This window comes from Lissotriton vulgaris, chromosome 2_1, assembly GCF_964263255.1.
Source record: "Lissotriton vulgaris chromosome 2_1, aLisVul1.2, whole genome shotgun sequence".
Taxonomy (NCBI): Eukaryota; Metazoa; Chordata; class Amphibia; order Caudata; family Salamandridae; genus Lissotriton; species Lissotriton vulgaris.
The window spans coordinates 1,966,999,872-1,967,071,960 of NC_141687.1; positions in this window are offsets into that span (position 1 = coordinate 1,966,999,872).

Consider the following 72,089-nt stretch of genomic DNA (forward strand, 5'->3'; position numbering starts at 1 on the left):
AATTCAGATATCTTCGTTTGCCTCCACAAGATCAGCGAGTGGAGGGCTTTCTTGGGGATACATTCTAGAAGTTTAGGCCCACATGCATCATTGTTTCATTTTGCACTTCCTAATTTGCGATTTTTAGGGAATCGCAAATTAGGAAATGCAAAATGGGATGCATGTACATTTTCGCAAAATATTTGAGAATCGGTAAAAATCGCAATTTTTACCGATTCTCAAATATTATGCAATTAGCAAAGTGCGAATTCGCAATTCCCATTCATTCCTATGGGCTAAAATGCGCATTGGAATGAATGGGAATTGCGAATTCGCAATTTGAAATCGCAATTCAGCAATGCATTTCATGGGTGGAGAGGGGGGTCCAAATGACCCCCCCCTTCACGCATGAAATGTACTTTTGAGTATAAGTTACATACACACATGTCCTAAGGACATGTGTGTCTGTAACTTTACAGTTTAAAAAATGCATGTTTGTGCTTTTTTAAACGATTTCGCAAATTACCACGAGGTTCAACTTCGTGGTAATTTGCACTTGCAATTTCAAATTTCGCAATTTGAAATCAAATGATGCATAGCATTTTAGAAATCGCAAAATTGCGATTTCTGCAATGCTATCGCAATTTTAGAAATCGCAAAAAAGTTGCGATTTCTAAAAAAGCATGATGCATCTCAAAAAGCATTTTTGGAATCGCAAACGGCCGATTTTAAGGAATCGCACCGTTTGCGACTCCAAAAATGCTTGATGCATGTGGGCCTTAATGTCTCTGCGTGGAGCTTTTCAAACAAAACACCACTATATAGTCAGCGTGAATGTAAATATAAACACTGTTATGATCATTTCTCTGTACATTTTCTGTCATGGCTGTGCAATATACTACTTTATTCACAAATATATTGAGACTTGTAACTTTATGAATGTTTTGAGATACGCAATTTATTTCGCTCAATTTCTTCATCTTTGTTTCTTCTTTCTCCAGCGACTTTTCCCTTTTTCTCCATTTTGCGCTCTTTGTTGTCACTCTCGGTGTATCACCGTTCTCATAGCATTCCTTCTTTCTCTGCCTTCCACGCCCCTTTCCAATCGTGCTCTCTTTCTTTCGCTCCTGAAACTAGACCCCCCTCTCTCTACATCAATCAACCTTCTCTCTACATTTTAGCTCTCTTCACCTCTCTATCTCTTCTGAAAGAAGATCTGTCTCCCTATCTGTGTGCTTCCTGATCTCTCTGTTTCTCCTAATGTCTACCAGTCTCTCTCCTTTGTCATTATTTTTTCCATTTCGCTCACTAACAGTATAAACACATTTCTTTATTTTTTATGTTTTATATTGTACCAGAAAATCACCGCCATAAGCATTTGCTGACGTTTGTTCCCTGTCTGATCTCATTTTCTGTAGGCGTAGAACAACTGTCAGGTTGTCAGTTTAGCTTGAAGGGTGAGACGAAAGTGCTAACTTGTAGAGCACAGTGATAAAACTTTCTTTATACCTTAGTGCAGGGGTCTTCAAACTGTGGGGCACGACCCCCAGGGGGGCCTGGAATGATGCAAAGGGGGTTGCGCCTTCACAGTGTCACTTCTGCCTCCAGGGCTTCAGCCCCCCTCCTCCCCATCCTGTCTCTCAGCCCGGCTGCTGCAGTGCAGCTCGCGCTCCTGGGGCCTCGGCTGGGCAGTGTCTGGAGTCTTATCTCTGGCCGAGTTTTCACAGGTCTTTAAAGACCATTTGCATATTTACATGCCTTTGTTAACCGATTACCAAAGATTCGTTTTTTTATGGTTCCAGTACCCCCTGGGCACCCACTCTGCCTATTTCTTACATTTGTATTTTTACACTTACTGCTTTAGTGTGAGAATGCATTTAATGAAAATAAATATAAAGTTGGGTTGCCATAAGAAACATGCCTTCTATGTGTTGTGTAAAGATCCTGCAGAGGCCTACTCTTGACACTAAATTGAGTTATAAATAAAAAAGTATGTATTATTTAGGTATGTGACTTTTTTGTCTTTATTCTCTTTAATTATTAGTCATGGATCATTAAGGCATCCCTAGAACACAATTAAAAGTGCTTTCTATTTATATTTGCTGTTCTAAGTATTCACAGATAAGTGCAAAAAATACAGCTGTAGGTGACTGCTTATTTCTGGGCCATCAATAATGAGCTGGTAACCCTAATCATTAGACTGGAAGTTTGTTGCAGGATCAGCACATTATTTATTTCCTCCACCCTCGAACCATGATTAATGCCATTATAGCAATAGTTTAACTTATATCTGAAACCCTACGCTTCAAGTTTCTGGGAATGCACCCTGCTTTCAGACTACTCACTTCTCATTCTCGCCTTCACTTTCACGTTCACCCTGCACTCCCAGCGATCACAATGCACTCACACTGATCACAATGCACTCACACTGATCACAATGCACTCACACTGATCACAATGCACTCACAGCGATCACCATGCACTCATAGCGATCACAATGCACTCACACTGATCACCATGCACTTACACTGATCACCATGCACTCACACTGATCACCATGCACTCACACTGATCACCATGCACTCACACTGATCACCATGCACTCACACCGATCACCATGCCCTCACACCGATCACCATGCACTCACACCAATCACAATGCACTCACACCAATCACCATGCACTCACACTGATCACCATGCACTCACCCTTGCTGCTCCCGGCCATGGCCAGGTGAGCTTCTAATGTGGTAGCGCGTATTCCTGCGGATTGGGAGGCCCTTCACAGAGGTTGACTAGACATCTTTCTGATGTTAATTGCTGTATTTTGGTTATAAACTGGTACTGATTGGGTAAAATCTTTCCTCAGTATTACTGTGTTTAAAAAAATTCTATTAATAAAGCAATGCTACCCCAAAATACGCAGCATCACAGAACATTATTTGTATTGTATTGTATTGTATTATATGTTGGATTTATATAGCGCTTATCACCCAGGGGTCTCTAAGCGCTTGCCTTGGGAACCCGTCCTGGCTTTTCCCTGTGAGATATTTACATTTTCTACTCACACAATTTAGTCAAGCCTGTCGCATAATTTGGTCCTCACCTTCCTCATAACCTAGAGGTTTAGAAATTTTTGTCAGGAGGGGGTCATTACGCTTGAAAATGTTGACAGGGGGGTCTCGGCATCCAAAAGTTTGAAGACCTCTGCCTTAGTGTCTCTTACAGACATGTGACGGGTGTAATTGCTTAGCAGAGGCACCCATTTTCTCATATCTGGATTAACAGTTATCTACATTTCATAATCTAATGTTGCGAAAGAATGCTTTAAATACATATACCTATGTCTATGGGGCAACATTTAGGGGCATATTCACAAGGACTTACCTACGATTTATCTCCACCTTAACACATCAAAAGTGGAGATAGAACTAACAACCCATTCACAAGCTGGTGCAAACAGCAGACATGGTCATTCTTCCAGCGATAACTGCCCCAAAATCTTACACCACGGCACCAACTAACTCTAATGAAATGCAGAGTAGGTGTTCCTGTGCAAATTCATACGAAAAAACAACAACACCACTTTCACAACGAACTGACAGATCCGCGAAGCGAACCAAAAACAGGCGATAAGCCGCAGTAGCCGCAGGTATTTAACACCTGCCTCAAGAAGGTGTAAAGATGGATGACTACTTGCAGTAGGCAACGGAGCCCCGCACACAGCCATACCCAAAGAACAAACAATGCCATGGAGTTACTCATCATGCAGCTCGGAGCCCCAACAGGGCCACAACACCCACCGCCACCACCCCCAGGTCCGGGACCTGCCCCACCCCCTAGACCACCACAGAGGCAGTGCAGAGTAAGACAGCGGACCTAGCGAAAACGTACCACTCTCACAGACCTAACGCCAGAGGAAGTTATTGCCCACTACAGGCTCAAAAGGACAACCATTCTCTGCATCATGACCCACATCGCCCACAGGCTGACGGTCCCAACACAGCGAAGAACCAACATCCCTCCGCAGAAAAAGCTGCTGGCTGTGCTGCACTTGTTGGCCTCTGGTACCTTCCAACCAACAACTGCCAGAGTCGGAGGGGTCTCACAGTCAGCCATATCAAAGCTCATCACACCTGTCCTGTATGCCATCTTCAGCTTCATACCCCAGTACCTTCACTTCCCCAACACTGTGCAGAAACCGCTGGAGACAAAGCAAGGCTTCAACTCCATAGCCGGATTCCCTGCCGTGTTGGGGGCAATCGACTGCACACATGTCCCACTTGTGCCCCCAGCGGATACTGCACACCACTACTGCAACAGAAAGCACACGCATTCCATCAATGTGCAGGCAATAGTGGACCACCAGGGACTCTTCACCAATGTCGTCGCCAACTACCCAGGCAGTGTGCATGATTCCTTCATCTTCCGACAGTCCATCATCAACCAGCGCCTCCAGGATGGCACATATGGAATGGGACTGCTCGTTGGCAAGTACCAAATCAACACACCACATATCCCAAAGCCTCCAAAGCACAACTGTGGGGAGGCACACATGACCAAACCACATTCAACATGTCAAACTACACGATCACCTACCAGACATGACCACACCACTCCATGGTCATCTTGGGCTACCCCTGCACCTAATACAGACATTTCATGGCACCACAGCCACAAATTAGCCTATTGTGTGGAGATGCGGAATACAGCCATTACACATTTGAAGCACTGCTCTGCCCTCATGACCCTACCGCAGTCTCACGCAGGTCAGCGTCCCGTGGTGGTTGGCCTGTAATGGCCACTGTGCATCCGGGGCCACTAGCCCTGTGCAACTAGAGTCATCCTCCCTTTTAGTTCTGACATTGCATTTCTGAGTGCCTATTAACTGTTGGTGTAGTTGCCAGCACCAGCTACTCCATGAGGGCTGGCTTACACTCACCCCACACACAATCAGCACAAGCGTCACTGGATTGGTAGACCTGCCATCACATCCTGCCGAACCAAGTATTGACTCTTCTCTCCTTGCACTGTTACAAGTGATCAAGGATATGCACTCTGCCCTTTGATGATGACAAACCCCGAGACCCGACCACACCCGCCCAGAGGCAGTACAATGCAGCCCACATTCGCACCAGGGGCATAGTTGAACGCACATTTGGCATGTTGAAGTCATGTTTCAGGTTCCTGGACGGCACCGATGGGACACTCCTGTACAGCCCGGACATCGTGTGCAAGATGATCGTTGTATGTTGTGTGTTGCACACCATCTGTGTTCGCCCCATGGATCCCAGTTCCAGAGGTACCGGACAATGATGGTGGTGATGGGGCAGGTGGCCCACATCCCACTGCAGCAGCAGCAGGAATGGCCTGTAGGGATACCATATTGACACTTACTTCTCATGAGCACGTCACATTGTGACTGTCCATGGCAATCATGCGACAGTAGAAGATGTCCAACTGCTCTGCATGTGTGATTAAAACATATTTGCAGGTTACAGGTTGTACTTGACAATCCGGGCACCGCAGAAGGACGACAGGTCCAAGGAGGAACCAGACCGGTACTTCCGGTCTTTTTCTCTGCCGAGTGACCCAAGGAGGCTTTGACAGATACCAGCCTGTTAAAAGCAAGGGGGAATCCCCCTCTACATATAGACGCACTTTAGGGAGTGCGACACATTCTAAACAACGAACACTATAATATAGTATCATTTAATTGCACTTTTTCACTTAATGGTCCTGAGGAAAGCCAGTTTTTAAGGCCTGGCTGAAACATGAAGACCACACTGGACGTAGGGAATCATAAATTCACGAACACGTCCGACAGCATTTTTATCCGCTAACAGGGGCCCAGTTAATAAAATGTATCTATCTTACCCTCGGTTACTGGGACCTACTGTATAGCTTTTAAATCTCACTTTCTCACTCACTACACATCACACTCAGCAAGTATACCAGCTCCGCAGTAACACTGGCGTTGAAGCACACCCGGGGCGCGCTAGGTGTCACTGTGGTGGGCCCGATGATGAAGCATGCCACCAACTAGGTGGTGGGTGAGGGCCTTTTTTAACAAACCCAATGGTTTCCCAGATAAAGGGTACATAACAGAGTCTCGCACCTCTAGCTAGTTCTTATTGATATATCATGTACTTGAACATTGTCATGTTACATTTCCCTGCGGTTTCAGATGTGATTTGCCAGGTTGTGCACATTTGCAGAACCAGTTGTGTCCTGTATTCAATTGTGGAGGGGTTGCTATTCGTAACTGGAGGTTGTCAATGTCGAGGTGCACTTTTGCTTATGTGTGTATGCTGCACGGTGGGTGTGTCGCTCCTGCGGCTCTGATTTGTCTGCCACTGGTCTCTTTCATGCACTGTGCCTGTCGGTTCTGTTCTTCCATAGTGCTTGGATGTTGTGAAGTTGGCCAGGGTGCCTCCGTGGTAATCCGCTGTTGATGAATTTTGTTCAGTGGCATTTTCCGTATGCTGTTCTTGTGCTTTTTCCAGCATTGCTTGTGAGTATTGCTGCCCTCACCCTGGTTGTCACTGTTTTTTTATTGCTCTATAGCCCATCGCAGGTTTTTTCGCGTTGGGGTTTGTGTTTTTATCTCTGTCGAGGTGGTTGTATCGCGGGCATTGTCTGCGGTTTCGGCAAACTATTGCATACTACCGCCGTGTTGTGAATTCCACGTTGTCATTGGGTTTTCCCACAATAGGCTGCGATGTTGAAAGTTGCGTTACGCTACTCTTGCGGTAGTCATCACACGTTCTTGTGAGTATACCCCTTAGAGTCTTGTATCTCAGGGCTGGAGTCTGCATGTTTTGGGCACACACCAGCTTTTCCTGGCACTAAAGACGATAAAAGCAGACTAGACCATCATCTCCCAGATCCGAACTCAAAGGCGCATATATTAAGCAAGTGCAAAGTTTACATTTTGTTAGCAGACTCTCTAAAGCCTACCTAAGGTTACAGGCACTCGCAAAACAACCCATTGCGAGCAGAGTCTAATTACCCTAAACACACTGGCAAGAAAGTAACAAACGTTGGCAAAGCCAATAGGTCATGTCTGAAAGGCCTACTGTATCTTATTGCCACATTTATATAGTGTTTACTAACCCTAGGTGGGGCCCGGAAGTGCTTGCATACATGCACCTATATGCTTGCACCTTGTAGGGTGTGCTTTGCCTCACCTACATGGGTAGCATGCTACACTTATAGGGTGTGTGGTTGGAAGGATATTTTCTTTATTTTAACCCAAAGTGGGAAGTGATTTCATGTCATGTGTAATGATCATCGAGGTCTAGCTATCATTTTATGGATACAGCACATAGCAGTGTGGTGGATGATGAAGAGACAGACTTGCAGCTTTATGGTTTTCAGTCTGCTGTTAATTTTGAAAATGTACACACACAGGGGTGTATAGAGTAGACCACACAAACAAAACACAAACACCCCAATCAGGCAAATTGCTCTGTTTGGAAAAACTGCCCTCACTCACATACCGAAGTATGTGACATGCTTCATCATTGGGCCTGCTTACAATACGCCCTGGTGTAGCCACACTCGGGGCAGAGCATAAGGGAGGGGGAAAAAATAATAAATTCCACCTAACAAGACGTACAACCAGAGTAGTTCAACATAATACAACACATAAGATGAATTGCGGTGAGAGCCGTGCAAACACCCAGTGACCAAAACTGAAAGTGCGACCAAAAGTGCAGTTCAAGGGAGGTGCTTAAAACTGATTAGGGGTGCCAACCAAACAAGTATCTTTATTAAACTTTCCTTGGTACCCCTATCAGGATTAAAAATAAGAAAAGGATGGGAATTGCCTTAAGGAGAAAATTAGGAATCTCAAGGCTTCCCTCCTACCACTGCTAGAGTCAATATGTTTCGACCGCTTCTTGTGTGCCTCTATAGGTCACTCAGGTCTTCTTCAGGACCGTCGCAATCAGTGCCACTCTGGGTCCTCCCGTAATTCGGACGATGGATCCCAAGGAACAGGCAGGTCCACTAGATCCGTACCCTTCCTAAGTTATGTGTGGAGACTGATCCCTGTAGTGCAGGAATACATTCACGAGTTTATGAAATTCATAAACCCGAACTGGTGTCCGGCAGGGAGGTCGCCAGAGAACACAACTGTTCCGTAGGCACACCGTCTCCTGATAGCCTGCAATCCGTGACACTGTGCAGTTTGAAAAAACTGGATGTCCTTCATGAGAATTCTTATGATATAGTCTGCTTATCTGATTACTCCTCCAGATTGTCCAATCTGAGATTTTATGTATAGTTGAGGTCCTGAACCGGCATGGGTGGAGTGAGAGAGAAGTGGAGAGATTTGTTAGGATGGCAATTGTTTTGATCACCCCATATCTGAGTGTCTTTGTGAGATCTAAAGAAGCAGTCAGACTGCACAGATATTTGACACCTTCAATGGTGGCCTATAATAAAGACCACCGAATTGTCCAGTACTTTATGACAGATTTCTTCATTTTTTTAATCCCTGTTCATTTGATGATGTTTGTTTTTTGTGCTATACAGTGCTGGTGATGGACAACCCTAATAGCAAGTATGTCTATTATGACTTTAAGAGATCTACGTTACAATTTGCTAGGGACCACTGAGTATTATGGTGATAGAATTATTGTGAGCCAAAACTGTTATATGTACAAATACATAACTATATAATGCCGCAGCGGCATCTCTTTTTAACTTACTTCAATATCAAAAGCAGTTTTCTGGTTGAGTTGTTTCCAATTCATGGGTTGTAATCTGAGGATTGCCCTGGGGGGGGGGTGACTGTTTTCTGGGCTCTGTTACCGCAGTATGGTTGGTGCACTTATCTAGTAAATAGCCATGTTTACAACTATCTTCGGATGTGTATGTGCTCCTGGGTGCTTTCAATGTTGGCTGCTATTGAGTTCCAGAGTTTGGCGGCTTGTAATGAGAAAGCAGTGTCTCCTACAGATTTCTTACCGTAAGGTTGAATGGTAAGTGGTGCAAGCCTGGAGCTCTGTGTTATGTTTGGTTTATATTGCTTGAATTTAACCTGTAGCTATAGGAGTCCTTTTCCTTGAGAGGCTCTATGGACAAAGCAGAGTGCCTTGAATGTTACCCCTCTTTCTATAGATAGCTAGTGATGCAATTGCAAGACTGGCATCATGCATTCTCTTGGGTGAAGGAAGAGAAAAAGTCTTGTGGCAGCATTTTGGATGACTTGTATTTTGCATGTGATGAATGTGGGTTTGTCAAGGTAAAAGCTGTTGGCATAGTCAAGCTTGGAGATTCAGAGTCTGAGGATGGCTTGCAGTTTAGGTTGGTATTCAAGGTATGGAAAGATGCAGTATAGCTTTTGACTTTGTGTAGAAGGCACTGTTTGTGACATTGGTAATGATCCAGAGTAAGCTTTTTAATAATAATTTAACTTTTAGGACTTTGGCTACTTCCTCATGTACCCATTTAACCATACTGGGCCCTCCGCAGCTAAACAGATAACAGCATTAACCTTACCACAGGGGCGAATGGTCCTCTGATGGATCTTTCTCTGCTGATAGGAGGGGTGGGAATTAGGGTATCCAAATCCGCAAAGTCAGCCACCCAATGAAGACCATTAATTGGTGAACAACTACCAGGTTCGGGATCAGGTTCAAATACATCACTCTCAGGACCTAACTATAGAAATAAAGGATCGTAAAGGCAAGACCCAACCTTCTAAGAGGTTTAGTCTAACCACAATTATTCACACTAAAAGCTCTGTCACAGCAACACAGAATTAAAGAAGCAGAACTTGATACTCTGAAAAGATTAATTGATTCTCCCTACAACGCATTTAAACTAAAACAGGAAAATAGCACAGTTCAATGAAAAAGCACCAGGACACAATAATAGACTCAGACAATTTAGTTACTGTATTAATGATCCGAAATCAATACAAATAAGAAATCTTTTAGCATTTCTGTCAGGAATATTACAGCATGTAGTACAAGGCTACGCATTTAGATAAAGTTCAATCTCGAAAGATGGTTTATAATTCAGACACCAGATTCAAATTACAGATTACTGCCACCATCAAAGGCAGAATGATAACTGTGTCAAAAGGTTCTAAAGCACATAGGTAAAAAGGAATCAAGTTAAAGTCTTCCTAGGGAGAGTGCATAAGCATGCACAAAAAGGGGAAAATAAGTTCAGCAAAGAAGGATTCCAGACAAACTGCTTAGAGGCAATAGTATAGGCATGAAGACAGTCCAAAATAGATCATAAAATAGTCTCTCGCATGAAAAGGAAAAAGTATGGCATTGCTCCTCCCTTGGGGTCTATTCTTTTATAGTTTCTATGACACTAAAGGTGAGATAGGATTACTCAACAGTGGTCAGTATGTTGCATGCTTAGTTTATGCATGCCACCACTAAATGCATTTAGTAATTCCTGTATGTTTCCCCATGCACCTCGTAAGAAAGAGTCGGCTTTCCGGGACTCATAGGTTTGTCAAGGGTAAAAATTATGCTTTGTCACAGTCAATGTCATCGGATTAGAATTGAGTTCCCACCAGACTAATTCACAGTGAACTCTGATGAAATGTCCTTTATACATAAAAAGATACACATGCATAAAAAACAAAGCAGCATTTGTAGAAATTCCAAAGGCCTATTGTATTAAGCAAAGGGAAAAATACAGCTTAAGAAAGAACACATTTAACAGGTTTTACAATGCATATGTCAGTTTTCAATGAAGTACATTAAATTAGAATCAAATATAAGGCATTAAGTCATACATTTATAATAAGAGTAAAATAGTAATGCTTCACCAATGTGTTACTGCACAAAACTGATTAACATTAGCTATGGTCTACTGCCTCAATTTCTTCAAGATCAGTACATGTGAATTATTCTTAAAAATCATTTTACTAATTTTATTTTTCTTCTATATTTGTTATGGTGTCTACTTTCACCTTTTTGAGTTTCAGGTTCCTAACTAATTTTATCACATACTTGCACCATGTTCTACATAGTGCATTTCAATGAAAAGCAATAGGAAAGCTAGGCCATAACATTAGAATCATTAGTCTCTTCAGCAAATGAATAACAAAACATAATTTCATAAGAAATCTTGTTTCGAAAACCTATTAATAAATATTATAACCATTTCATAATCAATTTCTTACTTTCAAATACTCTTCAAACTCGCTTTTACAGTGCTGTTACTTCACTTGTGTCAATCTGCTGTGTCTCTTCATTTAACATGTGCAGTGTGCACGTTCAGTTTTCAATGTCTAAAATTGGTAATGTTGTATATGGTCTTTTGAAATATGTAGCTCTATCTGTAACATGGCATTGGTAGTGTGTAATATCAAAAATAGGTCTGAATCCATGGCTGCTCCTAGGTTTCTAACTTCTCTTGTTGTTTTTGGAGGTGCTTCAAGTTCATTAGGCCATATGGCAGTAGGCTGGCACTTTTGCATTGTCCACAGGTCCTAACCTCTGTCTTTGCAGTATTGAGCTTTAGATGGTTATTCATCAATCATTTGTTTATGGCACAGAGGCAATCAATACGTTGTGAACTGTAATGGTCTTTGAGACAATCCATGTGTAAAATTATTTGGGTGTCATCTGCATAGTTGGAGCAGCTGAGTTTGTATGATTTAATCAGATTTGGTAAGGGATTAGGTAGGCTTTAAATAATAGGGACCCCTGAGGAATGTCAGAGTGTTGACTGTTTGGAGGTGATGTGAAAGGTGGTTGGTAGACTACCCTTTGTCTGAATATTAGATGAGAAGCAATTCACCATTTTAGAGCATTTTCATGGATTCTGAGATAGTTGAGTCTTTGTGGTAGCGGGCAGAGTCAAACACAGTGTATAAATCCAGAGGAAACAAAGCAGCTACTCTGCCCGTGTCCTTTGTGAGTTTTAGATCATCCCAGATGGTTATGGTGGCTGCCGCTGTGCATCTGCCTGGTCTGAAGCCAGACTGTTAGTCTGACATTAAGCCTTAATGTACTGTAACGTTAGATGTTTGAGTAAATACTGCTCTCTCAAAATATTTTCTTAAGAATAGTCCACTTGATATGGGCCTGTAGTTTGCTGAGATGGATGAATTGACGTTGTTATTTTAGAAGAGAGGGCTAATGTAGAAGGTTTTCAGCTCAGATGGGAATAAACCTAGTTCCAGAGACTTTTTTAGTAGGCATGTGAGTACCTCCCCTACAAAGGTCAAGCAGAGGATATCTTAAAAAAGAAATTAGCGATGCTTGGTCTGAATGGAATTTTGACGGTCTGACTACAATGATAATATTGAGCAAATCTTTTTTTGTGACAGGTTATTGAAAGTATTATTATATTGATGGATGGTTATTGTTGTACCTTTCTCTGGTGTTTAAGTCAGTTGTTGTAATGTTGTCTGCGCTCTCCGTAAGGTAATTATAAATTTTCTTTTCATTTTTGATATCAATTAATTGGAGATTTTGTCACAGACGTCAGTTTTTGTTATTTATGGATCTAAACATTGAAACTTGGTCAAAGTAATTTTCTTATAGGCGTTTAACAAGAATGAGACAGGGAAACATCATACCATACAAGCTGTGACAGGAAGTGGGTAGACTGTGTGACCACAGCTGTCTTTATCTGACATCGAATACTGTTGTCCCATAGTACATGTCTAAAATTAATGACAATTCAACCTGCTTTCAAATAAGGATGTAAATAACTAGCACTGTAATGGGTCTTTCTGGGAAACTTCCCAAAAAGTTGTGCATTTGAAGGCACTGTTCATAAACTACTAAAGGAACCTTAAGTTTGGAAAGGAATGGATTCTGAAGGTGAAGTTTCAAATTGCGAGTGAAATGTGTAGCAATATGTACTGTAGAAATGTAACCTGGATAACCATCTGAGGGTGAAATTTCACAAAACAACATTCCTGAAAGTGAAATCTGTAGCTGAACTAGTCCAAAACCAAGTGTCCTTTGGCAATATCTGACATTTACTGCCCTGTCCCACCAAAGTGTTGAATGTTATTAAGGAGCACGGGAGCCCCAGACTCTGGCCCACTGTAATGTTTATCACACAGCAGGAGGGATAGGAGGTAACTTGAAAGAATAATTCATGTTTATGGCAATTCAGGGTGAGAAAAGGTAGCCAATATGGTGATCAGTGGGACATTTAGACATGTGTAAGGTGCATCAATCACAGTAAAAATCCAGTATGCAAGTGGTTCTAAAATTGAATATTCGTGGGCAATATCGGCAAGTACATCTGTCTGGTGGGCACGATACTGTCGTATCTTACATTCCAGGGTTTGAAGTGAAGGAAACTAACAGGGAAGAAGGAGGAAGAGGAGCCTGCTCTATCTGCAAACCAAGAACCCAACCTGGGAAAGGATTCAAACAAAGAACAAAGAATTAATGGTCCCCACAAAAATGAGTCTGCTCAGGACTGCACTATTCTCTCAGATGCATCCTATCTTGGTCAAACCTAATCTGCATCAAATGCTGCCATTTTCTTTACTAATTACAACAACATTTCATAAGTCTAAGACGATATTGTAGTAAAGAACTCCTGGAGACAGCAGTTGACTTTAGTAGGTTTCTTTATTGTGGATAGGAGGTAGAGTAAGAGCAGACCATCCACCGCAGCAGCAACCGGTAAACTGCCACAGTGTGGAACATACAGAGAGAACATAGAGTAGAACATGGAATATGGAATATGAGGAATAGGTATTCTTAAAAGACTAGAAAGGCAACCAACAAAGTACTAGCAATGTACTACAGATGCTATACAAATAAACAGTAACATGGGGTCGACAAATGCACACACTGCTTGAGAGAAGCACACAAGGGAGACATCTGGAAAACATGCATTCTATTGAAGTGCTTCACAAAATGAGCAAAAGAGTTCCTGAAACCGAGCGCTCATGGAAGAATAGAAGGAGCCCATCAGAGAGGTGGTAAACAGGCTATGATCCATGAGAGGGGTAAGATAAATTGGCTCAAACAAAACAGCAGGCAAATAGAAAGCAAGTAATTGTGAGTGCCGAAACACAAAGCCAATGGTAATCAATGGGTAGAATGAATTCCTAGGTACACTTTCAGTATGTCCCCAATACGCCTTTGCAACCAGACAGCTGCAATGTCTAGTAGGCTTAAACCTAAAAAAGAAGCAATATTGTGGCATTATGATTTTGAAGTGAAGAGGGGACATTTTGCGTCAATATAATCATGACTGTGTTTCTGATTTGCCACGTGTGTATGAATGCGTGTTTGTGTGCTATGAGCATTGTCATTAGATCTTTTAGTACTCTATTTCGCATGAGTATGGATGATTGACTACTTGCCCTTCATTCTCATTTCCACCAACAGAAACATACAACTAAACGTTATACCTTGAGGAATTGATTCCATTTTCAGTGTTCTTGACTTGGTAACACTCTGCCTTCATGGACTAAAAAACTTTGAGGCATATCATCAACAACCAGCGATAATTATGGCTAAGCGGACTTAGCGCTTGGATAATTATCGCCGGCTACTGCTGGTTTCTATCGCGGAGATAGCATGCTATCAGCAACGCTTATCTCCAATGCAGTAGAAATCCAAGCATTAGCCACAAAACGGTGCGATAATCGCACAGGAAACGGCGAAACCTTGATGATAGGGCATGCCATATTCAGCCATAATATTCACCTTCCATTGGATATTATGGCTAAGTCAACCCGAGAGCAGCCTGAAGGAACGTAGAGATAACCAAAGTTAGCGCTACTTTTCTTATCGCTATGCTCATTAGCGTGCAGCTTGTAAATAGAACAAATGTCGCTTAGCGACATTTCTCACGGTATTTCGGGCCGGAACGCCCGCTTTGCATCTCATCAGAGATGAAATGCTGGCCGTTCAGGGACAGGGCGTTAAGGCAAGGATTGCTAATAGGGCGATACAATTCTCGCCGCTTTACGGACGAAAACTGGCGCTAAAGCGGCGAAAATTGTCTTGATGATATGCCCCTTTGTGACCCTTTAAGAGAAAGACTAATTGCATCTGCCGCACCCCCATATCACCCCGGCACCGATGGAGCAAACAGCCTGGTGAAGGCGACTTAGTAAGGCAGGAGGGGTGGTGCAACATTGGACTGCCACCCTCCACTCAACAGCCAATTACACAGCCGCTTTAGCGCAATGTCATCAGCACTGCTTCATTATTTTCTGTTGGCAGACTCTATTTTTTTGTAATTTAGGTCTCTGTGGTGTTGAATAGGCACTCGAAAATATAGATGAGCTATTTCTACCCTCTTGGGTGTGTAGAGCAGTTATGAATAGGCTTTTAGTTCTAAATTACTGGCTGTTTTGACTCGAGCTCTTAAATTAAGCTTACTATTTTACCCACCTTGGATGTCTAGGATGGCTAAAATAAACTACTAGTTTAAAGATGGAGGTTAGTGTCTGTGTACTGTTTAATAAATTACATTGAAACAAACAGATTTGAAATCACGAAAGAGAGAGAAGATCAAAAGGGATGTTGGCAGTGATCACCTACCTAATCAAGACCTTTTAGACGGGTATAGCAAATGTTGACCTACTTTTATCTGGTGACACCAACTAATGCTCTGGAGGTAACAGTTCTTAGTGTCCCTTTAGTATGGCGGATTTCCTTCAGTTTAAGGGGGCAGTGGTGGCTTACATCATTTCTGGAAAGCCTATGGAGGGTAGCGTGTGGTGACTTTTAAAAACATTTGTTGGTGGGTGAGTAGAAAATATGCTTTAGGAGTGGTTGAGTGCAGAAACCTGAATTGTGGCATTACATTGGTAGAAACGAATCCCGTCTAAAGTACTGACAGAAATACAAGTGAGTAAGTTCTGTACCTTTATAGGTCGCGCCTAGTGACAGCGAGCATGCACTGCTCACTCTGCGAGGCATGCTGTAATAGAGTATGCTATGGAAGTGCTGTGGAAACCCCGCCCACTCTCCTCCCATATTTGTAATTGGCTTGTGTCATTGTCCTTGGTAAACGCTGGCTTCCGATACATTATGAGAATTGTTAGTCCTGCCTTGTTACTGCCGTGTCTACATTTGTTACAGCCCATAAGGACTGGACCTTTTACTTTGCTTGCTTTAGCTAGTGGGTGAGCACAGCACTATTTAGTTTATTGACAATGGCTGCAGTATTTTTTGTGGTATGTGCATGCTGAGCACGGCGCCCACTTTAGGGACACCACGCTCAGCTTACATTTTATTTTTAAAAGTTTGAAGTTAAGGGCGGCGCCCGCTTCAGAGACCCAAAGCTCTGTTTATTTTAATTTTTTTACTTTAATCCGTAGCGTGGCACCTGCTTTAGGGACATTGAGCTCTGTTTATATAGAGACCTGAGACCCGGGGTAGAGATAAGGTGTACTAGCAGGGTAGTATGAGGGAGAGCAGAGGTAGTGTAACAGGACAGGCGTAGAGAGCAGAGAAGGAATGACGAGGGGTTGGAGTCAGCACTCGACTATATAGTAACTTGTGATGGTAGGACAGTGCTTAGTGAGAAAACAGGAGGGCGGGAAAGGACCGAGGGCAAAACCCGGTGAGTAAGAGAGAGCAGGGTCCAAGTAACAGGAGGGTGCACCAGGGTGGGATTGACGGACATTGAGCACACCTGAAATTGTCCAGATCACTTCGCAAATCTACAGCCCATCGAAAGGAAATAGGGCAGGAAGTGGTAAGCAGACCTGCACAGGCGTTACTTTTCAATGATCTGAATGGTGTGGGCTACCGGAAGTTCGTGCCTAATGCTGTTCACAGCCAGCATTGAGCTTTGCATTTTTTTAGTCAGTGGCATAACATACAGGCTAACTGTGTGAGCGATGTGGCGTGCAATTTAACTTTACTCGTCCCGGGTTCCTGTTGGTTCACTGTGATACGGACACCATTTTAATTTTGAGGGAAGCCTGGACTGCGCTGGCTTGCTTTCGACTTGTTCAATTAATTTATTTACATGAGACTACCTATTTTGTGAGGAAAAAGAAGCTAGAAACTCTAGTCCTGTCAGTGCGCTAGCTACATAGTCCCTGTTGAGAGGGAACCAGCTGTCACTTCTACTAACAGCGATGTCTCTTCATGGGTCCAGCTTTATCATATTCTTAACTTGTGTAGGTCACATGTTTGATTACAAGACCTCCTGATGGATTCCTCTGCTGCCAGGTTACTGAGCAGGACCCTGTGTGGTCACTGCTGTTTACCACGGATAAGCTAGAGCCACAATAATAATCTTTTCTGAGTGTTGAGTCTCAAGGTTTGGGGATCGACCACAAAGTAACATTTGTGGCCAGTAAATGCTTTACTGTAGAAAAAGAAAACAAGCATTTGCAATGCAATAGGTCTCACATTTATGTGAGTTTAAGCTATTGGCATTGTAAATGACAATCCCTTTTATTTATGTTTTTTTTAATATATGCTTTTTCATTTACAATGCCAATAGCTGAAACTTGCATGAATGCGAGTCCTATTGCATTGCAAATGCTTGTTATTGCAAGATGCTGGTACATTGGAACAATAATTATCCCCATCTGTTGCAGCAATGCTTCAGCACACATTGCTGCATCCTCCATGCTCCAGTCCAAAACAATCTGTCCCGCTACAATCTGTCCCATTTCAATCTACTACAGTCTTCTTCACCCCTATACAAAACAATCTGCACCACTCCAATTCAAAACAATCTACCCCACTCCAATCCAAAATAATCTGCGCCACACCAATCAAAAATATTCTGCCCCACACCAATCCAAAACAATCTACCCCACTCCAGTCCAAAACAATCTGCCCCATTCGAGTCCAAAACAATCCACCCCACTCAATCCAATTCATCTCACCCAATTCACTTAATCTCACCCCAATCTGATCCACCCCACTCCATCCCATTTCACCCCACTCCAATCCACCAAAATCCACCCCACTCCACTCAGATCCAATCCACCCCACAGCAATCCAATCCACCCCAATCCAGCCCAATCTAATCTATTTCAGTCCAGTCCACCAGACCCAAATCCAACCCACCTTATTCCACTCCACCCCAATCTGCCCCACTCCAATCTGATCTGACCCACTGCAATCCACCCCCCTCCACTCCAATCCACCCGAGTCCAGTCTAACCCACCTCACTCCAGTCCACTCCATTCAAATCCACCCTATTCCAATCCAACCGACCCCACTCTGACCCACCCAATTTCAATCAAACTCACCCCACTCCACTCCAATCCAATCCAACACATTCCAATCCAACTCACCCCACTCCAATCCGGTCCAAACCAATCCACTCACTCAAATCCATTCCACCCTATTTCAAACCACCCACTCTAATCCACTGCAACTCAAGCCACCCACCCCTACCTAACCCATCCCACTCTGATCTAATCCATCTTAATCCAGCTCAGTCCTTCACAGTCCAGCCCACCTTAATCCCCCCCAACCACTGCAATTCTCCCCACCCCACTCCAAACCACCTTAATCCACTCCACCCCACTCCAATCCAATCATATCTAACCCACTCCAGTCCTATCTAACCCAGTCCAGTACAGCTCATCCCATTCCAGTCCAGTCCACTCAAATCCAGTCCACTCAAATCCAGTCCACTCCACCCCAATCTAGTCAACCCTACCCCACTCCAATCCATCCACTCCTATCCACCCCACTTTAATCCAACTCGCTCCATTCCACCCCAATCCAATCCACCCCACCCACCCCAATCCACTCTACATCAATCCAATCTAACCCACTCAATTCAATGTAACCCACGTAATCCAATCCACCTCATTCTACTCCAGTCCACCTTACTCCAGTCCAACCCACTCCCATCCACCCCACTTAATCCAATTCAGCCCACTCCACTCCAATCCAGTTCACGCCACCTCTATGCAATCCACCCCACCTCAATGCAATCCACCCCACTCTAATCCACCCCACTTCACCCCACCTCATCTCACTCCAAACCACCCCATAGAGTCCACCCCACTCCTATCCAATCCACCCACTCCAATTCACCCCACTCCAATCCACTCCATCCCGGCCACCGCACTACTATCCACCCAATCCTGTCCATCCCAAGTCAATACACCCCACTCTAGTTTACTCCAATCCACCCTAGCCTACTCCAATCCACCCTACCCTATGCCAATCCATCCCATCCCACCTCACTCCAATCCACCCCACTCTACTCTAATCCACTCCACTCTGCCGAAATCCAATTCCCCTACCTCACTTCAATCCACCCCACTCTCACCCAATCAAATCCATCCAGCCCACCCCACTCCAATCCAGTCCACATACACACCCACTCCAATTCAATCCACCTCACTCCAGTCCGCCCTACCCCATTTCAATCCATCCCACTCCAGTTCACACCATCCTGTCCACCCCACTGTAATACCCCCTACTTCAACCAAATCCAATCCTTTTCATCCCACTCCAATTCAATCTACCCCACTGCATGCCAATCTACCCCATCCAGCACTACTTCAATCACTCTACCCTAATCCATCCCACCTCAGTTCAGTCCACCCCACTCTACCCCAAACAAATCCACCCAGCCTACCCCACTCCAATCCACCCACTCCACTCCAATCCAATCCAATCCAGTCACCCACTCCAATCCAATCTATACAACTCCAAATAACCTTAATCCACCCCACCACTCCCCAATCAAATCTACCCCACTCCACAGCAATCCAAATCACCCCACTCCGATTCTTCCCATCCAATCCAATCCAAACCACTCCAGTCCAATACACCCTACTCCAGTCCACCACAATTCATCCCACTCAAATCCTGTCCACTCAAATCTAGTCTGCTCCAATCTAATCCACCCACTGCAACCCACACCAAAAGATTCACCCCACTCCAGTCCACCCCAATCCACCCCACTCCAAACTAGGCGATCCCAAAGCAATCCACCCCATCCCAATCCAATCCTTCCCAATCCTATCCATCCCAATCCAGTCCACTCCCTCCACTCCACTCAAATCCCAACAAATCCACCTAATCCACCTCACCCCACCCAATCCAATCCACCCCAGTCAATCCTAATCACCCCACTACAATCCACCCCACCTTAACCACACTCCAACCCACCCATCCCAATCCAGCTATCCCAACTCACTCCAATTCATCCCACCCACTCCAGTCCACCCCATCTATCCAATCCACATCACTTCAATCCATCCCACTCCAATCTAATCCTGTCAACTCCATTCCAATCCAACCCACTCCACCCCACCCCAATCCACCTGACTCCAGTCCAATCCACCCCATTCCAATTTACCCCAATCCACCCCACCTCACCCTAGTTCTATCACATCATTCCAATGCACCCACCTCAATCCAATCTAATCCACCCAACTCCAATCCTTCTCACCCCATGTCAATCCACCCCCATCTACCACAATCCAATCCACCCCAATCGACTCCAATCCAATCCACCCTACTAACTCAATCCACTCCACCCTATTCCATGGCACTACAAGCCACTGCACACTATGACACTCTAACCCACTGAACCATTTAACTCTACTTCCTTTTTCTCAACTCTACGACACTCTGCTCCGCCTACGGCACTATAATCTACCAAATCAACTCTATGACACTCTACTACTCCACTCCACTCTACGGCACTCTACTCCCCCTCTCCAGGACACTCCATGCCACTAACTTTCAGTCATGCTGAACAGCAACCACGCTGGTGCACAGCATCACAAAAACACATTGCCAAAGCCAATCGCTCTTTTATAGGTGAGGCCTGTTGGTTTTGCCAATGCTTGTTCATATGTGCCATCGTGCTCCGTGACCGTGACGTTACCAAGAAGTTTTTAATGCTGCAGTTGTACATCCATGTGTTGCACGGATAAAAGCTTGAAGCTATTTCTTGATGTTAAAGTTTGTAAAATTTCGGGAGTTAACACTAAGTTGGCCCCATTATTTTCATCACAATAACCACAAAAATATAGCTAACAAATGCACGTGGCGTAACAAACTTGTCATTGGCTCTAATTCAAGCAAGGAAACTGAGCCATCCGCTCTTGGTTTGGTAGTAAAAACAACCCCGTTTGTTTTGGGAATGTAGAGGGCTCCCCAGACCCTGGCACCCTGGTGCCACTGCACCTGCTGCATTCATAGCTAAGCCCTTCACGGATACGTGAACAGATAAGTTGAACGGGTTTCATCCTTAGATCACAAAACCTATCATGCTTGGATATATAGCTATGCAAGGTTATTTTCATCGGCACGTGGGAGAGTTTACTCACATATTGCAACAGCCATTCATTATCCCTAAATTGCAACACAATTAGGAAAATAAATTTCGAAGGTGCGGAAAAAGTGAGGCAATGATACAGTGTGGCTTCTGCTGGGGGCCTCCACAGAGAATACAAATAAGCAGTCTTTTACCACGAAGGAGCAGCATGTAGGGCATGTAAACACCGCCGTTTATTTGTTCACATTTGTCAGTGTTGACACAATTACAACCCCAAGCCAGGATAATAACAGAGGCGGTGTGTGTGGCATGTTCATTATATGTGTCTGTGTGTAGCTCTGTCAATAAACATAATTTAATGGTCTAATAGATCACAAACACAGGTGTCTGCTTGAAATGGGATTGGCCAGAGAGAGGTGTGGGGGAGAGTGTGTGTTCAAGAGAGAGTGCAATAGAGACAGAGAGAGATAGAAAGAGAGATGCAGGGCAACATTAACAGAATTAAACGAGTGACTCCAAGCCTGCTGCTTTGTTGTTAGCAGTGCTTTAAATAGTCAGAGACTGTCTGGTACCGAGTACCTGCACTTCTTCCGATTGAAAGAGAGAGTACCTGCACTTCTCAGCACTTCTGTAATGCACTTAATGGGAGAACTTCTCAGAAGCAAGCATGTACTCTATCAATATTTCCTTTTAAAGCACTGGTTATTGGCCTGTAACTCAAGTACTGGATTCTAGTGATATTATATACATCATACAAAGATGGGCATACACGTCATTTATTTGCAACGAGAGTATGAATATTGAACAGCTGTGATTAAACATGTGTTGTTAGTAGTTAAGTATAATCTAAAGCAGCATTCCCCAAACTGTGGGGCGCCATCAGCTAGTTTTTGTTGGGTCATGTAAGTCCAAGCAATAAACAAGGTTGCCTTTAAATTATGTATTTATACTGCAGCATTTGCACCACTGCAAAGACAGAGATCAACTGTCAGGCTGTGTCTTCTGACAAAATGCTGCGTATGTGTTTTATAATATCGGGGTTGATCTTTAGAAATTCCCCTAATGTGTCATCAGAAAAAGAAAAGTGAAGTGATTAATGTGGTAATCTTGCTAGGGTACAAGGAGCCCGAAAACCATAGGGTGTCATTTTTAGTAACATACAGCAAATTGTAAAAACCCGTAAATGGACAGTACACATTCACCAGTTAGGATAGTTAAAATGAAGCACATTTTTTGTAATTCTGAAGAGTGACGGAAGCAAAGCTTTTGATAGGATCAAAACAAATCAAGACACTTCACTTGGTGAATGTGAAACGATAAATATTCACTGATGCTAGATTTCCACATTATCATCTACGCGCAATATAGTTTTATAAGTAAAATAGTATCTCTTTGCAGATATTCAGTGGCTAACGTAAAATGTGCTGTCTGTAAATGATAGAGCTACCACAGAGTGCTTTAGTTGATTTTAAAAAAAATCGCCCGCTTCATGCCCATTAAACCTAGGTGGTTCACGAACGTTTATCGTTCTAAAAAGTGGGGAAGCACTGATGTAAAGAACAGACAAGCATTGGCAGAGCCAATAGGTCTCGCCTTTGGGACCATGTAAGTGGTTAGCTATGCAGCACATAAGCTGTGTGTTTACAAACATTAGAAAGAAGACTGAGCAACTAGTTTGAGGAACTACTGCCAAGGAGTACGAAACGCAACTCAAATAGCGTGTATTATTTTACTGCTGGCCAATAAGGTATTGGATGGTTTTACTATCTGTCTCAGTTCCCTGTTCCTGATTCAATGGCTTTAATCCTTAGTCTTTTTGTCCCGCTCATGAAACATTTCCTCTTTGCCATGTTTTTGACTGGATGGCTTGTTTTCTTTCATAGTTTACATCAGGCAATTCATATTTAGTTCTTATTTATATATAGCTTCAGCTGGCTGTTGGCCAGATTGATTTTGATTGTGGAATTTATATAGTGCACGATTACCCTGGAGTGTCTAGGCGCTTTTGCGGAGGAGGAAGCTGGAAGTGGTGCATTAGTTTGAAATCAGACATGTCTTTAATAGTTTTCTGAAACCGAACAGTGTTGGGCAGCTTTTGATATTTAGCGGGAGCAAGTTCCATAACCTCACAGTGCCCAGTACAAAGCTTTTTCCTTCCCAGCTGGCTTTCTTAAATTTAGGTGTCTGGAGGAGTTTGCTCTGCTTGTAGTTGCCTTGATGGATGGTACCAGGTGAGGTGTTGTTTCAGGAAAGTTGGTCCATTTCCATGTACAGTTTTATATGCTAAGCATAGGGCCTTGAAGTCTATCCTTTTCTTGATAGGAAGCCAGTGGAGTTTTTCTTAACCTTCAGAGTTAGATTGAAATTTGGGAATGTCTAGCATTAATCTGGCTGCAGCGTTTTGTGCTTGCTGAATTTTAATCATGTGTTGTTTCTGAAGGCCTAGATATAGCGCATTGCAGTAGTCCAATTTGCCCAAGGCTAGGACTATCCCTAGCATCTTTACACCTTTGGGGGGGATGAAGGAGCATACTTTACGAATGATTTTAGAGTGAGGAACCCTGATGAGACGACTTTGTTGACCTGTTGTTGGAAGGTCAGTCTGTTATCAAAGATAACACCCATGTTCCTCACTTTCTGGACTGGAGTAGGGGCAGCACCCATACTGGGGGGGTCACCATTTTCCGGCTAAAAGGATGTGTCAGAGCCTAATAGGAGTACCTCAGTTTTTGAACCATTAAGCTTCAGACAGTGAGTTCCCATCCAATTTTTGATGTGAGAGATACACTGGTTAAAACGCTTGGCTGTTTCCTCTGGATTGCTAGAGATAGACACCACAATTTGGGTGTCAAGAGCGTAGGATAGAATTTTTAAGCCGAATTGCCTGATGATATTGGCCACAGGCGTCACATAAAGGTTAAACAGGGTGGGGCTTAAGGAGGAGCCCTGTGGCAGGCCACAAGGCAAGGTAAACTCTTCTGAGCGAAAGTCAGCTATTTGAACATATTGATATCTGTTGTTCAGAAAGGATATGAGCAGTGTTTGCACAGAGTTCTTAACTCCCATCTCTTGAAGTCTCCTAATTAAAATATCATGGTCACGGTGTCAAAGGCCACCGACAGGTCCAACAGGATCAAGGTGGCCTTGGCACCCCTGTCCAGTATGGCCCGTATCAGGGCAATTTCAGTGCCATGACCTTGTCGGAAACCATACTGAGAGGAGTCCAGTAGGTTTGCTGATGGGATAAAGGTCGTTAATTGGGAGTTTAGGATTTTCTCCAGGATCTTGGATGGGAAGGGGATCCCTGCTATTGGTCTGTAGCTGTTATTGTCATTGGGATCTAGATTGCTTTTTTTTAGCAATGGAAGAATGGATATTAGTTTCCATGTGTCTGGGAAGACACCTGACCCAATAATCTCTTTAAAAAGAATGCTTAGTTATTCGCTTATTATGTTAGATGCCATGTGGAATACGTTGGTAGGACAGGGGTCAGATGGTGCTCCGGATTTGATTGATTTAATTGCCTTCTCTACTTGCTCTATGTTTGGTGGTTCAAAGGAGTCTAAGACAGTGGAGGGGGATGAGGAGATTGTGGCGGGCGTTACTACTGTGCTAACTTCCCTGTCTAGGAGTGATCCGAAGATGATTTCTAACTTGTTCTTAAAAAACCCTTCTAGTTGATTACAGAAGGCTACGTCAATGTCTTTTTTATGTTGTTCAGGAAGCTTGACTAGCTTTTTTAATGTTGAGAATAGTGCTTTGCTGGAGTTGCCTGCTTGTTGAATCTTATTTGAAAAGTAGTTACTTTTATTTTCTAGTATAAACTTGTTATAGGTGCTCAAAGACTGAGAGTATAACGTTTTATCAGTTGTTGAGTATTTGCTTCTCCAAAGCCTCTCTGCCTGTTCTGGTGCCAGTAAATTCACTGCGGATTTAATCCAATTGGAAAAATTATCCGTTGCTCTCTTTGTATCGTTTTTTTAGGTCAGATATGGAGGAAGACAGTGTGTGTTGCATCTGCTGGGGGCCAATGTTCCACCAGTTGCGTCCTCTGGTTATCTTGACAGGTATGTGCTCCTTGGGAATATGATGTGTGGTAGTTATTGTGAACAGGATGGCTCTATGGTCTGACACTGGGATTGGCGGAATTTCTTGAATTTAAAGGTGTGGGTTGGAAGTGAAAAGTCCATCCAAAGTCTGACCAGCTTCATGTGTTTTGGAGTGCAATACTTTGGGTTCCAGGGAAGCATTGGACATCATCTCTATTAGTGATGTTGAGTTATTATCGTTTGGATTTTCATGGTGGTAGTTGAAATTGCCTAATATACAGTAATCCTCTGAGTTGGTACTTGATTCTATCACTTGACTAATAATTTCCTCCAGTTTGCTTTTGCTTTTTGAACTGGGAGGTCTGTATAGTAACATGCCATTAAAGGTGTAGTTGGCACTCAGGTTGATTCTAAAGGAGAGTAATTCACAGTCGGGGTTACATCCTGCTGGGGAACCTTTGAGGTCCAAGGAATTATTGACTACGATTGCTAGTCCACCTCCCGTTTATCTTGTCTATCATTTTTTATGACATTTTGTTTCTGATACATACATAGAGGGGGTCTGTGTCAGGCCCTTGCTCATGATTGGATGGCTTTCTGGTGTATCTCAGTTGTCTCTTCACCATTCATGTGGTCGTCCTTTCCAGTAGCATCTCAGTCACACATTGTTGACTGGTTAACTTATATCCTACCACTGCTGGCCTTGTTCTCATTGATTTTAACCGTTGTTCACAGTTCTGGAGGAATAGAATGCTAAGTTTACCTGTGGACTTGGGTGACTGCAAAATCAATGTATTTACTTTCCAGTTAAGAATTGGAGAGTGGGATGCTAAGGAATCAATAGAGACTAATAACAGAAGGGGAAGAGAAAAGAAAGAAAAAGTGAACTAGCTCACTGGACCTGATTGCCTGGTAAGGATTCCAGCTTTTACCCAAACTTTTAATTATGGACCCATGTCAGTCTCTAAGTTGTCATACACACACACATAATGTTTCTCCAGGCTGGCACGGTGTCTACCACCATTGTCAGCATTATCCCATGAAGGAAATGGAGGTATGTTGCTGTTGTTTTACTTCTTCAAAACAGTCATCCACAATACTTAGATTAATGTGGAACAATGAGAGGGAGTGCAATTCTCATTGTTCTCAGCAGTTACACACACTGTCCGCTTCCAGGGGCACTCATTGTCTCAGGGGTCACTGAAGCAATTAATGTTCAGTTCCATCCTCAACCACAAGGGCCACAGGAGGAAAGTGCATGGTGCCTAACTCCCCCTAGAGACCGCTGGTTCATGCACCGATGGACCCACTTACCCCATTTCAAAGACTGATCAAAATGTTTGTGTTAGAACAGAAGCAATATATAACTGGCAAATGTACATCCCTGGCCCCCTATAGCCTCATGCTGCTAATTTAATTCCCTAACTATTATATAGCTACATAATATTTGCCTGCGCACAAAATGAAACTCCTTAACTACCAAACCTCAGACTTTTCTCCAGTGCTTAACTTGCGCAGGTGCTTGCCAGGCCTCCGCCTCAGAACTGATTTTAGAGACCCGGGACTTCATTTGGGCGCTGATTGCAGTGATTGTGTAGCAGCCAGACAGTTTACCATTCCACATGGAATAATGGATACTGATATGCAACATTACTAAATGCGAGAAACACGAATACAGTTTATTTCAAGAATGACGCTGCTTTTATAGTAAAGTGGGAGTACTGCCAGTTGCATATGAGACTTTCTTAGGCCTCGCACACCACGGCAGAGAGAGCCACCGACTCACTCAGCTTGGATTATGTGAGACAAAAGTGAGCTAGGCCTTTGCTTTACCTTCACTGAGCCGCCTGCTCATCCAGTCAGCAGTGTGGCCCTGGCGGGCTGGTCAGGCAGTGACGTGCCAGATTTAGATTTAGAGCCCCAGCCAAACCGAATAAAAGCTATCAATTTAACCCACGACAGGCAATTAACCGATCTAATTGTGTTTTTCCTTGAAATCTATCATAAACGCAGGCCTACAAAATCAGAACAGAAAAGAAAAGTATCACTGATCAATGTTGCACGAGACATGGAACTAATCAGGAACAAACCATCGCTGCATAAAGCTGGAAAACTACTTGAAACAAATTGTAGAGTATGAACTGATATTGCTTTGGTGGGGAATTAATAGAACATCGTATAAAGCAATATGGTTGATATAGGAACTGTCAGTGTGAGGAATAGAAATATATAGGTGGCACCACTGACTGTAGTGAGCAGTGCCATCAATGAACAACAGCAACCTTTTGCCACTTATTTTTTATTACAAGTTAAGCAGTGCTCCCAGGCTATCATTCCTTAATTTTCTAGGAACACTGTTTAAATAATGTTCCTTTTCCTTTTCCAGACTAAATGATACTCTGGTCAACCGCACACAAAAAGGTGTCACATCTGTAAACTAAATGCCACAAAGCTACTTCAATTATTCAGACCCTTCACTGGCTAAAGTATTATCACTAATGAGCCCAACAAGCATTAGCAAAGCTAATAGGTCTTGCCTTTGGCACCTCTTGCTTTGAAAATGTTTTTAGCCATGTGTTACCATGTTGCATGGCTAAATAAGAAACAATAACCCTATGAAATTGCAATCCACATCATTTTGAAGGCACGCACCACACATGCATACGCCTAGAAAATGACGCAAAGTCATTTTATTCAATTTATTTGCTAATCATAGTTGGTTCAGCAAAGAAAAAAAGAATAAAAATGCATGAAAGCATTTTTTTAAGTGTAGATATGGGAAGTTTCACGGAGGGTGGGGATGGACAACACAGAGGGCGCAGGTGGGATGGAGCTACATGGCTTTGGGGTGGTAAAGCTATAGCAACAATGAAGGAGGAGGTGGGTGGAGAGAAGAAACAATGGGCAAGATAGCAACGTGGAGCGCCCACGCCTCTTTTCTATAGTCGAATACGTTTTCTCTGCATCCCTCAGAGCCCTCGAAGCATCGGCAAAAGTAACATCCTTTCTGTTGTGACATTGCCTCAAAACCACGGGCCGCCAGCTGGCATCAATGCTAATGATAGTTTTGTCTTTGGCAACAAAAGGTTTAAGTGCAGGTGCTGATGCAGTGCTCCTCTTTAGAACGCACAACTCTCACATTCATCACACCAAGCACTTTTTTCATTCTCCAACATGACTTTTTTCATACATTTAGTTTTGTCAGCAGTTTGAGAATAAAACTGAAGAATATTCAGTTAATCCCATAAAAGAACACAGCTGATCATTGCACCCTAGAGAAGGTACATTCTCTGTAGTTGTAACTAGTTTCATCAAGATTCCCAGGACTCACCTCCACACGTGACAGTGTTCCTCAACGTTCTCACCAGCTGGCAGGTAAGAAGCACATAGGTGAGAAAAAAATGGAAGGGAGGACACAAGCGTGAGCACAACATGGAAGGGGCGGAGAGAAGCACAAGGCGAATATGAGCAACACGGAGTGCAAGCGAAGGGAGGTACATGAGAGAGACAGCTGTAAAATGCACAACATTTTGTGAAGTGTTAACCACAACGAAAAAAGTAGTGCTTGAATAAAAATCCATGAAACCGTAGAAGCCAGCCAATTAAAGGAGATGTTAAAGAGGCTATGCTTCATGGGAGGGACAGACACAAGATTGACAAGCTGAGACATGAATAAGTATTAGGCAAATGAGAGTAAAGGGAAAGCCGACCAATGGGCAGGTTCCCAGCCCCTTCATCATTTTCTTGGTAAATTCACATTATGTCTTTTCACAACCATACAGTGCCGTCTAGTACACCCGACCTAAAAGGGTGGTCTTCAACCATTACTTGTGGGGTCTGAGAGAAATAAATGTTTGTTTTCTGTGCTATTGTCTTCAATAAACCCATGCCATTGGACTTCCTTATCTACTGTGCTTCCATAGGAGGAATTACAATAAGGGCTATTAGTCTTAATATAGAGGAAACTCTTTTCTAGAATATGGGAAACAAAGGGAGGCATAAAGTTGAAAAGAAGGTCAGGGGTTAAGTGTTTAGCTCTTAATAAAGTAGTAATCCCTAATCAATGGAGGGCTGTCAATCGAATTACATGTTCTAAAGCACATTTAACTTTGTAATAAACAAAGTGGAGAAAGGGCAATCTTCATCGCAGCCTCCGAACAGGAAGTGTTATGTACATGACAAGGATATAGATTTTCATATCAAGTTTGTGTACGATTTAACATATGTACTTTATAGTCATTGGCCCCACATAAGACTGAAAGCAAAATACATGACTCACCCATCAAGTGACGCGGATATGTTCTACGCAATTTCAAACGCCAATCCTGTAACTGCATTTACCTGGCGGCTCTTGGGTGCTGATAAAGAGTCTGGTGGAATGTATTTACCCTACCTATCTTTTCTTGTGGTATTTTTTTTACATCAAGTCAATATATACCTCATGGGCCAACATCTCCCAAATTCCATTTTTTGTTATTTGACCCATTGATTGTGGCAATGTGGGTAGCGAAACTTCACAGTGGACCAATGTTATTTATCTCAAAACGTATTTATTCCCCTTAACAATCATAACTCAATTTTAAATTCAGTTTTACCCGAACTTTCTTTCTTGTGGCGATTTTACAGGACCAAAATAAAATACCTATAATGGAGGCTTTTCTATCACATCCACGAGCCACACGAAGTATTTTTCTATTTGTAAGCAAGAGGAAAACTTTATCCTACCTGGACAAATTGGGACACCTTTACAAAATGTATTTGTCCTTAAACGTTCTGCTGCCTCTGCCCTTGAATAACCCCATCGCATCTGTATTCACTTCTTTCCCTGCTGAGTTAACCTGAGTGGGTTTCAGAGCTCTCCTCCACACCTGCTGGGGCAGGGCTCTGTCTAGACTTCCATGTCTCCTCCCGTCTAAGCTGTGATTCACTCGTCTCTCTTCGTCTGTTTTAACTGAGATATGGCTCGAGTAATTACTAGTGGTTGAGATGAATTCAAGTGTCCTAAAACATGTTTATTTTCGTGGATCACCTCATAAAAGCATACAGATTCATATATGAAATCACAATAGACCAGAATACTTATAAAAACGAATACAAAAGCATTGAAATCTTCATGATACAAAATTGCCAATTCCAAAGTGCAATCACGCTATGACGTTCATTTTTTGTTTCCTCAGGAACCAGGCCACATGCATAAAATCTACTTAGTCCGAAGACAATGTAGGCCTGGGTGTCCAACTTAAGAATCCTTGGTGCTACTTGATGGTGCCTCAAGCTAAAGTTCAAGCACATGGGTCGGCCTACCCGTTGGAACATTCAAGTCTACTTAAGACTTCTGTGCAAATCTACTGGTCCCACTCTATAGCTTCTCATTTGCAACAGCAACAACTCCGATTCTTAGAGGGGTTTCATCCTCTTTCGAATACATAACAAGAATTTGCAATGCAATAGGTCTCACATTCACGTGAGTTTAAGCTATTAGCATTGTAAAAAACAATGCCTTTTATTTATGTTTTAAAAACAAAAATAAAAATAAAAGGCATTTTCATTTACAATGCCAATAGCTTAAACTCGCCTAAATGCGGGACCTGTTGCATTGTAAATGCTTAATTTCTGGGGAGCAGGTCTCGTCAAAATATTCGAAACTCTTCAGTGGTCTCAAACTGATGGACACAAGACGCAACATTGTTAGGTTGTGGGGCAGTAAACAGTTTTCTACTTGGTTTCCTCATGTATCAATATAAGCTGGTGCATGTCCATGGACAGGTTGGTGTACTCCAGTCATGGTTGCATTAGAAAGATCAGCAAGATTTGGGGGAGCAATGGAGCAAAGTCCATGTACTGCATTAGAGCCCCTTTTACTTATGTCAAAATTACAACTCAGGGGGGCGTGTCTGAGGTTCCGTGATTCTGAACCCGTTCAATAAAGGTCGTCGTATCAAGACGATTTTGGTATCAGCGGACCGCAAATGACGAGTGCGGTATGTACGAGTGTTTTTGTCATAATCGATCAATCGAAACACTACGTATTCAGGGATTTCGTTTGAACCTTCGGGTTCCATTTTGTGTACGGCAGCCATTTTGTGGTTGCCCTCACTTAGGCCGATGACTGCGGCCAAACGAGTCTTTGGGACACGTACACCTTTAGCTGACTTTTGTGTGACCTGAACGAACTGACTCCCTTGCCCGAGGCTGACCTCGTTGAGCCAGTTCCTTGTTAGGCAGCTGGTCAGATAGAGATCAAAGAGCAGGACATTGCTGAGTTTATGATACATGCACACACCCTTCTATCTTACTTCTCATCTGTTTCTGTTCCTTCCTTTTATGGCCTATTTATGGTTTGGGTTGAGGTCCTTTTATTATGGGTTTGTCGGCCTGTCCGAGCAAGAATGTTGGATTTTGCCTTGTCATTCCTGGTGGGCTGGACAACTGAAAGTGGGCTTGTCGTTATGCGATACTTGTGAAATATCACTGTATGATTGGGCCGTTTGTAAATAATTGATGCTCGTCAGGAATGTGATTATTGGCATAAAAGACGATGTCTCGCTCTACTAAAGTGTGCAGTCTCTAGCGAACCACCCGTGTTGTGCTTCGTAGACCTCTGTTCCTGGTTGCAGCCAAAAAACTTGGTCTTTGACGTCACCTAGAAGTGTCCTGTGTCTCTGTTTGCCAAGACATGGGAACTTGAAGACTTCGGGCGTTTTCCCTGCCGCCGCTGGGTTCTAAAACCCGGTTCTTCAGTTGGAGCCCAACGTGGGGCGACTTCAGCGCTACCGGTCCAAGCCTGAAGATCGTGAGGAGCTTCGTGTGAAAATTCTGGAGGAAGGCCTGCCACTTCATCGACCCCTGTAGGTCGTCGTGGTCCGAAAGTCTTTGCTGCGAGGTTCCCCGCTTTCCGACTGCTACGAAGGACTGCTGCCCTGACTGTCGCCCTGTCTTGGAACCAGTAGATGATTTGTAGAGCGAGACAATAGACGGGTCTTCTGGTGACGTCATCGATATTTCAGTTAAGTATGAGTGGAGCGTCTCCCAGTCCTTAGTTTTTGTTTTGGGTATCCCCTTGGGATCTTTGATTTGGGACTTGCAAGCTCCAAAGCCGAGGGACTCGTGTATTCACGAGGCTATCGTATTCGATATTCCCTTGAAGTTTGAAGCTAGACTAGTGAGCGAAGATGCCTTGTCTTAACAGACTTGGAAAGATTATTATTATTATTATTTGGAATCTTGTATAGCGCGCGGTTACCCTCGGGCATCCCAGCGCTTGTTCATGATTCAAGGGTGTAAAACTAGGAAGGAAGCATTAAGCAGGGAACAGGTGGGTCTTGAGTAGCTTCCGGAACCGAATAGTACAAGTCTCTGCACGTAAGTTCAAAGGCAGCGCATTCCATAAATTGGCTACGGTCACTGAGAATCTTCTACTGCCCGTCCGGGCTCTTTTCACTCTGACTGCTTGTAGCAAAAATTTGTGATCCGAGCGCAGGGCTCTAGTAGCCTTATAGGGGAGCACCATATTACCCAAGATGGGAGGTCCCTTCCCCGGAAGGATTTTATGAGCCGTACAGAGGGATTTAAATTTTATCCTCTCCCATACCGGAAGCCAATGCAACGCTCTTAGTGCCGATTTTCCTGACTGTCTCCTTGGAATGTTCATCAGCAGCCTTGCTGCTGCGTTCTGCACTTGTTGGAGTTTATTGAGCGTTGCTTCCGGGGCGCCCAAAAAAATCGCGTTGCTATAGGCCGGAGGAAGAAGAGGTAAGATCTTACGGGCTGACCGGAGCAGACCAAAGCAGACTCCAGCGGTTTTTTTGGCGTGGGTCTTGAAAGATAGGTCTTGTTCCAGCCACACCCCCAGACTTTTGATCTCCTTTTTGGGGCTAGGAGGATCGCCAAGACAGCTCGGCCAGCTGCCTGGCAGAAGGGAAAGCCCCGAATGTCCAAGCAGCATCATCTCTGTTTTAGAGCCGTTCAGTTTTAATGCTGAGTTGCACATCCATGTGTGCACCTTGGACAAGCAAGAGTGAAGTAGGTCTGGTTGATTCACCAATTGGGAAAGGGCCACCACCAACTGGGTATCATCAGCGTAGCTGATAGTTTTAATACCAAATGGTGCCACCACATCCTCCAGCGGTGCCATATAAACGTTAAACAATGTGGGGCTCAGGGAGGAGCCCTGAGGCACACCACACTGGAGGGGGATAGAGGCTGATTGTGCACTGCCTTCCCAGACTTGGTAGGTTCGATGGTTCAGAAAAGACTCAAGCCACTTTAAGGCCATCCCTGTCAAGCCTACCTCTGACAGTCGCTGGAGCAGCACCTGATGGTTTACTGTGTCAAAAGCCGCACTGAGGTCCAGGAGGATCACTGCCACCGATCCTCCTGCGTCCAAAATGCTCCTGGCTTCTATCACGACTGCCAGAAGGGCAGTATCAGTGCCTTGGCCTGGCCTGAATCCCATTTGGGAGTTCCGCAACAAGCCATTGGACTCTAGGAAATGTGACAGTCGCCTGTTCACCAGTCTCTCCGCGATCTTACCGAGCCCGGGCAGCAAGGAAATCGGTCTGAAATTAGCCAGGTCAGATGGATCCAGACCAGGCTTTTTCAGAAGGGCCTTTACTAGCGCTTTTTTACAACTGGGTGGGACCACCCCCTGCGCAAAAGATGAGTTGATAAGATCAGTTACTGGGGCAGCAATGGTAGTTGCTATCTGTTTGAGGTATCTCATCGGAACAGGATCACTAGGCGAGCCACTCTTGATGGTCCTTAACACCTTAAGGACTTCGTCAGTGGTCACCGGTCCGAAGGCTTCAAGCTCAATTTCCACAGCACTCCGCTGTTTACCTGTGTCTTATTCCTGGGCTGGTCGTGGTAAGGAACTTACGATGTTTTCTACTTTCATATGGAAATAGTTGGCCAGTTCCTTACATTTCTCTTGCGGGCTCTCATGATTCACTGGCGGTTCGGGAGTTTTTAAGAGGTCTCTAAAAACTTTGAAGGACTCTCTAGAGGAGTTAACCGAATTGCCAATTCTTTCTTCAAAGAACATAGCTTTGGCATCCCGGATAGTGGCTTTATATCCTCTAATTGCCGTACGATACTCTTTCCAGGTTGCCTCTCCCCAATCCTTTCTCCACGTCCGCTCTAGCCTCTTGCAACCTTTCCTAAGATTTCTTAACACCTGAGTGTACCAAGGGGCTGAGCCCACTCTCTTCTCCCTCTTCGGCATTCTATTTTTAGGGAGAATAGCGTCCAGGGACCTGGTCAGCCAATTTTCCAGGTTCGCATTTACTGTTAATGGATCTGACACCGGGCGAGGGCAGGTAGCATCAAGATTAGCAGTCAAGCGATCTACCGGTAGCCTGGACCAGGCCCTGTGAACAGAGTAGGTGCTAGGAGTGGCTACATCTGTTAAATCATACTGCCAGTTGAAAGGAACCAGAAAATGGTCTGACCAAGGTAACACCAAGGGAGTCAGGGCTTTAATACGGGCCATATTCAAAAAAACTGGGTCAAGTAAATGACCCTTACAGTGCGTGGCCCCTGAATTGATTAACCTCATCTCAAAAGCTTTCAGATCACCCTGCAGTTCAACAGCGAGTGTGTCAGCCGAATCGTCAAAATGGGGATTGAAGTCTCCAAGTGCCACAAAATTGGCAGTCGACGATGCCAAGAGCGTAACGGTTTCCATAAACGAGCTGGCAAAATTGCCCATACACCCCGGTGGGCGATACGTTAGGAGACCTGATATGGAGGTCGTGGATGACATCCGTAGTGAAAATTGACAACTCTCACAATCGCGAACCCCCCCGTCCTGGGCTCTACAGACAAGCGTGTCCCTATAGATGATGGCAATACCACCTCCCCGTCCAATAGGCCTATCTAGATGGTATATTAGATAGCCAGGGGGGGGTGCTTGCACCATATCTGGCCCTGAACTAGACGTGGTGCAGGTTTCTGTTAAGAACAGAATGTCCAGCTCATGGTCTTGTATAAGAGAATTAATTTCAATTGAATGACTGGGAAGGGACCTATAATTAGCAGAGCCATTAGTAGGGCCTTATTTCCTGTAGCTCTCTGGCCCTTTATACATTGACTACAACTCAAGAAAGGCTTATCTCCTTTATGAATGTAATTACAGGGCACGTCTTTCGAGGGTCGCAATAATATAAGGTCATTTCTAGTATATGTAATACCGACCTTAGGGGAAAGTGCCAGCGTGTCTAGCCCTAAGCCCGTCTGGGCCCGGACGGGCACAGATGGGCTGAACTCTGGCGTAACTCCGGCGGAATGACGGCGGACCCGCTGCGCGTATCCGCTGCGCGTTTGCATGGCCGCCTTTTGTAGGAGGTCTAGCGTCCTTGTGACGACTAGACCGTGCGAGGAATGGCGTCCCGCTTACCCCCAATATGGCCGTCGGAATCAGGAAGGCAAGGAGAAGGACCCGCAAAGAGCGGTGGGTTTTTTCCAAGAATTATAGTGCAAGTCAATGGGTTTAAAAACAGGGGATAAGGTAAACTCAAAATAAAATATTTAGACAAAAACTGGCGTTTTAAAAACTAGTGGCGATATGCAGCTTGTAATTCGCACTAAAGCGCCCTAAAGCGCAGCACCATTTAAACTAGTGCAGCGCGTCCTCACTACTGCCAATGCCCCTTAAAATGAACAAGGCTGAGCACCTAGTTTGTCCGCCTTTTGTAGGAGGTCTAGCGTCCTTGTGATGACTAGACCGTGCGAGGAATGGCGTCCCGCTTACGCCCAATATGGCTGCCGGAATCAGGAAGGCAAGGAGAAGGACCCGCAAAGAGCAGTGGGTTTTCCACGAATTATAGTGCAAGTCAATGGGTTTAAAAACAGGGGATAAGGTAAACTTAAAATAAACTATTTAGACAAAAACGGGCGTTTTAAAAACTAATGGCGATATGCAGCTTGTAATTCGCACTAAAGCGCCCTAAAGCGCAGCACGCTTTAAACTAGTGCAGCGCGTCCTCACTACTGCCAATGCCCCTTAAAAGGAACAAGGGTGAGCACCTAGTTTGTCCGCCTTTTGTAGGAGGTCTAGCGTCCTTGTGACGACTAGACCGTGCGAGGAATGGCGTCCTGCTTACCCCCAATATGGCCGCCGGAATCAGGAAGGCAAGGAGAAGGACCCGCAAAGAGCGGTGGGTTTTCCACAAATTATAGTGCAAGTCAATGGGTTTAAAAACAGGGGATAAGGTAAACTCAAAATAAATTATTTAGACAAAAACGGGCGTTTTAAAAACTAATGGCGATATGCAGCTTGTAATTCGCACTAAAGCGCCCTAAAGCGCAGCACGCTTTAAACTTGTGCAGCGTGTCCTCACTACTGCCAATGCCCCTTAAAAAGCGCTACCGGTCCAAGCCTGAAGATCGTGAGGAGCTTCGTGTGAAAATTCTGGAGGAAGGCCTGCCACTTCATCGACCCCTGTAGGTCGTCGTGGTCCGAAAGTCTTTGCTGCGAGGTTCCTCGCTTTCCGAGGGCTACGAAGGACTGCTGCCCTGACTGTCGCCCTGTCTTGGAAGTGTCCTGTGTCTCTGTTTGCCAAGACAGGGGAACTTGAAGACTTCGGGCATTTTCCCTGGCGCCGCTGGGTTCTAAAACCCGGTTCTTCAGTTGGCGCCCAACGTGAGGCGACTTCAGCGCTACCAGTCCAGGCCTGAAGATCGTGAGGAGCTTTGTGTGAAAATTCTGGAGGAAGGCCTGCCACTTCATCGACCCCTGTAGGTCGTCGTGGTCCGAAAGTCTTTGCTGCGAGGTTCCCCGTTTTCCGACGGCTACGAAGGACTGCTGCCCTGACTGTCGCCCTGTCTTGGAAGTGTCCTGTGTCTCTGTTTGCCAAGACAGGGGAACTTGAAGACTTCGGGCATTTTTCCTGGCGCCGCTGGGTTCTAAAACCCGGTTCTTCAGTTGGCGCCCAACGTGAGGCGACTTCAGCGCTACCAGTCCAGGCCTGAAGATCGTGAGGAGCTTTGTGTGAAAATTCTGGAGGAAGGCCTGCCACTTCATCGACCCCTGTAGGTCGTCGTGGTCCGAAAGTCTTTGCTGCGAGGTTCCCCGTTTTCCGACGGCTACGAAGGACTGCTGCCCTGACTGTCGCCCTGTCTTGGAAGTGTCCTGTGTCTCTGTTTGCCAAGACAGGGGAACTTGAAGACTTCAGGCGTTTTCCCTGGCGCCGCTGGGTTCTAAAACCCGGTTCTTCAGTTGGCGCCGAACGTGGGGCGACTTCAGCGCTACCAGTCCAAGCCTGAACATCGTGAGGAGCTTCGTGTGAAAATTCTGGAGGAAAGCCTGCCACTTCATCGACCCCTGTAGGTCGTCGTGGTCCGAAAGTCTTTGCTGCGAGGTTCCCCGCTTTCCGACGGCTACGAAGGACTGCAGCCCTGACTGTCGCCCTGTCTTGGAACCATTAGACGATTTGTAGAGCGACACAATAGACGGGTCTTCTGGTGACGTCATCGATATTTCAGTTAAGTATGAGTGGAGCGTCTCCAAGTCCTTAGTTTTGTTTTGGGTATCCCCTTGGGGTCTTTGATTTGGGACTTGCAAGCTCCAAAGCCGAGGGACTCGTGTAATCACGAGGCTATCGTATTCGATATTCCCTTGAAGTTTGAAGCTAGACTAGTGAGGGAAGATGCCTTGTCTTAACAGACTTGGAAAGATATTTTGTTGTGGTTGTAATAGGGATTCCCGATTGGAGGACTCGTGTCCGGTGCCTCCGATTGGAACTCCGACCTATGAGCTCTATTTAAAACATGGTGTCGGCCCTTTCACGTATAATGAAGTGTGGATTTGCTACACTAGGAAGGACGGTGTCCTAAAGTGGCCCTAATATGGTAGCTATGATTCGGAGATTTTAGATAATTTCGAAGTCAAACTGTTCAAGGAGAAAGCCCGGCCGGCGATGTTTGACTCTTTCCGCCTTTGGCGAAGGGAAGCCAAACAGAAAGAAATTAAGTTAGCGAAGAGGAATAAAAGAGAAAGAGGGGATTCGGTAATGCAAGTTGCTATACAGTTAAGAGATAACGAAGAAGAACAAGAGAGTGAACAGTTGCGTAGACAACGTAGAATGGCGATTGATAAGTGTTATCCAGCTTTGCCACCTCAGCAACACGATGCAAAGAAAGACCTTGAGAAAGATCCTTTGATGGCACATTTGTTGAGTTCGCCACCCCCTTGTGTGCAGAGTGCTACAACACCTCCGCCACCTTTAGTTGCGCAACCTCCGGTTGCTTTGCCACCTGTGGTTCTACAACAGCCAGGTCCTTTTCAGTTGGCTCCTATTCCTTTGGCGCAGCCTTCTCAAGGGCCGCTGACTTTGTTACCTGCTTCGTCTCCAACTCCTACGCCTGTATTATCTACTCCTTCTGCTACTACTCCTATGCATACTTTGTCTCATCCCGTTTTTCCTCCTGTTTTGTCGTCACCTTCTCTTTCTGTTCGACAAAGAATGACCGATACTGTTACTCGTCTCTTTTCTCCTCTCTTTGGGTCATTGGGTATGACCCCTGTTTCAGAGCGTAAACAATTGCGTAGCCAACTGGCTGGTCCCTATGAGCGGACAGTGTTGGATCACTTAGGGCGTAAATGGGTTACTTATCCTTTGAAGTATAATTTTGAATCTGTTATGGATGTTTTCCGTCAATGGAAAGCACCGACGCAGAGACATGTTTTTGGGACAATGTGTACTTTCCTTCGTGATGAATGGGAAGCTGGTGAATTAGGACAGACTCCGCCTGAGTTGTTCCATGTACAGTCCGAGTTTGCGAAGGGAACTATAGTAGGTGTTGATGTTGAGAAAGCAGTTGCGACATTGTTGTCGTTTAGCAGTGAGTCTCCTTCTAGGCCGTTGTTTGAGCCTGATTCTTCAGTTAGTAGAAAGGCACGACAATATCCGATGAGAGAGGTTCACCCAGTTTGGAGAGCGGGAGATCCAAATGCTATTCCAGTTGTTCCGCCTCATTTTCAGCGTGTTTGGGTACATGTTCCATGGAAGCGATTTGAAGTTTTGGCCCTTAAGCAGTCTTTGCCTGATCCACGTAAAAATCCTGCAGGGTACTATAAGGAACTATCACGACTGCAGATTCATGTATTATGAATCTAGCCGACATAGACATGTTGTTTGGGAATGTAGTCCCACAGCCTATATGGGGAATGATTCGTCATACGGATCATGCGCAAGAGTTAGGTGATACATGGGCTAATATTGGTGCTGCAGATGCTAGACAAGTTGGTGGTGCTAAACCAGAGGCTTTAGTTGCAGAACTCCCTGGTAGGATTGTTAATTACATGAAGACTTTGATGCCTGCCGTAAGTGTTAATTGGGACAAGTTGTCTGCATGTAAGCAGAAGAAAGACGAAAGTGTGTCTGATGTTTTCACTAGGTTCGAAGAGACGTTTGTCGACCATAGTGGTCAGGACATGAGTACGGAAGGTGGTCAACGGTTGTTCATTGACAAGTTCGTGCATAATTTGCTTCCCGAGTTGTGCAATAAGTTGAAGGATTCTAAGAGTGCTTGGGCTGTTTCTTAGTCAGCACAGATTTGGGCTACTGCCCAGTACTATGAGAATAGAGATAAGGACGAGAAAGATAGAGCCGACAAGAAGACTAAAGATCTAAAGACGAAGGTTCTTTTGCAGCAAGCGTATCCGCCTCGTAATAATCAGCGTGATTATCAGCAACCTCAGCAGTATCAGAGAAACTCACAAAGGTTCGAGTCTTCTCAACAGCGTTTTCCTGTAGGCCCTAATCAGTATGCGTTTGTAAAGAAGAGGGTCATTTCAAGAATAGTTGTCCGGTTCTGTTACAGCGCACGAATGGTGCTTCTGGTGTGAGAGGGCGAGGTGTTCAGCAAGCTCCTAGAGGTAGAGGATGTGGTGTGTTTCCTCAGAATGCGCGTTCCTTGCCTCCACAGAATTCTATGAATAGCTTTGATCAGCAGAATGGTGCGTCTGGTAGGACGGCTCAGTACTATGCGGACGATTACTATGTTGAAGGTGAGAATATGGATGGTAATGATTGCTAGGACAGCCATAGACACAGAGAGGGAGTTGTTTCAGTTCCAGTAGATCAGAGCGGACCTTATGTTGAAGTGATTGCATTAGGTGTGTCAGAGCCTTTTCTGTTGGATACTGGTGCTGCGAAGAGTTCTATTATGCACTCCAAACTCCCTGGCGCACCTTTGTCTGGCTTAACGAATGCTTCAGTAGGTTTTTCTGGCGCCCCGGTAACTAATCCGATTTCCAGTCCGTTGTCTATTTCTGTTGGACCTTGTGAATTCGAAGCACCCCTTATTCTGACGACAGGTTGTGGTGAGAACTTGTTGGGATTAGACTTGTTGAAAAGATTGCATGCAACATTACATTGCTCTCCTTCAGGAGTACAGCTTACATTGGGTAAGAGAGTGTTCTCTCCGATGTATTTATCTAAAGATCGACTTCCAGCCGAATTGTCTTTTCTCCCTGATTCTCTTTGGGCTACTGGTCCTAATGATGTGGGTCTTTTGGAGATTCCGCCATACGTTGTGACGTTGAAAGAGAATGCTAGATTGCCACGTATACCTCAATATCGGATTTCCAGTGATGGTGAAAGAGCACTTTTGGCGATCATCTATGATCTGATTGAGAAAGGTGTGATTGAAGAGACGAAAGGTAATGTGTGCAATAGTCTGGTTTTGCCTGTTCTGAAACGAACTGATTCTTCACAGCCTCCTGTATATAGGTTTGTGATCGATCTTCGCGAGGTGAATAAGATTGTTGTTCCTCAATTTCCTGTTTTTCCAGATATCACCACTTTACTGACTTTGATTCCGGCTTCAGCCACGTGGTTTTCGGTGATTGACTTGAAGAATGCTTTCTTCAGCATCCCGATTGCCATGGAGAGTAGAGATATTTTTGACTTCTCTTTAGGAGGCCGAAGTTTCCGGTTTAAGTGCGCTCCTCAAGGCTATTGTGAGAGTCCATCGATCTATAGTCAGGCTTTGAAAACACAGCTTGATTCGATTGTTTTACCTGATGGTGCTGCCCTTCTTCAGTATGTTGACGACTTGTTAGTTGCGGCTGACAATGAAGAGATTTGTAAAGAAGCTACTTTGTTGTTGTTGCGTCATTTGTCTGATTTCCATCATAAGGTTTCCCTTTCAAAGTTGCAATATTGTCGACAAGAAGTAACCTACTTAGGTCACCTCTTATCGAAGGAGGGAAGAAGGTTGACCCCAGAAAGAATTCAAGCGATTGCAAAAATGAGTGTGCCTACGACACAGAGAGAAGTGCGTGCTTTCCTTGGTATTATATCATACTGTAGACAGTGGATCCCTAATTTTTCTTTGCTTGCGAAACCTTTGATAGCTCTTACTGTTAAGGATACTCCAAATCCTATTCCTTGGACTGACGAATGTCAGAAGAGCTTTTCAGAATTACGCGATGCGTTGTGTTCGGCTCCTGTGTTGGGTACTCCCGACTACAGCAATCCTTTTATACTCTATGTCGACGAGAGAGAGGGATGTGTTTGTCAGTTTTGACACAACAGTTCGGCAATAAGCAACGTCCATGTGCGTATTTTTTGTCGACTTTGGATCCGGTAGCTAGAGCGTTGCCGAGTTGTTTGAGAGCTACAGCGGCAGCGGCTGTTTCTATTCGACAGTCTGCTGGTTTGGTGATGGATAATACATTGATTGTGATCGTTCCACATGCAGTGGATACCTTGTTGAATCGCACTAAGACACAGCACTTAACTAGTGCTCGGTTGTCAGGTTACGAATTGACACTCTTAGCGAGTCATGTGCATATAAAGAGATGCAACACGTTGAATCCAGCTACGTTGTTGCCGATTTCAGTTGAGACAGATGTTACTGAACAGCATGATTGCTTCCTTAGGACAGAAGAAGAAACGAAAGGGAGAATAGACCTTAGGGAAACTCCTCTTCCAGAGTGTGATGGTACCTTATGGGTTGATGGTTCGTGCTTTAAGCTTCCGAATGGTGATACGACTGCGGTATATGCTGTTATGACTTTGCATACGATTGTTGAAGCTGCACGTATCCCACATAATTCAGCACAAGCAGCAGAGTTGATTGCATTGACAAGAGCGTGTGTGTTGTCGAAAGGAAAACGAGTGACTGTTTACACTGATAGCCAGTATGCGTTTGTGTGGCTCATAGTTTTGGACATGTGTGGAAAGTGCATGGGTTCCTGACTTCGCATGGAACTAAGATTCTGCATGGTCAGTTGGTGAATGAACTTCTTGAGTCCCTTACTTTGCCTTTGCAAGTTGCGATCGTGAAATGCAGAGTGCATAAGAAAGTTACTGATGATGTTGGTCGTGGTAATGCGTTTGCAGACGAAGTTGCGAAAGAAACGGCGAAAGATGTGATGAGTCGAATGTATGTTGCGGGTCCGGCGAGATGGGTTCCGGATAGAAGTATGTGTGTGTGAAGATACGATAGAGAGCGTGAAGTCCATTCAAGCTATAGCTACAGAGAAAGAGTTGAATGAATGGAGAGAAAGCAAGGCTAAATTGGATTCGAATGGTTGTTGGATTGAGTTGTCAGAGCATCAGCGATGGTTGTTACCTGATGCGTATGTACTTCCAGTGGTTACGATGGCTCATGGGATGGCTCATATCATTGTGATAGGGATTTGTAAGTTGTTAGCTCCAGTATGGCAGAATGTTGGAATTCCTAAGTGTGCAGAGAATTTGGTTAAGAATTGTATGGTTTGTCTGATGTACAATCCTTGTAAGAGAACTCCAACTCCAGCTGGCCATTTTGCACCTCTGACGTATCCGTTCGAGGCTTTGCAGCTAGATTTCATTCACATGGAGAGGTGCAACAACTTAAAGTACGTGCTCGTGGTTGTTTGCTCTTTTTTAAGATGGGTGGAAGCATACCCTTTGAAAGATAATACTGCCTTGTCTACAGCTAAAGCCCTTATTAAGGAATTTTTCCCTAGGTATGAATTGCAGAGAATGGTCTGGAGTGACAATGGGAGTGAATTTGTGGGTCAAGTGATGAAGAGAGTGTGTGATGGTTTAGGAATACGTCAAAAATTCCATGCTGCAAATCATCCCCAATCGGCTGGCCTAGTAGAATGCTATTATGGCACCCTTAAGCTAAAACTAGCCAACATTCAGGCGAGCTCTGGCCTACAATGGCCTGATGCCTTGCCGCTAGCACTTCTGTCCACAAGAATGACTGTGCATTCACGAATGGGACTTAGTCCGTATGAAATAGTTTTTGGTCGCCCGGCAAACATATGGGGAGTGCAGCGGCCGACCAAATTCAGCGAGATAGAGCACCCTGTGTTCCTAGATTACCTTTATGAATTGACGGCTAAATTGCGTGTTTTGCATCAACCGGTTCATGATACCTTGCCACAAGCATCTGAAGATCCAGGACATGCTATCGAACCTGGATCTTGGATCTTCGTGAAGAACTTCCAGCGGACCAAGAACGAGCAGCCCCGCTGGATTGGTCCTTACTTGGTGCTTTTGTCCACACGATCAGCAGTACGAGTGCGCGGTAAAAATAACTGGTTCCACGGCGTACATTGTAAGAGGGCCCCTTTGCCTCTGCCGTACGACCGGTGGGTCCAGAAAGGTATTCCTGACTCTGAGACTGAAACCGTGTCTCGTTTTCTGCCTTTTAGCGATGCACGTTTGATTGGAACGAACTCTGAACGAGAAAGCGACGATCTTCTGCAAGAAGCTGTGCCTCCGTCTAGTCGTTTGGACACTTCTGAACCTGAGCTTTTGTTTCGAGAACAGACATTGCCTGGCAAAGAGCGTTATAATTTGTGACCAAGAGTCGTTGGACAAATAAAAAATGTAATTCTTTCTTTGCTATTCTTAAGGTTAAGCTCTCCTCCGAGGAACTGTTTTGATTTTTGTTTTTCGAACCACCATCCGGGTTCAGCTGTAAGGTCGCGGTGTTAAGTCTTTGGAGTTCAAGCCGAAGACGTTAGGTCGACGGTTCTGGTTGGCCTTGGGCATTCCCTGGACAGACAGACGCATTCCTTAGCACGGAACACCCTACCGCCGCGAACAGCGCTATTAGAGGATGGAGTTTTTCGAGATGGAGAGACCTGTTGAAAGAATGAGCTTCAAGAGCAAAATATGTACTGTGATGAGCAGAAAAATGTTTATTAATATTATGCTTGTTTATGTTGTTTAGCTTAATGATGTTTTTAATAGGATATGTGACATTCTCTTTTCAAGTGACGTTCATACCCACTACACAACCTATGCCTCCTCTTACTGTTTCTTCGCATTCTTTTCACCCTCTGCCCGAACATGAATCTGTTAGAAGACTGGAATTCGCTAATAATTCCTTTGTTCAGCTTCTGCACCAACACCAGCTAGTAGTGAACACGACTAATTGTTGGGTGTGCGGTCTTATGCCTCATACTACCAATAAAGGTATTCCTTACCGGTAGCTACAATGGTTCTGTGTGGGCATACAGAACGATGTTCATCTATTACTTGTGAAGTCTACCCCCTACGTTCTGTGAAAGATAGTCCAAAGACTAGTGCTCTAGTCAAGGGTATAGTCGACATGATTAGAGGAATTAGTTTCTATGAGACTATCCCGAGAGATGAGACACAGGCATTTCTTGGACGGAACGTGACTGGATATGGAGTTAGTCTGAGTGTTAACCACCGAGCGAAAAGATCCTCTCCGATTTGGATAGTGCCCCATAAGGGTCATTATTGTCTACAAGGTACTGGCAAGAATCCGAGAGCTCAATTAGGGAAGAGTGTCTGCACTGAGACGCATGTTTTTGCGTCACAGACTTCCCCATCGTTTTTAGCAGCTAAGGGTACCTATTTCATCTGTTACGATAGAGCGTACACATGGTTGCCCCCTGATTTTTCGGGCACATATTTTGTCTCGTTCCTGTTGCCTCCTACGTATACAGCTGCGGCAGATTACCACAAGATGAGAGTTGTTAGAGGTGTCTTCAGTAAGGAAGATACTGCAGGACAAGAATTAGGAGATTTCTTGAAGGGTTTTCTGCCGTTTTGAGGACCTATGGCTAACAGCAGGAACATTCGACAGTTGACGAGAGTGGTTGAGTCCACCATAGTCGAAACTGCCGGTGCCCTTAGTAACTTGACTGCTGAGCTCCAGTCGGAATAGAGTTGCGTTAGATGTCATACTTGCAGATAGAGGAGGGGTATGTAAATTGATTTAATCGAGCTGCTGCGTTTTCATTCCAGACGATGCTCCGACAGTTTTCCAAGCCATTTCCAAGCTACATAAGATCTCTGAGTGTGTACATGTGGACGAAGGAGATTGGTTGTTAATGGGATGGTTTTGGGGATTGTTATCCACGTGGGGATGGAAGATTCTGATGGTCATTGGGATGATCTTAGCTATCCTTTTCCTGTTCTGTCATTGTGTACAGTGTGCTCCTGCTATTTGTGGCCTTTGTGCTACTTTGTGTGCAAGGAGATCTGTCCAGATGCTACAGCAACATCTTGATGATCTGATAAATATAGACCTGGATTCAGACTGACGTGAGTTTGGGTTTGTTGCCTATGTAAGGGTAAAAGGAGGCTCTGCTATTCCGTGATTCTGAACCCGTTCAATAAAGGTCGTCGTATCAAGACGATTTTGGTATCAGCGGACCGCAAATGACGAGTGCGGTATGTACGAGTGTTTTCGTCATAATCGATCAATCGAAACACTTGTATTCAGGGATTTTGTTTTAACTTTCGGGTTCCATTTTGTGTACGTCAGCCATTTTGTGGTTACCCTCACATAGGCCGATGACTGAGCCCGAACGAGTCTTTGGGACACGTACACCTTTAGCTGACTTTTGTGTGACCTGAACGAACTGACTCCCTTGCCCGAGGCTGACCTCGTTGAGCCAGTTCCTTGTTAGGCAGCTGGTCAGATAGAGATCAAAGAGCAGGACATTGCTGAGTTTATGGTACATGCACACACCCTTCTATCTTACTTCTCATCTGTTTTTGTTCCTTCCTTTTATGGCCTATTTATGGTTTGGGTTGAGGTCCTTTTATTATGGGTTTGTCCGGCCTGTCCGAGCAAGAATGTTGGATTTTGCATTGTCATTCCTGGTGGGCTGGACAACTGAAAGTGGGCTTGTCGTTATGCGATACTTGTGAAATGTCACTGTATGATTGGTCCATTTGTAAATAATTGATGCTAGTCAGGAATGTGATTTTTGGCATAAAAGACGATGTCTCGCTCTACTAAAGTATGCAGTCTCTAGCGAACCACCCGTGTTGTGCTTCGTAGACCTCTGTTCCTGGTTGCAGCCAATAAACTTGGTCTTTGACGTCACCTAGAAGTGTCCCGTGTCTCTGTTTGCCAAGACAGGGGAACTCGAAGACTTCGGGCGTTTTCCCTGGCGCCGCTGGGTTCTAAAACCCGGTTCTTCATTTCCAAGATGGCGGCGGAGTGAGACGTTCCCTGATTCCCTCTGATGCCGAGCTTTGACTTAGCCTTGTTTTAGCAGCCTCCCAGGGCACCAAAAGCCCTCACCCCATGTGGGAAGCTATCCGGAGTGAGCCGGGACTGGTTTGAAGCCTATTGCCACTGCCGGCGCTGTTTCGGAGCCCTGTGCCTGCTGCGGCCTGCCCGGGAGTAATTGCGGCTCCCGTCGGTTGTGCTTGCTGCGGCTTCCGTGCTTAGGAGGGCCTCGTGAGGAGTGTGGGGTGGCCTGGTGGCCGGGATGCGACCCCTTTGAGATCTGTTTGGCAGCGGGGTTGTAAGACCGGTTGCCGAGGGAAGAGCCCGGAACGTGCGGACCAGCGGGGCAAGAACTTGATGACGGGCTACGCCCGGGCCCTGCTGCGTGTCTGGACTGCTGCATTAATTGAGCCCGGGGACCTCCGGCCTGTGCTGCCCTTGATGCTTGGAACTGGGGGGCCAACTTCTGTGAGGTGAGGCGCTTGGGGCACCTTCATTGACCGTGTCCCCCCCATCGCTGCCGGAGGACCCAGCGGCAGCTCGGGCCTCCTGACCCACCCCCTGCTTCACCCTGAACGGACGTTGGCCTAAGGCACTGGCAACCTGGGCGGCGCCAGCCAAGGTCGGACGGGCGAGTCTACTCCCGCCATCTTTGTTGCCTGTGTCTGCGGTCGCTACGATCCTAGCCGTGCTGACCGGCCTGGATACACGGAATTTGCCCTGAAGCGCAGGCGGTTGAGGCCGGAGGACAGCACTCCTGTGAACTTTGGGACCGGTGGGCTTAGGCGGAGCTGCCGGCTGCGGCTGGAGTTTGCTGGGTCGTGGGGGAGCTGAGCTGAACCCTGGAGCACCCGTGGGAAATCACCCTGGCCCTGCAGCGGCTGGACCCACATCGCTCTGGCTACGTCCCAACAGTGAAGGCGCTCTAGGACTCCCAGCCCCCAGAGCGCGTCTAGGCGGGGGCCGGCTGGCCCCGTCACCTTAAGAGCCCTGCACACACTGGCACCGGCCCTTAGCGACCCACACCTGCAGCGAAGGCTCGACTCTTACGCTACACCAGGCGCAGGGGTGCGATTCGGGAAGGCGCAATGACCACCAAACTCCATAAAGACAAGCCCAGCAAGGATGGCATGTCAAGGGGGACCCAGCAGGCGACATCCCCCGATCCCAGTGTCTCGCCCAAATTGAGAGACGATGAGGCGCCCGCCACTAAGGCCTTCATCCTGGAACTTTTCTCTGCCATTAAAGAGGACATTTTGGAGCTCCTCTCCCCGCTTGCTATGGATCTCTGCGAGGTGAGGCGGGACGTGGATGGCATCGGAGAGCGAGTGGCCACACTGGAAGAACATGACTTGGGCATGGCGGAAGAGGTGCACCAGCTTCAACAAGATGTGATCCGGCTCACGGAGGAGAACTTAGATCTTCAGGCCCAAGCGGAGGACTTGGAAAACAGGTCCCGCCGGAATAATATCCGCATCCGAGCCGTGCCCTGGGATGGGGAGGCTGGAGACTTGAAAGGCTATGTGGAGGCCCTCTTCTTGCAGATCCTAGGAGAGGAGGACCTCAGCGAGATCCGTATGGATGGGGTCCATAGAGTTGGTCTACCAAGACGCGGAGGGGCTCCACCCCCTGATGTCCTGGTTGCGTCCATGATTTTCAGCTGAAGGAACGCATACTTCGAAAAACCCGAGGGATTTCCTCCCTGCAGTTTCGGGACCATCATCCACAGCTGTTCCAGGAGCTGGTAGCCTCGACGCTCCAGAAGAGGCGTGAATTCCGGCCTGTGACCACCTTTCTGCATGACCAGAATGTGGCCTACTCCTGGGGCCATCCCTTCCGCCTTATTTTCAGATGGCAAAACAAGTTGGTTCAGGTCAGATCCATGCAAGCGGCCAAAGATCTCCTGGGCATGGACGACGCTGCCCCCTCTCCGAGAGGCGGGAGCTCCTGGTCGAGGCGGAGACGGCGCTCCCCGTCCTGGCAGAGAATGGGCCGGGAGACTACATCGAGAAGGACGGACCCTGCGACCAGCCTGCAAGAGAGAGGTGCTGCAGTTGCCTCTGTCACATCAGTGACAGATGCACCGTCACAGGATAGCTCTGGAGCGGCCTGAGTCCTGGAAGGTCGTTCAGTTGGCGTCGGAGGGGCAGCTTCCTTTCAGGTACTGTGGGTTCTTATGTACTTTTAGGAAGACACCCTGAGCCGGTCCTCTGGGGGGACGTTAATTGTTGTCACAACACCCATCCCCTGGGGGTGCCTACGGCCATCCACATATTGGGACTCAGACTCTATATGCTCTCTTGTGTGCTTTTTTCTATTTGTTGTTTCTTTTGATTCTATTGAGGTGTTGGTAAAATTCTTGGGTCCTGAGATGGGGAGGGGAACTGGGTGGTCTAGTGGGGGGGTTGGGGAATGGGGGGGCAGTGGTGGTGACCAAGTAGTATGGTTCTGTGCAGCTCCGGCGTATGGGGCGTTGTCTATTTGCCCTCTGACTGGTTAGGGTTGAGCGCTGGGGAACTGTGTGCCTGCAATGACAACTTCGCTATGTTGATGGCAGTGTGTGATTGGAGCCCTAGTGCGCTTGGAGACGGGGTGGTGGGGTGGGACTCACGGATGCTCGGGGTGGGATCAAGGGGAGGTGTGAAGCTTGGGGTCCGGGGAGAGGGAGCTATGAGATGTTGGTTGAGGTGTGTTCTCCTGGCAACTATTTCCTCTAGCAATATTCGCTGTGGTATACTGAAACGACTTGAACACTGGCAGTTTATGATGGGGGAGGTTGAAGGAGTTCTTGATGGTATGCAAGTTGCAGAGGGGAAAGTCTCTACTTCGTAATGCCACTCGGCATAGGGACATGGAATGTGAAAGGTTTAAACTCACCGCAGAAACGCCAGAAAGTTTGGAAGTATATAAATGATCACCAACTGGATGTGGTGGGGCTTCAGGAGACTCATTTGGCGTGCAGAGATGAGACTCACCTCAAACATAAGCATTTCCCCCTTATCTATACGTCGTCCGCTCCCAGGAAGCATAGAGGGGTGCCCCTCGCTCGGCCCTCCAATTCCAGCCCATGGGTATGCGAAGTTATAAGGAGGGTCGCTGGTTGATGGTCAAGGGTCTGCTGCATGGTAATTACCATGCACCTTTGTAGGTCTCTATTCCCCGAATGCAGGCCAAAATAGCTACATCCAGGACCTGCTGCGGAAGGTGGAGGACTTTGTTGAGGGAGTCCTGTTTTTGTTGGGGGATTTTAACTTGGTATGGCATAGGGAGCAGGAGAGCTCTCATCATCAGAGGTCTGATACTGGGTTGTTCTCCGCTGAGACACAGCGATTGGTGGGGGAGTTGGGTCTGGTGGATGGGTGGCGCTCTCTTCACCCCCATGCTCGAGACGTTACCTTCTTCTTACATGTCCATCACTCCTATTCCCGCCTAGACCACATATTTTTAAGTCAAGCCCTTAGAGGAGATGTCCGAGATGCCAGTCTATTCCCGCTCTCTGCTTCTGATCAAAGTCTACTCGTGCTCTGTCTATGCTGGTCGGCCAGGGGAGACGGTCAGCGCAAATGGTACTTCCCGGCCTCACTGATTAGGGACGAGCCCTCATGTAAGGAGCTGCGTCAAGCCATCCGGGATTTTTTCGATCTCAACCCAATAACAGACACATCGGTATTTACTACCTGGGACGCTTTTAAGGCATCGTTGAGGGGCACCTGCTTAGGCCTTAACGCCAACCTCAATAAACTGCAGCGGAAAAAGCAGGAGGAGCTGGAAGAGCAGCTCGCCACTCTTGAGCAAGCGCATAAACTGAACCCTACCAGATTAACCCTTCGCTCTTTGACGGTGGCTAGGGGGAAGCTTAGGGCCCACTATAACAACAGAGTGGAATTTACTCTGCTGAAACTGCGGCACCTATCCTACTCCCAGGGGAACAAAGTAGGGAGACATCTGGTGCGACAGCTTCGGGACAAGAAGGAGAAGGACTATATAGGGGGTATTTGTGATGGAGGAGGAGCTATTCAGCATCGGGACGAGGCCAAAGCTGATCTTTTTAGGCGTTTCAATGCCGCGCTCTATGCAGGAGAGGCCCTTGATCCTGAGAAACAACGAGACTATCTAGGAGGCCTTCCGCTGCCCCAGGTCTCTAAGGAGTGGAATGAGCTGCTCGCTGCCCCAATCACCAGAGAAGAAGTCTTGGATGCCATCAGCGCTCTGAAGCCTCATAAGGCTCCTATACAGCTCCTTTCTACCAGACCTTCGCGACTGAGGTGAGCGATTTTCTGGTTCGCCTTTTTAATGACATGGCAGAAACCGGGACAACATCGGGTTCAATGGCTGAGGCCGTGATCTCGATTATCCCCAAGTCGGGGAAAGACCCGTCCAAATGCTCCTCCTATAGACCAATAGCCCTCCTCAATATAGACGCCAAGCTGTATTCCTCCATCATTGCAGGCAGGCTCCAAGACCTCATGCCGGCGCTCATCCATCCAGACCAATCTGGATTCATTAAGGGACGTCAGACCCATGATAATACCAGGAGAGTCATACATCTAATAGAGAAGGCTAATAGATTCAGAATCCTGGCAGTCCTGGTGGGCCTTGATGCAGAAAAAGCCTTTGACCGGGTGGACTGGGGCTTCCTGTTTCATACCCTGGCTGCCTTTGGCTTTTTGGCTAAATTTCTATCGATGGTTAGAGCGAACTACAGCAGCCCCCGATCTAGAGTGACGGTCAATGGCCACCTGTCAGCATTTTTCTCGCACTCCCGTGGCACCAGACAGGGCTGCCCCCTTTCCCCCATGCTCTTCGCTCTGAGTATTGAGCCCTTAGCGCTGGCTGTACGGGAGCATGAGGGGATTCACGGTCTTCCCTTTACGGGGGAGCAGCACAAGATTTCCCTATTTGCTGATGACGTTCTCCTATCTATTGCAGATCCAGCTCACTCTCTCCCTCATGTCCAGGAGGTCCTGTTGCGCTTCGTGGAGGTGGCCGGCTTTAGGGTTAACTATGATAAGTCCTACGTTCTCAATCTCACGCTCTCCTCGGCGGAGGTGAATCGACTGCGGCCGCTCACGCCGCTGCCATGGACCTCCAACTCCATCCTATATCTGGGAATTCATCGGACCCCGACAATAGGGCAACTGTACTCCGCGAACTTCCCCCCACTATTGGCAAAGATTCAAGAAGACTTGGAACGATGGAAGCCGAAGTACATATCGTGGCTGGGTAGAATACATGTGCTTAAAATGGTTCTTCTCCCCATGTTCTTATACCTCTTTCAAGCGCTCCCTATACCCTTGGAGATGGACTTCTTCCAGCGTCTCAAAACTCAGATGCTCCGCTTCGTCTGGCAGGGGGGACGGGCACGCTTTTCCTTTGCTACTCTCCGTAGGCCACGGAGGGAGGGGGGAGTGGGCCTCCCCAACATGCATTTATACTACAAAGCCGCGTAGTTATGGGTCTTGGTGGAGTGGTCCCAACAGACCTCGGAGAAACACTGGCTCCATATGGACAGAAGTGTAGCGGGGAGAACGATATGGGATTTGGCGTGGAAACCTAAGGGAGTCCGGACCCGGAACGCGTACATTAGTACCCCCACCGGCACTACCCTGAAGGTCTGGGACTTGGTGTCTGGTGATGAGCGATGGACCTCGTTCCCATCTCCCTTTACGCCAATCCACTTTAACCCAGCCTTTCCGCCGGCACTACGGGAAGGCCCCTTCGATGTCTGGAGAGAAGGGGGTTGTCGTGCCCTCACACACTTGTTTCATGTCCACACCCCGCTTACCTTTGACAATTGTATCCGGGACTACGGAGTCCCAATGTCCGAACGTTTTCATCACGCACAACTGCTCCATTGGGCTTTGTCGCCCGCGGTCGGTGATGCGGCCACGAGGCCTCCCACCCCCTTCGAGGCTTTCCTCTTGCGGACCTCCAGCATGAAGGGTGTTATCTCCTTCATTTATAACCTCCTACTTGATTCCGCTGTGTCACCGCGTCCTCGTTATATGGGTCTCTGGGAGGAGCTCCTCGGGCGCGATATTTCGGAGGCGGAGTGGTCGCATCTGTGGCGGGACATCGCTGTGCATAACCATTCGGTGGAGCTATGGGAGGCCCATCTTAAGACTATCATGGACTGGTACTTGTACCCTGCCAAATTGCATCGAATCTTCCCGACCTCCTCAGATAGATGCTGGAGAAGCTGTGGCCTGCTGGGAGATTTCCGCCACATTTGGTAGGACTGCCCGGTCATCCGCCCATATTGGGAGGAGATCCTATCCCATATCAAAGAGATTTTGGGTTACCCGATAGCTGACTCGTTGGCCCATGTTCTGCTGGGTCTTCGGTACCCGGATCTCGAACACCAGACTCGGTCGAACAAAAAGATCTGGTGGTTGTGTATCGGAGCGGCCAAACTCACCCTGGCTGCAGCTTGGAAGAAGCCGGAGGCTCCAGCGATCTCCCTATGGCATGCGAGACTGTGGAAACTGTTGAGCATGGCAGACATTTTTTTGGGCAACTTCAAAAACTTTATGTTTTGCTGGGGCCCTTTGGTCCGCTTCCTTTCCAGAGGACTGCCATCCCCAGTTTGCCCGTCCGCAGTGCGAACTCTCCATCTTTTTCAGGTTTGAGTGTTGCGATTTGGAAGATTGATTGAAAGATTGTTGTTGTCACCACCACTGGGGGAGGGTTGGGAGGGGGGGGGGTGTTCTTATATTTTGTGGTTTGTGTTCTAATGACTTCCTAAACAATATCTGAGGCACGAAGAGGCCCAACGCAACGTGCAATACCAGTCTGTTCCACTAATACAGGCCTCACTGTGCCACCCACCCCACCATGACTCTTGATCTGTGGCCCCTCTGCGACCATGGCCTGGGACTGTTTCAATGCTTATTTGGATTGGCCTTCCGGGCTAGATTGTGATTGCTTCCTAACCTTCTGCCTTCCTGCTTTCTGCCTCTATGATTGCCCCCTGCGTGGGAAGTTGTGCGGGAATGTTGCATGTTTTTTTTTCCTTTTGGTTCCTTTAATAAAATGCAAAATAAAGATTTTAAAAAAAAATTACAACTCAGGGCGTGGCCAAGCAATATAGTCACGTAGATTGCTCCTCGTGGAGCTCCCGCCAGCGAATACCTATCCTGTAGACATCCTGCGGCATTCGTTGCCACAGAACACTAATAAACATCACATGAAGCCACACCCGATGACCTGGAGTGCAGCCATAGCAGTTCAGGCAGCCAAGTAGCAGCAGATGCACAGAGCAACAACCGATGGTGCTGGCTTGGACATCAGCAGGTCAGGCGTGCAGTACGGTCGGCCCCTGGAAGCTGCTCTCGCTCGGAGCATTCCTGAGAGGGCTGCGGGGCATAGGAAAGTGAAAGCGCGCCATGCACGTGTTGTGCGTGCCGTACACGTGCCCATCGCCTGTCCGGGTGCGTGCACATCTCCTGTCGCCAAGAGAGCAACGCTTGCGCTACGTTGCTAGGCGAGACCTAAAAAGGGAAACCATTAAAGCCCTACTAATTATTGGCTCCTTTCCCTATTAGATCTGGAAGCCAAGGCCTAGGCTCGAATACTGCTTGAGGAATTGGAGTCCTGGGTGAAAGAGAATGACACCCCCCCCCCCCTTCATTCAATCAGTCTTCAGTGCTTCTACCTCCACCGCCGATAACATCACGGTGTTTGCTTATATGACACATCAATGGCACCAGAAAAAAAACTACTTCCATTATTTTGTTTGTTTCATTGACTACAGCGCTGCTTTTGCGAGGGTGGACCAAGGAATGCAATGGAGGATACTAGAGGCATGGGGTGGCTCTGTCGCTGCTTTTACAGGCAATAATATCTTTACACCAGGGGACTTGGGTTTGCATTAAAACTGGTAATTATACTGCAACCGTCAAAGATTCAACCAACAGCGGTCTAAAAGTGATTTTGAACATGATTTAGAGGAGAGGGATATAGAACGAAACTTCCAAAAATGCGGTGCATGACTCAATGTCCACCTGCTCCCCAACTAATGGCTCCTGATGTCTTTGCACGTGTAAAGTGCCTTCAGGTGTACAAGGTGTCCTGCAAAGTGATAATGTAAAGTTTTGAGACCTTTAGTACCACCCGTGCTGCGGACCAGCGACTGAATAAAACACGGACACCTTTACCACTGTTCACCCGTGATGGCCTCCACCACACATGGAATTCCCGCCTGTCTGTGTCTGTGACGGCACTGCTGCGACCACTTAACCTGCCCCCATAACCATGCCCTATCCGTCCGGACTAGGCTAGCACAGGCCTAACTTTGTGACTTGATACATCAGGGTGTTCCGCACATGTTTTGTTCTGATCTAAAAATGGATAAACGCATGGGTGCCAGCAAGGGTCACAAAAGTCAGATCTGGTGTTTGGATGCCGGGACTTCTATGTCCAATTATTGTAATTTGAGCATTGAAACTACACTTCCGTATTCCATTGCTATAAGGGTTAACTCTAACGTTGCTTTTACTGGGCAAAGTTTTGGCTCCCCTCCTTTCGATACCAATATCATAAGTCCATACTCTTTTAGTCTGCTTTGCATCCTCTTACTCGATTATAACTTTTCTATTCCCAAGCCTCACATCCTCAATCTCAGCACTCCCAACCTGTCATTTTAGATAATCTAAAGGCACAAAAAGACATAATTAAAAATGTTGTTCTGAAGAGTAACGCATCAACTTCAGTATCATCTACTTGCTCTGTAGTATCTTGCTTTCCGTGCTCACCTTCCAAATTGTGCACTATTTAACACCGCCTCAAAAGTGTGCTATAAAAGTAAGTGTCATACATGGAAGGGCTGGCAAGGATGAAACCAATGCAACAAAATGGCCCTATGTCACAAGGGTGGTGTTCAGTCAGTCCTGCTTGGTGTTTTGCTGATAAGTCCCAGCATACTTTGGCTGAAACCCCAGGGCTGGCTGCAAGTCTCCTTAGGGTAAAAGGTGGATCATTACCCTTCTTTTATACACTTTCTTCAACCATTTTAATCGATTTTTAATGTTTGCAAACGCAATAACATACAATGCAAATTAAAAAATAACACAACATTATAAAACAATATTATAGATAGATAAGGAAACAAATAACACAATCATCATCGACATTGGGGTCTTAGCCGTACATGGAATCTACAGTGAGAAATGATTTCTAACCTTTAATCATAATCTTGTGGTGGTGCTCTGTTAATGTAACCTGTTGTCGAAGGATATAGCTGTTTAAGATAGTGATAATGATAGATCTTTCCACCTAGGCTAGACTAAAATAAGCTAGGTAGGTAGAAAAGGCTACATCCTAATAAGTAATGTGCAACATGTGTTTTTTTAATATGTAAATTCTATGTTTTGAGACTGTTCTCTCCAAAAATAGGAGGGTGACAGTGCTGTTGCAATGTAGTTATAAGGGTTCTTAGGAGTAATGTTCAAGTAGACTGAAACTGTATGTCTAGCAGTTAAGGTTTGTGGCTGTGCAGGACATAAGAGTTTAGTTGTGAACATTATTTTTTAGACTCATAGTATTTGGTGGGGTATTCATCTCATATAGCAAAATATAAAAAATACCAAGTTTATTACACCGAGGTCTATCATTGTTGATGATTCTAGATTTGATTGATAGATTGTCATATTATCACTCTTGTGTCAGAAGCACAGCTATTGCCCGCCCAGAGTGATTTCCATTCAGATAGGATGGCCTTAATTCTGCTTGATCTAGGTGGGTTAATTATTTTTTTGTGAATGCCCATACATGTTATTATTGGGTTGATGTTATTATTCATTTCTATCAATAGTTTATATGGGTATTAGCAATTGAAAAGCATGTGTGTTGATTTTTTTCCAGTTTGTGCACCTCCCTACAACTGGCAACGAGGAGCTTGGGCCTGACGTCCTTTTCACAGCAGCGGCTCCACCCAATCACAGACCCTAGATGGCACGGCTGCATGCCCATCCAGCAGTGTGTGCATCGGGTGGCACTGAGCAATCCCGATACCTGCACAAAGCCCCACTGACACACTGTGAGGTGTTACGCTCCTCAGAGGCCTCTAGAGGGGACCCTTATCGCATCTTATGCCTAAGGCAAGGCAAGAGGCCTGAAGAGAGTACCCCAGTGCCTGCCAGAAGGAACCCAGGACACTGCCAGCTGCCTCAGCTCAAGGCCTGGGCCAAGGCTAAGAGGGTCACCACTGCACCATAATTCGAAGGCCCCACCAAGAAGAGTACTAGCTTTTGAGAGATGAGCCTGTAGACACAAACTGGTGACAACTAGCAAGGCTGAACGAAGTGCCCCACCAAGCACAACGAGGACGGGGAAGGGAGCTGTTGGACCACAGGCAGCGGTGCATGAAGCAGGGCCCTCCACGGCTATGACACCCCTGTTGAAGGGATAACAGCCTACTTTGATCCAATGGCAAACCCTGACAGCAATAGGTTTGTGTTCTGGCAAGCCAGGCAGGAGGTTGAGGAATCTCTCTATGCATTCCATCCATGACTTTATGCTAGCGAGCACATGCACTTTTGCAGATGAAGTGGAGGAGAGAAGAGCACAGGTAATCCAGGCATGTGCATCGCCCAAACTATGAGAAAACCTCCAATGCCAAGTGCCTACTATGCCGTCAATGATATCCTGACACTCGGAAGATCAAAAAAACTATCACGAGCGAGTGCCTCATACTAAGAGCCCGTCCTACATAAACCCATTAAGGTGGAGCCAGTCATCATCATCGTAGGACCGAAGTGTGGCCCCAACAAGACCAAGCCACCAACAGCTGTGAAGGGGTCTTGTGAATACTGCGGAGGGACTGCCCATCATCCTACAAAATGGCCAGAGTGAAGAAAAATCTGTGCAGCAAGACACTTTGCAAAATTATGTAATTCGATGAAACGCCAAAAAGAAGACCCCCAAAAGTGGTAAGCCAAGTCAGCAAACCACAACCACCAATGCCGGAGAGGGCTGTGATGTAACAAAGGCCCCCGAAGACCCCACAGTGCGGGGGGCCTAAACTCCAGGGGGCCCCCTCAGCACAGTATGCTGGCCTGAGTGCTCCTGAGTGAGCCCGGAAGGGGGCCCCTTCATGTACTTTACAGGGGGGCCCCCTCGAGTCTTGTTACGCCACAGACAGAGGGTGGGTTTATTGACTCCGAAGATATTGACTTGAAAGGAGCAGTGCACTCTGTGCATGCTGTAGAACGGCCACACTGAGCATCTGGAAACACTCAAGTGCAAAATCGAAGTGAGCCCCACCACAATGTCAGCAACAGGGTCGGATTGGTAAGGCGAGCACTTGGGCAATGGCCGAGGGGCCAAAATCGAAGTTCCAGCTGTGGGCTACTTTTATGGCAGCCTGTGAGGTCGATTTGGGCTGTGTCTGGTTTATCAGATGCCACCAGCGGCCCAGTGGGTGCCTGAGTTGCCTTTCTGGAAGCAGATGGGCGTTCATTACCCCACTTTTATCAACGGGCAGAGGTGTCACTCCCTTTCTCTCACTGGGCCGGCCAATTAATGTATGCATGAGCAGAGCAGGGGGCCTGAGCAGACGTGACTTCCCTTGTTTTCAGTTTTTTTAAACTTGCCAAAGCAGTGTTTTGCGGAAAGGCAAAATGAAAACGTGGACCACTTTTTGAGAGCGTGCCCGGGCCGATTGCTAATCCCAATGCAACCCTGGTCAGCTATTATTGATATAGGATCCTCAGTAAATCTCATCCCAAGATACATTTGAGAAGATGCACCCAGGGCTGCAACCATAGCTGATGACTACAAGGACCACAGTGTGTGTGTATGGTCAACAAGAACCATTGGAACTCAAAGGTAGATTCAAAACCCCCCATCTTGCATAATTAGTACACAGTCATGGCTACCATGTACGTAGTTCAAAGAGGTTCCAGCATGTTGCGGAGATGCTGGACAGCAGAAGAACTGCAACTAGTACACTTTAAAACTGCAAGTGCACACAACAAAACTAGAAAACATCCTCAATGACTAGGATGATCTGTTAGATGGCATTGGATGTCTCAAAGGGAAAAAAGTCAGGCTGCACATAGATCAATCAGTACAGCCCATAGCTCTAAGCCACAGGAGGGTTGCATTCCATCTGAAACTTAAAGTAGAGGCAAAAACTGGAAAGCACAGACATTCTGAAAGACCCACTCTATGGGTATCCCCAGTGGTGGTGGCGAGAAGGCCAAAACAGCCAGGAGATTTCAGGCTGTGTGTCGATATAAGGCTGCTCAACATGTTAATCAAGCATGAGCGACACATCATCCACACCATAGACAATATTGTGAGTGAGTTGAGAGGAGCGGGTAGTTTTCTACAATGAACCTCAGCTCAGGGTACCACCAGATATTTCTCCACACTGACTCCATGTGCACAATAACATTCTTGATGCATATGAGGCTGCAATGTTACAAACATCTAAACTTCAGGATTCCCAGTGTGACGAAGTCTTCCAAAATGCTATCCACAAAGTCCTAGCAGGACTACCAGGAGTATTGACTGTCAATGAGGACATTCTGGTCGATGCCAAGTCAGTGGAAGAACACCACCAGACACTGCATATTGTCCTGAGAGGTTGCAAGACCATGGTATCACCCTGCACAAAGAAAAGTGCGAGTTCATGCAGAACTCCACATGTTTCTTTGAATATCAATTTTCCATGGTAGGAGCAGACCCAAACGCAGCAAAGGTCCACAATGTGAAAGTCAGACCCGCTCCCACCTGCAGTTCAGAATTGTACATCTTCCTCAGCATGGTGGATTATTGTGGCCGATTTAACAAGAACCTCACAGCACTAACCCAGCCTCTGCTAAACCAGCAAAAGCCAAGAACCCATGAGAATGGGGAACGCTGTAAGAAGAAGCCTTACAAAAAATCCAAAGCTGCACTCTCTGTGGACACTATGCTGGTCTATTTTGACAAAGCGGATGTAATTGTCCCGTTCTCCCCACCTGTTTTACTTCCGTCCCAGCTATGTGCAAGTGTTTCTTCACTTAAAATCGATGTAATAATCTTCCAACCAATGCAGGAGGCGGCACTGAAGATAAAGCTCACACGCTTAGAGACTCGACCGTGGCAATAATTACTCACGAGTGGAGGGCGTTTGGCTCACTCGGGACTCAGACATTACTCTTCCCTTTGAACTAACAATTAGACACATAACTAATCTTGGAAGATTATTAAATCGATTTTAAACAAAGAAACACTTACACACAGCCGGGTCGGAAGTAAAACCTGCAGGGAGAATGGGATAATTACGTCCACTTTGTTGTCAACCCTGAAGAAGTCATTTGGGATACTTCCCACGACGAAACACGTGTAGGCTGGGCATTTTCACATGAAATAAAAGAAAAACAGAACACCAGATGACTTATTATTGGAAAAGCATTTGGGAAAAATTGATCTCACTTGGGGCCCGATGTAGGTACCAAATACCGGTCGGAAACGGCCGATTTCGGCCGTTTCCGACCGGTATTTGGCCTACTGAGATGTAGGGGACCTTTTTTTGTCCGATTCGGTATTTTACCGATTCAGTAAAATTACCGAATCGCAAAAATACCGAATCGGTAATTTTACAGATTTTTTAAATTTGGGATGTAGGTGGGACTACTTTCAGTCCCACAGGCCCTTCAGATTCGGAATTTTAACACCCAATCCAATTGGGTGTTAAAATACCGAATCCAGGTGTGCATGCACATGTGTGCATGCACACCTATGCCATGTGACAGACAGACATGCCCTTAGGGCATGTCTGTGTGCCACATGGCTCACATGCCTTTTTTTGGGGTGCTGGAGGGTGTCAAAGTGACACCCCCTGCACCCTTGCACAAATCGGTAATTACCGAATCGGTAATTACCGATTTGGTAATGCCCATTGATTCCTATGGGCTTCAAGGCCCATAGGAAGCGATGGGGGATACCGAATCGGTATTTACAGAATCGGTAAATACCGAATCTTACAGATTCGGTATTTACCAAATCTGAAATACCTACATCTCCCCCCCTCTAATTTACCAGTTCATAAATACCGATTCGGTATGATTCGGTATTTATGAAGTGGTAAATGTAGATTTACCTACATTGGGCCCTTGGTATCTTGATTACATGATTGTGAGGAAGACATGAGTTATACAATCAGACCTTAATATCAATGATATCAACGTGTGCATAGTGTTACACAGGGGAGCACTTTATTCACCCCATAAAAGGGCTCTAAGTGGTTATACATGCCCCTGTTCATAAAAGGCTACAGTGCCCTGCCCAGAGGCAGTTAACAGTGACACTGTGTTGGTGGGGTTCCTGTTTGCTCAGCTCCCTAGAGGTGGATATTCAAGCCTATAAGAAATAGTCCTAAAATCCTCAAAATTGGAAATTCAAGTTGGGGTACAAATTGAGATGTAGTGTTCCTTAAATATTCCTACAATTTCAGCTGATTTGTTGTGATTTTCTCTTTAACCACTGCAACAATTAACCTGCTCTATTTATATTTTAATCCATTTTCCTGGTCACTTTTGGCATTATTACGACAGCAATACTTCAGTAATGCATTAGTTTGTTAGTGCTTTCCATGCATGTGAAGATGCACTTGACATGCAATGGAAAGAAAGAAAATAATTTTTCTGAATTATATGGAAACCTTCGAACCATGTCTCCACCCACAGTAGCAGATCGCAACCTGACGTGGAAGTCACCTTTCTTCATGCCATGACAGACCATGTTTTTCAATCAACAACACTAAGGCCCTGATAATGAGTTAGACTTTGTGAAAACTACGACATACTAGGGTAAACAGCGCATACATTTACTGAATCGTCCGATCACGAGTTAAAAACTGCATGTGATATTTAGCTCATGTGCTAAATATTGCATGTCTGTGAGCCACATACACTGTGTAACACATGTACTATTTTATGCATGTATTATTTACTATATATGAAAAATAACACATGTGGTAAATAAAATAACAATTATGAAGGATTATTGAAAACCAGCGGAAAAGAACACCCACAAATATCTCCAGTCAAATCAGGTGTTAAACATTCCTGACAGTGTAGGGAATAAGGACATGCACTGTTTGAACTGAACTAACAAAATATCACACACACACACGCGTAGGCACGCACACACACACACATATACTTACTTATGGGGAAGCTCTCACAGGTTGATAACAACAGGTTTCACCTCAGGTCCACAGTACATCACAATAGATGCAGAACTGTTAGAACACTTTATAATGTGTGCTAGATCCATGTCCTGCCACAATACACTATGCAGCAAGATTATAGAGATCAGGCCTCCAATCAATGACCTCAAACGGCATATAAACGCTGAATGAGAGCTAGTATTGACAGACTAAGGCTGTAGCCCATATACATTAGTCGGCTTGAGAGCCAAAGAATGTACAGGTTCGAAATGGGTACCATTCCCAACATATTTTCATTATCATGAATTCCCTGGAGCCCAACATAAGGACCACTGCCATCCCTCCTTCCTGAAAATGTTAGCAACGCTAGAATTCTTTGCAACAGGCACCAGACCGCTGACAGAAGGATTGGTGCATGCCATTTCTCAGTCAACGTTTAGCAAAATACTCTAACTGATGGATCCTTCGTAGAGACTGAGTGAGTGAGCAACACATACTGTTACCCTTGGACATCCACATTGTTAATGCCAGCAAAGCAAACAGTTATGCTACAGCAGGATTTCCGACATCCTAGGGTGAATTGACTGCACTCATGTAAGCCTGGTGGCATGTAGACAGGAACAAGAGTGCTGAATATATCAAATGATCTACGAAACAAGGTATGCACTAGGATCACTAGGGACTTGAGTTCAGTTATCAAAGACAATGATCCCTATTACAAAACTTCTGCTTTCAGTCCGGAGTGACATGCAGAACTAAGCTAACTGGCATACCAACAGCAGCCCATGCCAACCCTGTGTAGCCGGGACCCCTCCTACCTCTCAGCCCCATTTACTCTTCACACGCTGAGTGCCCCTCAAGCACAGAGAAGGTGACTCACTTCCACGCCCCAAGTGTGCCAGCGGGGCATGGCTGAGAATATCTATACGGATATCATTGAGAACCCGATGTAGCAGGGACCATACCAAGCCTTCGCACCCTGGGCCGCTCTGATAGCTCCCTGCCTCAATCTTTAGCGGAGTCAGGAGCACCAACCCTGGTGAATAATATGGAACAACGAATCCATAGCCGACTGCACCACCACACCCCAGGCATGTCATAAAACCACCTGTATATAGCAGAGCCCTTATCTGTCCCGCTACAGCAGGGACTCATCAACAGAAAAACGTCGCTGTAGCAAAACCGTTCACACTTTCCCTAGGGCGGACCGGAGTCTATATGAGAGTTCCGGCCAGACTTCTGATCTGCAGAAAAAATCAGCAGGATGTTGGGAGGTAAGGTCGTGGAGGGGTGTGTAGGCCTGGGCTGTAAATTCCGTTCCGCTTGCGGAATTTGGGTAATTTCGCGTTCCGCGGAGAACGTGAAATTGCCCAAAATTCTGCTTCTGCGACTTTGCGAAATTCTTTGCTTGTTCGCGTTCTCAAAATGCATGTTCGCAAGATATTTTCCAGCAAGCACGCAAACAGCAATTGCGAACAGGAAAAAAGCAATTCCGCATGTTCGCGAAATTTCTGCGTGTTGGCGGAGATTTTTTCACCGTTTCGCAGAGATTTGCGTATCGCGATTACGCAAATTCCGCCTACCTCTAGTTGTGTGCCATGGGAGGTGAGCGTGGCCTGGAGGTTAGGGATGGGAGCAAGGGAGTTTCAGCTTGAGATATCTGTGGGGAGGACCTATCGCTCATGTGTGAAAAGACTGTGACGCAAAGGTAATAACTTTGAACCATTCTGGACTGAGTGCTATTTTAACAACATTTGCTTGAAATCATATCAGGTCACCTCGTTGGTCCCATACTTCTTATATCTGTTACAAATTGTAAACCACAAAATTCAGAAAATCCAAACATAAGCAACAGACAGGGTCATTCGTTCTAACTCACCCGCACGTAAGGTTATTAGATGAAATCATATTACCAAGCAGGGCTTTTAGTGGGCCGGGTCCTGCCGGTGCTCAGCACCGGCAGTTATAAAAAGCAGGTGCCGAAACGGGTCCCTATCAGGCTCTGCCTTTTGACCTCACCCTCAGGGTGAAAAAAAAAATCTTAACTCTGCAACAGTACCACCCGTCACTGCCTCCGATGCAACTTCAAAGAGACTACTTCTTTCAATCTCACCATTTTAGAACTGAAGCATATTCAATGTTATATATAAGCCTTCGTAAGTGCTCATTTATCATATGCAACTAACAACCACTGACAAAGCAAATAGTTCTGGCTTGTTGTAGGTGTAATGTTACTTGTTGTATTTTATATCTGGATGCCATGACAGACACAGCAAAATACCTGTCGGGGAGCACACTACTCTAAGCACAGATTTTCAACTTAGGTGTTTTTTTTAGCAATGCCCTTAATTACATCGGCCATGCCCCTTTGAGAGACCCCACCAGTTTTTTCATTCCACTTAGAGCCCTGTCACCAAGTACACAGTGCTCCACTGCAGGTTTTTCTTATCATAACCAACTGAATTTGGCTCTTTGTTTACCCCTACTGCCTAAACAAACCTGAAAACGACGATTTGTGGAAGAAAAGCATAGGACTGGATCCATCCCGTGACCTTACCCACAAGACGTCTCACACAACAATGTAATTACCACAACCAGGGATACTGTGATGCTGCATGTGTGTTTTCCACCGAAGTGCGGGATTATTCACAGTAAACCACTGAAGGCATAAAAAAGGGAAACAAAACTAAAAATCTGACAACTTTGTATCAAGTTACACTAAAAGTGAAAGCAACTGAGGTGGACCATCCTCTTGCATGAATAAATGAATAAATTACCATGTGGAGCTCAGCCTGCCTCAGGGCTTTAAGTGGGAAAAAAGATCTGGGGGTGGTCTAAAAGGGGTGGGGCAAACCTCGAAGGGGTGTGGCCTAAGTAGGGGCGTGGTCTAAATAAAGATAACTAGTGTAGCATTACCCCCTGCTCTGACAAGCCGTCAGCTCTAGGAATCCTCAGAGGAGCCACCCCCCCCGGCCCCCTCTGTTGGCAGCCCAGGCTGAGACAGTTTCCCGGGTGCACACACAGCCGCACCCGAGTACTTCACAGGTCTTTAAAAGACCATTTGCATGTTAACTATTTATTGTCGTTTTTTCACCCCTTCTTAGAGCCCCTGCTTCTCCACAGTTCCTACTACTGTGCCCACAGGCGTTTTGTTCAACAGTGCAAATGCTCCCTTCGTCTCCCCGTGGGTATGCCAGTGCGTGCTTGTCGCCAGGACACTGAATAGGCCCCTCTGTGGCTTTAACACTGGCGGTAAACACGCCGAGAGGATTTTGGTGTTCCAAACAACTGGGCCATGCTGCAGGCCAGCGTCGCAGCGCATGAAATCAGTCGGCTGTTCTCACACTTGCAAAATAGGGCTGTCACATCCTCATTATGATGCAGGCACATAAAATTTCCTCCTGTGCAAACACGTTTGTATTTTTTCACGTCTCACTTTTGCTTGACTGGACTTTTACAAGCAAGTTTCCCATGATCAGAAGTAAAGAAGAGATATCAAAATGTAGGCAGTTTCTCACACAAAGTGCTTTAAGCTGGTAAATGATCCCAGTTGAGTTACCATTGATCGACACAATGGTGCGATGAAAGCACACTACCAAGGAGTTGTGGGCACTCTAGTTGCTCCTCTGATTGAGCTGGAGTGGGGATGCCAGGGGTACTGGGAGTGCTTTAGCTTGATTTGCTGAAGCAGTGCGCGTGCATGATCACCCGAAACACCAACAAAAACCAGGACATCTGGTCACCCTACCTATGAAACCCAAAAATAGAGCCCCCCCCAAAAAAAACTGGGGTTGCTCAGACCCCCACATACCCTCCCCCCTCCCACTTAAAGCCCTGGTCTGCCTTATTAATATGTTCAGTCTTGAAGGAGTGAGTGCAATGAGCATTAGGAAGTCTCGAGTACTTTATGCTTTCATTCAGACTTCGAAGAAAACAGACCAAATTGCTTAATTGCCAAGGCCGGAAGATTAACGATCCATGCAAATGAAATCATTCGTATTAGACTAAACACAGTCCCAAATTCACGTTGTGCGTTTGTAAGCGGAGGGGGTGGATTAACTATTTTCTTCCATAAATACATATTCTGATATCACTGGTGCCCACGCGCTTCCAGAAATTAACACAGAGACGACGAGGAGTAATGAGTTAGTCAGGCGGACGCAGGCATTTAGTAATACCCACCTAAACAACACTTAAATAATTATATGGGTATTCTGAACGTAGCAAACATATAGCTATCATCCATAAATAATCGTCTGATAAACTTATTTTTGTATAGCCCCTCATAGTTTCTGACGTGCTCTGCATGACTATTACCTAATTTAAAAGTATATAATTTGGCGAGTTTGGAAAAATGAGGGCGCCTTGCTGGAATTTAAACGTATTACGTCAGAAGACATCTGTTGTGACCTTAAAGTCGCTGAGCTATCTGGCTGGCTACAACGGATCTTCGTTCTTATAGAACAAATAATACCATACAATATCCAAAAATGCCATAATTTCTTGCAGTAGAAAATAGTCATTTGGCCATGAGGCTAGCTCTTAGCAACTACCTAGATCCTGTCTGAGTTAGGCTTTCAGTCAGCTGTGTTTTTCATCCAGAACCACTGAGCATGCTGGCACTTGTAGTTTCTCTCTTCCTGTTCGAAGCAGGTGCCCTACAGTCCCAGCATGCTTAGCGTTGTTTACAGTTAGACTACCTTCTTTTACACGTAGGCGTCAGCTGATTGTGGGGCACGTTGAGTCAGCATCGCAATGTCAGTTGTATAGTACTCCCTAAATTCTGTTCCCCCATCCCTATAAGCTGCCTTTCCGTCGTGTGGTGCATTTCCTTCCTGAAGGTCAGTGTTTTCCTGGTTATCTAACAGCTTTTGACACTGCTCTGAGCCTGCAGAAACTCCATTGTTTCTATGACCGGCTGCTTCTCTACCGAGTCCAATACAAGCCTGCATGTTCAAGCGTGGGGTTCTTTACTTCCTAGTGTACACATTCATTAAAGATCTAATGACTTGCAAGGCCGGAATGGGACAGGAAACAGTCTTAGGCACCCAATAACAAAGCACCCATTAGCCAATCAGCTGGCTAAATAAGCAGTGGCAATGGCACAAGTCTGGCGGATATATGAAAGATCCTATTGTGTCACTGATGGGATTAGGCACTCAGTAAGTCATTGTTGGACCCGGCCCTTGGGGCAGGTTCACCCCGAGACTTTTTCCTTTTTCCTAGCCTGTTTCTGGAACCTGGTGGTGGTGATTTTAGGCCTCTGCGAACTTTTTCACTGTGGTACAGTGTAAAGTGCTTGAGCTCTCTGTGTATGTGTGGTGAGTGACCTGCCCTCCCATAGGAATGAATGGGGAATATGTATGCCCATGATAGTTCCTGATGTGTGGGGAGTGCAGGGGCGAGTTTGATATGTGCGAACTGGTGAGATTGAATGCTGCGTAATGATATATACGGCATGACTGTGTCTAGTCTAGAAGTGCCACTTTTAGAGGTTGGCATATTTGTGTAATTTGTGTCTGGTGTGTGATTGGCTGGTGAGCCTGGTCCAGGAGTGCCTGGGCCTGCTTGTGGATTGACTGTCTGGTTTGAGGGTGACAGGGGCTGGGGAGCCCCAGGAGGTTGTCTGAATCAGCCCGTGGATGAAAGGCTGTATCTGCTGCCAGGGAAGTGGGAGGAGATGGCACCTGGGAGTGACTAGGGCTGTGCCTGCCTGACCACAATGCTGGCTCCAACTCCCGCTGGGCGACTGTCACCTCTGTCCCTGACACTGAAGAGAGTTCCCTATAACCAGTTCTAGCTGGTTCTCACACTGCCTGCACAAAGACTTCAAAGACTTTTTAGGTCTCGCGACCTATCGATGCGCGCAAGCACATCGAGCGGAGCGGGAATTCAAGTGGCGAAAATCATCGTCAAACCAAGGGCTTTCACCCCTGCGGTTTTCATGCAGTTCACGTCAATCACGTGATTAAACATGCACGCGCATCGGCAGCATTTCTCCTGCAGGCTCCCAAAAGGCTCTCCTCCCTCCCCACATCAAAGTCATCAATCACCCTCCCACAGGCTTCCCCAGCGCTGCCCCGCCCCCTGCTTCACGGCCAGGCCATCTGTTCCCTGCCAGACCTCTCACACCTCCGTCATAGCATGCCTGTGTGCTTCAAAGGCTTTCAGTTTCGTCTCCTTTTAAAACTTGTTTAACTTGTTCCCTGCTTGCCTCTCCCCCGCCCCCCACCTCCCCCACCACAGCAATGCCGAGGGCTGGTTTCACTTTCAGCATGGAAGACTTGCCTGCTTTGCCAACGCTTGTTATATATTTTTTTTGTTTACCTTTTCCAGATTGATGTTCACCATCTTTGAACGGTTTTATTATTATTATTATTTTTTAAATAGCTGTCCCTATGTCATGAGGCATAGCTGCCCATGTGGGAGGATGAATGTGCATGTATACACAATAACGTTGGGGCCGCTGCAGCATCATGACGCATGTATGTAGATATGTTGTTACTCATGCTTTCATTTACATCATTGAGTTGGAGCCGTCTTCTTTATTTGTCTGTGTGGCACAGCACCAGCAAAAGGCATTAACAAAGTCAGAACACCTTTTAAAGACGATATTTATTGGCTTTGCCGTCCTTGCTAATCAGAGGTCTTCAGTTTTAGATGTGTGATGGTTTAGCTTTCACTTTTTGGTGGAGGATGTTTTTCATGGTTTACTTTCCTTACACACCTCTATTTACCCCGTTCTTCAGGGCAATGCTCAGGAAGGACGCCTCCAGTCGGTGCTTGTGAGGCCTGGGCAAGTTCTAACTTGCTCTGTTAGTAAGAGTCGACGACCATACGGAACAATGAACAACGCTGCGAAGCGATGCGACCCCTCCGAGGCTTATCTTCAGTCGGTCCTAATGAGTGCCGGTCTTGTCAGATCGTACAGTTATATTATTGTGCCTACAAAATTATGAACTGACGACTTTAGTTTGCAAGTCCCTCCACGATTTTACAAAAGGACTGTGCAGTCGACGTTTTACATTTAGAGTTGGTAGAAGGTGTGGTGTAAAGGTTGCATAGTTTCATGAGGAACCAGCAGGCCTTCGAAAAGACTTTTTCGCCTCTCCCACATGACCAAGTTCTCCTTGACACAGTGGTCGAAGTGGGGAAAAAATAGTAGGGGAACTGTGGGCAGAGAATCGGAGGGTGGGAATAACCAGAGTGTTTGGTCAGTAGGTGGAGTCAGGGTTGTGGCTAAAATGCACAAAACATCCCAGTTCCCACGCAACCCCACTCATCCACGCAACCCCACTCATCCACGCAACGCCACTCATCCACGCAACGCCACTCATCCACGCAATGCCACTCATCCACGCAACGCCGCTCACACACGCAATGCCGCTCACACATGCAACGCCGCTCACACATGCAACGCCGCTCACACATGCAACGCCACTCACACATGCAACGTCACTCACACACGCAACGCCACTCACCCACGCAACGCCACTCACCCACGCAACGCCACTCACCCATGCAACGCCACTCACCTACGCAATGCCACTCACCCACGCAACGCCACTCACACACGCAAATCCACTTTTACCCACACAGCACCACTTTTACCCACACAGCACCACTTTTACCCACACAGCACCACTTTCAGACACACAACGCCACTCACACCCACGCAAGCCCACTCTCACACATGCAACGCCACTCTCACCCATGCAATGCCACTCACACATGCAACGCCACTCACACATGCAACGCCACTCACACATGCAATGCCACTCACACACGCAACGCCACTCACACCCACGCAGTGCCACTTTTACCCACACAGCACCACTTTCAGACACACAACGCCACTCACACCCACGCAAGCCCACTCTCACACACGCAACACCACTCTCACCCACGCAACCCCACTTACCCACGCAACGCCACTCACCCACGCAACGCCACTCACCCACGCAACGCCACTCACACATGCAACGCCACTCACCCACGCAACGCAACTCACTCAAAGCCACCCACACACACGCAGTGCCACTTTCACCCACACTGTGCAGTGCACAATAGGTCTCGCAGTAGGAAAGTTGGAGCTATTGGTTTTGTAAATGACAAAGCCCTTTATGTTTTTAAAATGAAAACAAAAATAAAAGGCATTGTTATTTGCAATTGTAATAGCTCCAACTTTCCTACTGCGAGACCTATTGGCAACGCCAGTGCTTGTTTCTGTATTCTTGTTTCTGACTTGAATCTACCAGGGGCGGGCGCTGCCCAGCCCCTGGATGCCTGGAGGACTTCTGGGGGACCCCTCTGCCTTGCCTGGGCTGATGGGGGGACTTTGCTTTGCCCTGGGATCCTTTGGACCTTCTTCCTATCCCCCCAGGACTTGCTGCATCCCCTGAAGAACTTCTGTGGACCCCTCTTGCTATAGGGATCATTTCTAGGGGCCTGTGGGTGCTACCAGTGCCCCCAGCGCGATGGAAGCGCTTTATTTTGTCTCATGGCGCTTGAGAGCGTTTTTCTGCTGAAGTGCGAGCGTGTCGCCGTCACGCATTTTGCGTGAGGTTTGGCAGGTGCCTAACTGCGACTTTGCCCATTTATTTGATTACTTAGCGAGTGCCCACCTCGCATCTGTGTTTATTTTGAGCTTCAAGGGTTTCCACCCCTCGTTATTGCCTCCTTCAAAGACACCGCCGCAGCCCGGGGGAAAACACCGGAAGGAGATGTCCGGCCCGACGCCTGGTTGTGGGCGGGGCCGGGAGGACGTTGTTTCCGCTTCCCCCTGCCGGGGGAATATGGTTTGCCCGTCCGGTCTTCCGTGAGGAGAGGGAGCCCGGAGATGCTGCGCAGAGGAGAAGCGTGGCCTGCTGCTGGGGCTCCCGTGTGCTGAGGGAGCCCCAGGGAGAGAGGAAGCGTTGTGTTCCCGCGGTCCGGGGCTCCCGTAGCTGTGGAGAGCCCCCGGGCCGCCAACCAGGAAGTGCCGTGCCGAAGGGGAAGCTGCCGCCGACTGGGGAAAGCTCCTGCGTGCCTCCGCGAGACAGGAGGAGTGCTGCAATGACTGGCGGGGCTCTTGTGCAGAAAGGAGAGCCCCGCGTGCAGCCAGAGTCCGCCTGAAGGAAGAGGAGTCCCCCGAGAAGCCCAGTGAGTGGTGAAGGGCTGGGGGAGAGCTCCGTGTGGTGAAGTGCAGGCACAGTCAGAGCGGCCCATGTGCTCAGTGGGCCGCTCCAACGATGGGGCAAGATTTGTGTTTAGAGCCACGGAGGCTCTAGGGGGCCCATCGTTATTTAGAGCCATGAGAGGCTCTTGGGGGCCATTTTAGTTAAGAGGGGGCGTCGGGGCACATTGCCGGTGCCCGCCCCCTCCTGCCTGCGAGAAGCTTGTGTACAAGCCCAGCGAGGCTCGAGGTGCCACATTTGTTTTAAGAGCCCAGGGAGGCTCAGGGGGCATATCTGTGCAACAGCCTGTGTGGCTCCAATGTTTGGGACATGTGCGATGTCCAGAGCCTGTGTGGCTCCAACGGTCTGCGCAGTGTGATGTAGAGTCTGCATGGCTCCAGCAGTGGGCGCAGTTTGCGCCTAAGGGTCAGTGAGGACCCTGTCGCAGTGTGGACTCCCAGCTGCCCAGCAATTAGTGGGCAGCTGCACCGTTTAGGTCTTGTGTGGTTCCCAGGTGCCCAGCAAGTAGTGGGCACCTGCTACATTTAGGTTTTGCGCCAATGGCGCACCCCTGACTGGCGCTGCATGGCAGCGCGCCCTGACATTCTGGACACAGGGCTCTTTTAGTCCCTTTATTGGATGGGGGCTGGTATGTGATTTTATTTAGGCGCAATGTTTTTATCTATGTGATGGTATTTGCCTAATGTGAGTTTTGCGCAATTGTATGGTTATTGCACCTCTGAATGTGTATTCTTGCATCATGTGTTATTCCTGCACCTCTGAATGTTTTTAGGCATCATGTGATTTTTGCGCTAGTGTATTGTTCTGGCACCCCTGAATGTTTTTAGGCATCATGTGTCTTCTTGCGCTGCACCTCTGAATGTATTTTATTGCATCATGTGCTTTGTTCTGAACACCGCTGAATGTGTAGGTTTATGCATCATGTGTTTCCCTTGTCTTACACCTCTGAATGTTTTTAGGCATCATGTGTTTTTCCTTTATTACTCCTCTGAATGTGTTCCATGCATCATGGGTAATGTGTTCTTGTGTATACCCCTAGGTGCTGTGTGATACTTAGGTGGTTGTTCTTTTAGTACAGGTGGTCC